Raw genomic sequence first — 72,089 nt, 5'->3', positions numbered from 1 at the left:
TGAAATGGTGACACTTGTCACCTCCATTAATGCATTCCTATCCTTTCTTTTCTCTCTCACATCAATCATTTCACACACTCTACTTATCTCTTAACACCCGATAAATTTTACACAGTATCCGGAATTTAATCTTATTGACCGAATTTTTCCGAACTTTTCGCACTAGTGGGTCCCACGTCCTTTATAAACTCTTAATTTCTCAAAAACTCTCCAATACTAGAAAAATCATTTGAAAATGATATTTGCTCATAAACTTTATCTGGGAATTTTTCTAATCAAGAAAATGTAGAAAAGCGGGCGTTAAACAAATAAACCCTAGAAAAGTAGAAAATTTCCGGGTTCTCAAACTCATTTTTTTTCGGGGCGTCACACATAAGCACACACAAGCAATAGAGGAAACCAGAAAAATCCGGAAATGGAACTAGCTTTAACCCTGAAAAAAATAGTTTTTGACGTCATTTTGCGGTAATGGCACCAAAGGCAGTACGATTATCGGATGAAGGTCCAAGACCCACTGTTTCGAAGCTAAGAGATAGGGCTACAATAGTACAGAAGGTCACTCAACCCAGTTTCAAGTGTAACCAGGTCAAAAATGCAATTTACTACACCAGAACCGCAAAAACAGATTTACAGAACGCATTCTAGTGTAAATATCATAAATCAGCCTACTTAAGTCCAAATCTAGAAATTACAAAACCAGATGAAAGCTAAGAAACAGGGGTACATTTCATCAGAAGACCTCAACAACCAATTCGGAAGCATTCCTAGCCAAAATAACCAATTACAGAAGCAATTCCCAAATTCGGGTAAAACCAGGACAGCAAGGGTAATTTCGACTTTTCTCAAGTTACGCTACTCCGATTGACCTGAAATTTTGTAGACACCTCTAAAATATCATTCCCTAAAACTTTCATGTTTTAATCCAGGGCCAATTCGGCCTCTAACTATGAGCTACAAAACCGGACAGAATGAAGAACAATGAAACCCTAAGTTTTCAATTTCTTTCCAAAACAGCTATTGCTTGCAATTAACCACTTTTTCCACCTCCTAGGTCCCTTACATACCATTTCCAATCATCATACATAGCCACACAATCATATTCATATTAAAACAGAAAAATCCCCAATAATTACAAAACTTCATCAATTCAACCAAAAATCACAATATAATCCATAAAGTTGCATCTTATACCTCCACTAAGCATAAATTAAGCATCATTAGAGGGAGGAGAGTGGTTCTTCATAACTCACCTTAGAAACGAGAGAGAGAGAGCAACAAGTCCTCTTAGCTTTCCAAACAACTCCACCAAACCCCACACAAACACTCACTTAAGGTTTTCTATGGAACAAAAGTAAGAGTAAGTGGTTGATTAGTTGAATTTGAGCAAGATGGAGGCAAGAATTTGAAGAGTTTTCTTTCTTTCTTTCTTGGAGGAGAGGTCCGGCTATGAAGAGCAAATTTTGAGTGAATTTGTGGTCAATTTTGAGTTATTTTAACCAAATGGTAAAAGTGGGAATAGTAGTCAAAAAGTGCCACCAATGTCCAAGTGACACTTGTCACTCTATTAATGCATCTCTATCCCTTTGTTCCCTCTCACAACAATCCAAATTGCAACCTCTACGTATCTCTTATGTGACGCCCCACATCTCCCTAAGGCGGACCAAAGGGTATCCGCGGACGCCTGCCCAGCTCTCGCCAGGACTCAAGCAATTCCATTCAATTTAAAACCGAATTAAGCACTTCGATGAGAGCAACATGAATACAATAATGCGGAAGCGTTCAAGCTTAATAAGTCACTTAATGTATAACCAGTACATCGGGTAATCATGAAACGACTTCAATTCCAAGTACACATCAGGGCCCAAACATTTCAAGTTTACAATTTCCAAAAGTACAACCCAAACCAGGGCCTAGTCAAAATATATAACAGGAGTCTTAACAAAATTACAACGGATGGTTTCTCCATATTTCTCCAAGAGTCGGTCCTGTTAAGGAAAACAAACTATAGGGTGAGCTAAACGCTCGTGAGGCCAAGAACACACATGCAAGCACGTAATCAAATAACAATCCCAACTTTAATAAATAAAGCCATGTCTTTTCAATAATCAATCTCTCAAACAGGAAAAGTAATCAGAAACAATTCAAGGATATAGTAGCTCTCAGGAGCTAAGTTCCACTCGATCTGTCGATGTCATTCGTATACTTTCCCGCATTGACCCTCCTGTCAACCGGGTCGGTATTTCCATTTCCGTAGATCACCACTTGCTTTCCTCCGTCCACCGTACACCCCAAGGGCCCACAAGTCTATTATTGGGCGATACTCTACGAGTATGCCAAGCAAGACCTCTTATTAGGTCGAGCTTATGTGTATCTCATGGCTCGTCCAAATCCCCGACCAAGCCCATTGCTGGCTCGAGTCTAAGGACGGCCTATGAGTTTGGGCGTCCCCCATTCATTTGAAAGTCGAGGAGGTTCACTCCAACGACACGAGCATTCATGACATAACATTGCATTTCATTCATTCATTCAATACATTCCATTCATTCATTTGAAATTAGAACGAGTGCGATAAAGTACACACCCGCCCTTATTTTGAAACTTTCAACAAATACCACAATTAAGCAAGTATCAAAATTCACACACTTGACACTCACCGAGCAATTCAATAAGAATTATTTTCCGGAAGTTCAAGTGTCCGCGGTGAGATCCTCTTGAAGGTCTCCTTGCGCGCCTGGCAATTTAATAGTGGATAATCACACAATTAACCCACTTATCAAGAAAGATTGTACACTAGTACAATCTAAGAATTATTTTGCAAAAAGGAACCTCAATTATACGTAAATCGAGGTTCAACTTGCCTTTTATCATGTACAATATTATTTGAGTTTTGATCATGAAAATCGTAAACAAAACGTTTAAGAACATCAAAAGAATAAAGAGTTTTCGAAAAACTCTATTTCTTTGAAATTGGAAAATTTTCAGTTTTATCATGAATCTTTGAAAAATCATAACTCGCTCGGTATAAGTCGAGAATTGGAAAACTTTATACCGTTGGAAACCTCTTAGAGAGTACTATAAGTTCCTAGAAGACACTTTTCCACGAATCGAAGTGGAAAGTGATCAAAAATGGGCTTGAAGACGCAGCTTCAGTTTACAAGGCAGAATGAAGTTGGTTTTTGGCCAACTTTGAAAATTCGGCACGATTCGCACGTTGCAAACCGGCCTCTGAAATTTTCAGCTCAATTAGTGTTGCAAGTGAAGTGTATGACAAAACAAGCGGATCAAGAATCGGAGTTTCGAGTACCGAGATACGGTAGCCCGAAGTTGGGGAAATTCAAGACTGGATGAGAATTTTCCAGATTTGAACCTCTAACTTTAGTAATTCAATTGGGTATCGAAACGAACTTGAATCAGCACCAAAATTGGCAGTATTTCAATAGCATATGGAAAGTATCTCTCTATCGAATTTCGGGGAAAAATACCTTCGGCAAGGTAGTTAATGAGCCAACCGAAGTTCAAGAAAATTCCTAAGGCATTCTGCCTTTGACTTTCATTTTCCGAATTTCCAATCGTTTAACCAAGAAAGTTGTCCAACCATGGTTCATTTGTAAAATAAGGGTCTAAGATACACCCATAATATCTTTGGTAGTGTTTAATATCAAAACATCAACTAACAAGTTCACTACAAGATTTGGTTCCAAACCAGTCCAAACATCATGGTTTTCCAAAGCAGAGCAGTCCACTTGTTTCGGTCACAAATCAGTCTATATAGCTCGAAATCGAGCATGGCTTACGCCGTTGGAAAATACATTCATAGAGTTAAAATATCATAGAAGAAATCGTTTCCAAATTCGGCACCCATCTGGTTCAAATTCGGGCATCAAGTTGCAGCCTGAACACTTCATTCCAGGTGAACAGAGTGACAGGACAGCGAACTTAAAACATTTGGTTCGGCCTGCTCGCGAAGAATCAGAACGTGCATTATATACCAAATTAAATCTAGGAATGTCTAGTTTCAAATGCCACCGACGGCACATGATTTCGACATCCGAGGACAGAGTTATAGCCAAAATACTACTGCTGGTCAGGGCATACGCGAATCAGTTTTCCAGATTTGCTGGTTTCGAACAAAAATTCATTTGCCCATCCAAACCTCATTATTTTTCAATGAAATTTTTCACACATCTAATACATCCTACAAACATCCAATTCAAGCCATTAAACCATTAAAAATTGGCCTGGAAATGGCCGAACATGGCAGGGGCAAAATCGGGAAAATTTAGCTTCTTACACCCAATGAAGTTTTCACTAATTACCCATCACTAATGCATCATAATAATCACTAAACCAACAATATAATCACCATCAATCATCACATCAGCAACAACAACCCAAGTGTGGGAATTCCAAGAGCCCACAATCACATTTTTCACCATACTCAAGTAACTAAGTGCATGCATGAGCTTAATCTTGTCATATAATCTCCATAAGATAAGAATCCAAGGGTTGATCATTACCTACTCCTTTGGTTTGCAAGGTCAGAATTTTCGGCCCTCTTGAAGCTCCAAGAAACCGTGAAAGCTCCCCTCCTCCTTAGCTAGATATAATCTCCAAGAGGTTTGCTAAGTGGTCTCCAAGTTGGGTGTGATTTGGAGGTGATTTGGGTGAGATTAGTGTGCAGAAATTTTAGAACAAGGAGTTAGAGAGAGGGAGTGTTTTGGCCGGCCATGAGGAGAGGGAAGAGAGAGTGTGTTTGATCTAAGTTAGCTTCCAAGAGAAGGTGCAATGTGTGGTGCAAAATCACCCAAAAGTCAACTCTCATTAGGGGCCGTTTGGTGCGATTACGGCTCGATTTTTCGCGTGTTTGGTTCACTAGTGCACTAAACCTCCAAGGCATATATATTCATGTAAATATTATTCACTCTTAATTGTCCCGGAATAAGGGTCTAAAGTCCCTCAAATGAAGTCGCGCGTGTGAAAACGCGTACCGTCAATTTTAACGCTATAACGCGAAACTTTCGGAAAATTCTTATAACGATTGCACTACTAACTATCATTTGAATATTTATTCATAAGATTACCTATTTTAGGACCATAGTACAAGTCTCCAATATTCCAAGCTTATTGTGCTACTACGCGGATAAAATCTCCAAGTACTATTCACTATTTTTACGAAACGCGCTCTAGGAAATTAATTTTCGAAACGAATCATTTTAAAAATATAACGAAGTTATATTACCATGTATTTAGGTCTAATAAGACTAGAAAATATTCCTTGGAAATAAAATCCAATTAAATAATTTATTAAGCCATAAATTAGGCATAAAATAATAGTTTTTACGAGTCTTCACATCCTCTCCCCCTTAAGAAAATTTCGTCCTCGAAATTTACCTTGGTTGATGAACAAGTCTGGATACTTCTCTCTGATTGTCTCTTCAACTTCCCATGTTGCTTCCTCTACTCCATGGTTCTTCCATAAAACTTTCACTAGTGGTATCTGCTTGTTCCTCAATTCCTTCACCTTTCGATCCAGAAGTTTTACCGGTCGTTCCTCATAGGTCAGGGTTTCATCAATCTCAATATTCTCCGGTTGTAAAACATGAGAGGGGTCTGGATGATATTTCTTAAGCATGGACACATGAAACACGTTATGAATACGAGATAAGCTCGGTGGTAATTCCAGCTTATAGGCTACATTCCCAACTCGCTGAATAATCTTATATGGCCCTACAAACCTTGGTTGTAGTTTCTTCCCTTTTCCGGACATCAGGCTTGCTTTTAAAGGCGTAATCTTGAGAAATACCATATCTCCAACAGTGAACTCCAAATCCTTCCTCCGATTGTCGGCATAACTCTTTTGTCTACTCTGAGCGGTTTGAATTCTTTGCCGTACCAATTTCACCTTTTCATTAGCCTCCTCAATCCAAGATACAGTAGTCGTGTCTAAGATCTTCCGTTCACCTACTTCGTCCCAACAAATTGGGGATCTACACTTCCGACCATAAAGTGCCTCATACGGAGCCATTTGAATAGAAGAGTGGAAACTATTGTTATAGGCGAATTCCACTAAAGTCAAGAACTTACTCCAATTCTCTCCAAAGTCCAGTACACAAGTCCTCAACATGTCCTCAAGAGTTTGAATTGTTCTTTCAGATTGTCCATCAGTCTGGGGATGATAGGTGGTACTAAAGTTCAACTTGGTCCCCAACACTTCTTGCATCTTTTGCCAAAACCTCGAAACAAATCTTGGATCTCTATCCGACACAATACTCACAGGTATACCATGTAGTCTGATGATCTCATCCAAGTACAATCTGGCCAACTTCTCCAATGGATATTTCATATTAATCGGCAGAAAATGAGCTGATTTAGTCAATCTATCTACTATCACCCAAATGGCATCATGGCCTCTCTGTGTCCTTGGTAAGCCTGATACAAAATCCATGGTAATATTTTCCCATTTCCACTCAGGTATTTCTAGAGGTTGCAAAAGCCCAGATGGTTTCTGATGTTCGGCTTTAACCTGTTGACAAACCAAGCATGTCTGAACAAATTGGGCAATTTCCTTCTTCATATTTTTCCACCAATATAGACTCTTCAAGTCTTGGTACATTTTATTCCCTCCTGGATGTACTGTAAACTTTGATCGGTGTGCTTCTTCCAAAATTTCTTTTCTAAGCTCTTCATCCTTTGGCATAACCACCCGATTTCGAAATCTCAATATTCCATCTGATCCCAAAGTGAAATCGGTCTGGTCTCCCATCTTGACTTTCTCCACCAACTTTTGCATTTCAGGGTCCTTTTCCTGAGATTCCTTAATACGTTCCAATAAAGTGGAGGTTATCACAATATTCCCCAAAATCACTTTCCTTGGTTCTAATCGAGGATTCCAATAACTAACTTCCTCCAACAATCGAAATTCCTTAATCATCAATCCAGCCATTTGTACCTGACGGCTCAAAGCATCGGCCACTACATTGGGCTTTCCAGGGTGGTACTTAATAATGCAGTCATAATCTTCCAGAAGTTCCATCCATCTGCGTTGCCTCAAATTCAGTTCTTTCTGAGAAAATAAGTACTTAAGACTTTTGTGATCTGTAAAAACCTCAAATGTCACTCCGTACAAATAGTGTCTCCATTTCTTCAAAGCAAAGACCACAGCCGCTAACTCCAAATCATGGGTCGGATAATTTCCCTCATGCGGCTTCAATTTTCTAGAGGCATAAGCTATCACTTTATCATTTTGCATCAAAACACATCCCAAACCTTCCTTAGATGCATCGGTGTAAACCACAAAACTATCATGTCCATTTGGTAGAGCTAGAACAGGCGCTCTAGTCAACCGTCTTTTCAACTCCTAAAAACTTCCTTCACACTTAGGACTCCAAATAAATTTTCCATTTTTCTTGGTCAACTCAGTCATAGGTCCAGCAATTTTCGAAAAATCCTGGATGAATCTCCGATAATACCCTGGCAATCCTATAAAACTCCGAACTTCCGTTGGGTTTTCCGGTCGTTTCCATTTCGAAACAACTTCCACTTTAGCTGGATCCACTTTAATCCCATCCTTAGAAATTATATGTCCTAGGAAAGTCACTTCCTTTAGCCAGAATTCACACTTGCTAAACTTAGCGTATAACTGATGTTCCCTCAAGATTTGTAAAACAATACTCAAATGTTTCTCATGATCTTTTACATTCTTAGAATACACCAAAATGTCATCAATGAAGATCACCACAAATTGATCCAAGTAAGGCTTAAAAACCCTATGCATTAAATCCATGAAAGCGGCAGGTGCATTGGTTAACCCAAAAGGCATTACTGCAAACTCGAAGTGCCCATACCTCGAGTTAAAAGCAGTCTTAGGTATGTCCTTTTCCAAAATTCTCAATTGATAGTAACCTTGCCTTAGATCCAACTTTGAAAATACTACCGCCCCTTGCAGTTGGTCAAACAGTTCATCAATGTGGGGTAGTGGGTATTTATTCTTAACCGTAGCATCATTTAAGCCTCGATAATCTATACATAACCTCAAACTCCCATCTTTCTTCTTTACAAACAAAACTGGGGCTCCCCACGGGGAATCACTCTCTCGAATAAAACCCCGTTCCAACAAATCCTGTAATTGTAACTTCAACTCCTTCAACTCAACCGGAGCCATCCTGTATGGTGTCCTTGATATAGGTGCTGTTCCCGGAGCTAAATCAATTTTAAAAGCTATTTCCCGTTCCGGGGGTAAAGACTCCAATTCTTCAGGAAAAACATCGGAAAATTCTTTCACTACCGGTGTGTCCTCCAGATTCACCTTATCGCTAAGGGTATTAATAAGAAAAGCCAAATATCCTACAGCTCCCTTATTCAACAATTTTCTAGCCCGAATTCCCGAAATAAGTGCAGATGAGGCTAACTTACCCCTCACATCCAATTTCAGGGTTGCCTCACCTGGAATACACAATTCTACAATTTTCGTCCTACAATTTAGTTGGGCATTATAACGGGCTAACCAATCCATCCCTAGGATCACATCATATCCTTTAATCGCTAAGCCTATCAAATCGGCCAGCAGTTTTCTTTCCCTCACGCAAATTTCACTATTCTTATACACCATATTAGCAATTAGACTTTTGTCCCCAGTGAGTGTTTTAACCTCCAAGTCATATGGTAACTTAATAGGTTTCAAGTCTATTCCACTCATGAAATCAGGGTTTACAAAAGAGTGTGTTGCACCCGGATCAATTAAAACCCTAGCTAGGCGGTGAAAGATTGGAATTGTACCTTTGACCACTTCGGTCGCCTCTGGAGCTTGTGGATAGTCCAATGCGTAGACCCTAGCCGGTACCTTCGGTCGACTCCCTCCGGCACTGGTCTGCTTAGAGGTCGATTTTTCAGGCCTCTGCAGGCTTCCCCCTGCCTTTGACGATTTCGGACAGTTTGCGATTTGATGCTCAGTGCTTCCACACAGTAAGCATTTTCCCAACTTTCTCCAGCAATCATTCTCAGAGTGGTTGGGTTTACCACAATACCCACAAGTAACTTGAGGGGTCACAGTCGATCCAACAGATGGTGCTCCCCTAGCTTGAGTCGTCCCGCTACGACCTCCCCTAGATAGAGCTCCCCTAAAAGCTCCAGCAGTTCTCGTTCCTCCTTCTCCTCTTCCCTTTTTAGAAGGGTGTACAAACTTACTGGTCTGCCCAGTAGTGCGACTAGGGAAATTCCTTTTTCTATTGTGGAAATCCCTCACTTGAGATCTTGCATTCTCAACCCTTTGCGCTTTCTCTAAAGCCTCAGTAAAAGTAGAGATTTGGGCTGCAGCCAGGCCCTCCTGAAGTTCCACATTAAGTCCCTGTATGAACCTTCTAATCCTCCTCCGTTCATTGGCTACTAGCTCAGGAGCATATTTGGAAAGTTTAGTGAACTTCCCTTCATACTCTGCTACAGTAAGGGTTCCTTGTTTCAACTTAATAAATTCGTCCTCCCTTTTCTCTTGGGTCAAGGGCGGAAGAAACTTTTCATTAAACTCCCTTGCGAAATTCTCCCAAGTCCAAGGGGTTTGGGCTCTTTCCCATTTTCCTTTTATCAAATCCCACCAAGCACGGGCTACTCCCTCAAATTGAAAAGCAGCAAAGTTCACTCGCCTATCCTCAGTATAGTCTAGAGCGGCGAATATGTTGGTCATCCTTTCTAACCAATTCTCCGCTACTTCGGGGTCAGGTTCACCCATAAACTTAGGCGGGTTAAACTTTAGGAATCTTTCCAGGGCTCTATCCTCTCCCCTATCCTGGCCCCCAGGTTGGTTAAATGGTCCAGGACCCTGTCTCTCCGCTAGACGTTCTAGGATATCAGTCATCCTATTGATGGCAGTAGCCACTTGGTTACCCTCAATGTTTTCCTGTCCCTGGGTCGGTCCAGTTGCCGACCCCTGGTCATCCCCCTGAGGTTGGGCCTGTCTAGACGCTCGCCCACGGCCTCGACCACTTCTTAATCCTTCCATTAGTCTAGACGTGCCTAGTGCAAGAAATAAATTAATTTAAGCAGAAAACAAGAATTATACCAAAATTAGAACCAACCAAGAAAGCATTGGAATTAACAATAATTTACATTCATAAGCATGTCAAGTTCGTACAATTAGCAAGTTAGGGACAATTCACAAAATATAGCACACAGGTGCTCAAAAGTATACTTTTAGTCACAGAAGACTAAAGTAAGAACAAGTGCCCAAGAGTAGGCCACACAAGCATGCAAAATACCATGGCCTCGGCACTCGCGTCACCCTAACTAGTCCTAACTGTACTGGTCAAAAGTCAAAAGGGGTCAACGACCAAGATCCTAGTCCATAGCAGGGCTATCAGGAGGAACCTCCTCCTCGGGATCCTCCTCCGGATCCTCCTCCTCATCCTCAGGAATCACTGCAGTAGCGTCCTCAACCAGACTAGTAGCATCAACCAGCATCTCGAAAGCCCGAGTACGGACATCCCGTGCTAACCTAATGAGTCGAGCTCTAGTATCCCGAAGCTCCTCATTAACCACTGCAGATGTGGCTACCTCACCCTCTAGCACCTCCTCAAGCTCAGCAATCCGCTCACCCTGAGCGCTAACCATCTGCCTAAGCGCGTCTACCTCAGCCTGTAGATCGCGGTTGGCATCCACCAACTGACGACGCTCGTCGTCCAAAGCAAGCACCAAATAGTCCGGGTAGGCGAAAGTCAACCTACACGAACATCGAGGGTATCTATCATACGGTGAGTAGCGTACTCGATCTCCTCCCGCTAGAGGTCGGTAGAATATAGTCCTAAGAGGCTCATAATGACCATTCGCATGGCCATTCCCATTAGCTGCCGGGGCTCCGTTTCCATCAGCCATCCCTGCAAAATAATAACAATAATAATGTTTTTCAGGTTAGAAACTTAGATCACTACCTAATTCCAATATCCTGCAATGCATGCCTAACTTAATCGTTGGTTCATCCCAATCATCACTTGAGGTGGGACTAACTTAGTTGCTAGCTCGCCTCAAGTATCACTTAGGGTAGGATTAAGTTATCCCATATCGAGTCTTAAAGGTAGAGTATCTAATATGTCTCCCATATAGACCTCTAACCTAGGGCTCTGATACCAACTGTGACGCCCCACATCTCCCTAAGGCGGACCAAAGGGTATCCGCGGACGCCTGCCCAGCTCTCGCCAGGACTCAAGCAATTCCATTCAATTTAAAACCGAATTAAGCACTTCAATGAGAGCAACATGAATACAATAATGCGGAAGCGTTCAAGCTTAATAAGTCACTTAATGTATAACCAGTACATCGGGTAATCATGAAACGACTTCAATTCCAAGTACACATCAGGGCCCAAACATTTCAAGTTTACAATTTCCAAAAGTACAACCCAAACCAGGGCCTAGTCAAAATATATAACAGGAGTCTTAACAAAATTACAACGGATGGTTTCTCCATATTTCTCCAAGAGTCGGTCCTGTTAAGGAAAACAAACTATAGGGTGAGCTAAACGCTCGTGAGGCCAAGAACACACATGCAAGCACGTAATCAAATAACAATCCCAACTTTAATAAATAAAGCCATGTCTTTTCAATAATCAATCTCTCAAACAGGAAAAGTAATCAGAAACAATTCAAGGATATAGTAGCTCTCAGGAGCTAAGTTCCACTCGATCTGTCGATGTCATTCGTATACTTTCCCGCATTGACCCTCCTGTCAACCGGGTCGGTATTTCCATTTCCGTAGATCACCACTTGCTTTCCTCCGTCCACCGTACACCCCAAGGGCCCACAAGTCTATTATTGGGCGATACTCTACGAGTATGCCAAGCAAGACCTCTTATTAGGTCGAGCTTATGTGTATCTCATGGCTCGTCCAAATCCCCGACCAAGCCCATTGCTGGCTCGAGTCTAAGGACGGCCTATGAGTTTGGGCGTCCCCCATTCATTTGAAAGTCGAGGAGGTTCACTCCAACGACACGAGCATTCATGACATAACATTGCATTTCATTCATTCATTCAATACATTCCATTCATTCATTTGAAATTAGAACGAGTGCGATAAAGTACACACCCGCCCTTATTTTGAAACTTTCAACAAATACCACAATTAAGCAAGTATCAAAATTCACACACTTGACACTCACCGAGCAATTCAATAAGAATTATTTTCCGGAAGTTCAAGTGTCCGCGGTGAGATCCTCTTGAAGGTCTCCTTGCGCGCCTGGCAATTTAATAGTGGATAATCACACAATTAACCCACTTATCAAGAAAGATTGTACACTAGTACAATCTAAGAATTATTTTGCAAAAAGGAACCTCAATTATACGTAAATCGAGGTTCAACTTGCCTTTTATCATGTACAATATTATTTGAGTTTTGATCATGAAAATCGTAAACAAAACGTTTAAGAACATCAAAAGAATAAAGAGTTTTCGAAAAACTCTATTTCTTTGAAATTGGAAAATTTTCAGTTTTATCATGAATCTTTGAAAAATCATAACTCGCTCGGTATAAGTCGAGAATTGGAAAACTTTATACCGTTGGAAACCTCTTAGAGAGTACTATAAGTTCCTAGAAGACACTTTTCCACGAATCGAAGTGGAAAGTGATCAAAAATGGGCTTGAAGACGCAGCTTCAGTTTACAAGGCAGAATGAAGTTGGTTTTTGGCCAACTTTGAAAATTCGGCACGATTCGCACGTTGCAAACCGGCCTCTGAAATTTTCAGCTCAATTAGTGTTGCAAGTGAAGTGTATGACAAAACAAGCGGATCAAGAATCGGAGTTTCGAGTACCGAGATACGGTAGCCCGAAGTTGGGGAAATTCAAGACTGGATGAGAATTTTCCAGATTTGAACCTCTAACTTTAGTAATTCAATTGGGTATCGAAACGAACTTGAATCAGCACCAAAATTGGCAGTATTTCAATAGCATATGGAAAGTATCTCTCTATCGAATTTCGGGGAAAAATACCTTCGGCAAGGTAGTTAATGAGCCAACCGAAGTTCAAGAAAATTCCTAAGGCATTCTGCCTTTGACTTTCATTTTCCGAATTTCCAATCGTTTAACCAAGAAAGTTGTCCAACCATGGTTCATTTGTAAAATAAGGGTCTAAGATACACCCATAATATCTTTGGTAGTGTTTAATATCAAAACATCAACTAACAAGTTCACTACAAGATTTGGTTCCAAACCAGTCCAAACATCATGGTTTTCCAAAGCAGAGCAGTCCACTTGTTTCGGTCACAAATCAGTCTATATAGCTCGAAATCGAGCATGGCTTACGCCGTTGGAAAATACATTCATAGAGTTAAAATATCATAGAAGAAATCGTTTCCAAATTCGGCACCCATCTGGTTCAAATTCGGGCATCAAGTTGCAGCCTGAACACTTCATTCCAGGTGAACAGAGTGACAGGACAGCGAACTTAAAACATTTGGTTCGGCCTGCTCGCGAAGAATCAGAACGTGCATTATATACCAAATTAAATCTAGGAATGTCTAGTTTCAAATGCCACCGACGGCACATGATTTCGACATCCGAGGACAGAGTTATAGCCAAAATACTACTGCTGGTCAGGGCATACGCGAATCAGTTTTCCAGATTTGCTGGTTTCGAACAAAAATTCATTTGCCCATCCAAACCTCATTATTTTTCAATGAAATTTTTCACACATCTAATACATCCTACAAACATCCAATTCAAGCCATTAAACCATTAAAAATTGGCCTGGAAATGGCCGAACATGGCAGGGGCAAAATCGGGAAAATTTAGCTTCTTACACCCAATGAAGTTTTCACTAATTACCCATCACTAATGCATCATAATAATCACTAAACCAACAATATAATCACCATCAATCATCACATCAGCAACAACAACCCAAGTGTGGGAATTCCAAGAGCCCACAATCACATTTTTCACCATACTCAAGTAACTAAGTGCATGCATGAGCTTAATCTTGTCATATAATCTCCATAAGATAAGAATCCAAGGGTTGATCATTACCTACTCCTTTGGTTTGCAAGGTCAGAATTTTCGGCCCTCTTGAAGCTCCAAGAAACCGTGAAAGCTCCCCTCCTCCTTAGCTAGATATAATCTCCAAGAGGTTTGCTAAGTGGTCTCCAAGTTGGGTGTGATTTGGAGGTGATTTGGGTGAGATTAGTGTGCAGAAATTTTAGAACAAGGAGTTAGAGAGAGGGAGTGTTTTGGCCGGCCATGAGGAGAGGGAAGAGAGAGTGTGTTTGATCTAAGTTAGCTTCCAAGAGAAGGTGCAATGTGTGGTGCAAAATCACCCAAAAGTCAACTCTCATTAGGGGCCGTTTGGTGCGATTACGGCTCGATTTTTCGCGTGTTTGGTTCACTAGTGCACTAAACCTCCAAGGCATATATATTCATGTAAATATTATTCACTCTTAATTGTCCCGGAATAAGGGTCTAAAGTCCCTCAAATGAAGTCGCGCGTGTGAAAACGCGTACCGTCAATTTTAACGCTATAACGCGAAACTTTCGGAAAATTCTTATAACGATTGCACTACTAACTATCACTTGAATATTTATTCATAAGATTACCTATTTTAGGACCATAGTACAAGTCTCCAATATTCCAAACTTATTGTGCTACTACGCGGATAAAATCTCCAAGTACTATTCACTATTTTTACGAAACGCGCTCTAGGAAATTAATTTTCGAAACGAATCATTTTAAAAATATAACGAAGTTATATTACCATGTATTTAGGTCTAATAAGACTAGAAAATATTCCTTGGAAATAAAATCCAATTAAATAATTTATTAAGCCATAAATTAGGCATAAAATAATAGTTTTTACGAGTCTTCACATCTTAACACCCGGTAAATTAATTCCAGTATCCAAAACTTACCCTAGTTGGCCGAATTTTACCGAACTTTTCGCCCTAGCGGAGTCCACGTCCGGTATACGCTCTTAATTTCTCAAAACCTAACTGATACTAGAAAACTCATCTAAAAACTCTATTTACTCATAAAAATTATCTAGAAAATTTTCCGAATACAGAAAGTGCAGAAAACAAGCCATTGAATATAATAAAACCCTAAAATGGAAAATTACGGGCTCTCACACTCTCTCCCCTTTAAAAGAATTTCGCCCTCGAAATTTTCTTATCCACGAAATCTATCAAAATCTAAGGTATCCAACAGACCATACCTTCTACGTCCTCAGACGAGTCAGGATCCTGATGGTGTTCTAAAGAGTACAACTGAGCCGGTACCTTGGATCCAGTCCCTTCTTTTTCCGACTGTCCAGGGTTAGTCTTAGTTGGTTGCGGGGTCCCTTTTCCTTTTCGGAATCGAATTGGGCAGTCAGCAATCCGATGATCGGCACTTCCGCAGCGCAGACATTTTCCCTCTTTCTTCCAACAATTTGCCTCCGTATGACTTGGCCCTCCGCAATATCCGCAAGGACCACGAGTAGCAGAGACCGGTCCCCCCTGAGAGACATCACGCGACACCCCTGGTTGTCGTACTCCTCCGTTTCCCTTTCCAATCTTAGGGGGCGTACTTGTACCTTCATGCTCAGAGCTACTCCCAGGAAAGCCCATTTTTTGGCTTTAAAGTTTTTCACCTGCAGCCTAGCATTTTCTACTCGTTGCGCCTTCTCTATGGCCTCGCTAAAAGCATTAATTTGGGCTACCGCGAGGTCCTTCTGGATTTCTACGTTTATGCCCTGGACAAATCGCCGTATTCTTCGTTGCTCGGTCATGATGAGTTCGGGCACAAATTTGGATAGGCGGGTGAATTGGCTTTCGTACTCCGCTACAGATTGGGTCCCCTGACGAAGCCGAATAAATTCATCTTCCTTCCGCTCCTGAACTAGAGGAGGGAAGAATTTCGCGTTGAACTCCCGCATAAAATTCACCCAAGTCCTGGGCGATTGTTCCCGTTCCCATTTTTGCCGAATAATGTTCCACCAGGAACGGGCCGCCCCTTCTAGTTGAAAAATGGCAAAAGTCACCTGCCTTTCTTCGGTGTAATGCAGAGCCGCAAAGATATCCACCATCTTCTCGAGCCACCTTTCGGCGACATCCGGGTCGGGTTCCCCAATAAATTTCGGTGGTGCAAACTTCTGGAACCTCTCAAGTGCCCTATCGTCGCTTTCGACATGATTGCCCGGGTTTCCAGGATTAGGGTTTGGGTTTTGGCCTTGTTGCTGGACCACTTGTGCCAGCAGGTTGGTCATTTGCTGCATAGCAGTGGCTAGTTGCATGTTGGGATCAACCCTCAGTTCAGGATTAGCTCCAGATGAGGTTTCCCCAGCACCCCTGTCCGGCGTGGGTTACCTACGCCCGCGCCCACGTCCCCGGCCACTACGTGTGCCCTCCATTAATCTAAGTCAATCTAGGGGGTGCAAAGATAATATTAAATATAATTATAAGCATGAGGTACACACAGATCAAAAGCATATATACACACAACGGGACCGAACCAGTCACACAGTAGCAGTCAATTAGATACAAATATGAGAGATCCATGAAAGTAGCGGGATCATCCGAAAGTACTACAGACAGACTAGGTCACGAGTACAAAAATAACTCACGAAGAGCTTTTCCCCTCTAGAGCTCCATCCATCATCCACGACAACAACACCATCTATATCTTGATCAAAGTTGATCACGCTTAACCACACCCGAACAGACCATATGAAGTTCCATAGAATCGCCTTTCTAGTTCGCCTAAGTCCTTTCTAACCTTGGCTCTCATTGAGTTAGTAGCCGGGCACGAGAATCCCAAATAGGATAATTCACAACTCGAGCCGGCCGGTCCCAAGAGTAAATCATCCATATTAAAGATTCCTACCCGACATACATACCTAACTTCCTCAAGTCCCGTGATAATGATCCTTACACTTATAACATGCACAGTTCATAACTCACGCTCAAAAAAGCACTTATACCTTTCGACGCATTCACGAAAGCAGGACCATAACACCACTTGGCCCCAAGCTCACTCGGCGCAGAGACCACGCGAAGTGCCTCTGATACCACCTGTGACAGCCCCACCTCACCCTAAGGCGAACCAAAGGGTTTGGCGGACCGCCTGCCCAGCTCTCGCCGGGACTCAGTCGTTCAGTTTAGAGCGATCTAATACGTTTCGGGACATAGAAACGCACGTAACCAAGTCAAAATGTCAAAATAAAAAAATGAAACAGGAGTCGGTCATGAATAGTAACCGACACGTCAAAACCCAAACAAACATCAAGTAAATATTTACATGTTGAAATTTAGCAGATACAATCCAAAGTGGCATACCAAAGTGATTCAAAAGTGGATACAAGTATGGTTTGCCAAATCAAAAGGGAAATGGACCCTAAAAGTACATTTAGGGTTTCACTCAATGAGCTATACAAAAGAGATGTCCAACTAGCTCAATTCGGCAACCAATTGTCAAATCCAGTCCAAAAGTATTTATTTTCCTGTAAAGAAAACAAAAGGAACAGAAAGGGGTGAGCTTGCGCTCAATGAGGTACCAGTCATTTAGCAGTAAAATCAGGGCATTTCACATTAAACAATTCAGGTACACATGCCAGATATAAAGGAAAGGAACCAATGATTCACATAGGAAGGATACAGGTGGCTCTCAGGAGCCTAATTCCCATTTGCATCACCGAAGCTTGATCGAAATAATAGTTGACACTCCGTCAACGTTATAGAAGTAACCAATACCGTAGACTCCACTTTCTTCGATTCCTTTCACCTCACATACCCCTACCAGGCCCGAAATCCAATCAGATCAGAAATGGTAATACTCGAGTATATCGGAATCAAGGGTCTCAATACCCAAAGATCCCAAAACAGACTTCCGTGGTTCGTTATCTAATCGACCAGACCCTTGCCGGCCCGACTCGAGTAACTGGCCACAGGTGTTGAGTTCAGAGGTCACAGAAAGGTCGTTGGATACAAGCATCCAAACGACGTCAGAACAGATACAGATCCAGATACAGATAACAGATACAGATTCAGATACGCGTTCAAAATTGGCATATGAACAGACAAGAGAACGAGTGTGATAAAGTACACCCTCGCCTCCCTTTTTATCAAAACAGTATTTGGCTCCAACAGTCATAAATCAAGTATTTCAGATATTCAGATATTTCACATAACGGGTAGCAGGTAGTGGAACACTCACCGGGGTCAGTACAGATACCTCCCAAAAGAGAGCTTTAATCACCAAGAAACCCTAAAATAATCCAAGAAAAATAATTGAAGGTTCCACTTTCAAAAATCGAGTATATGTGAGGCTCGACTACCAGTCGTATGCCTCGCCAAATAATTACTAAAGCAAGGGTGCAAAACATGATTTTTGGAAACGAAAAGGTAACATGAAAACCTAGGCTCAAACAACCCAAAAGCCCTTCGCTCAAATCACAAGTAAATCCAACTAGCCTTCAAGTAAAATTTCGGCAGCATATCCCTTGTGTTTACCTATTTTCCAGCCATCATGGCTTCATTATTTCCTCAAATCAGTCCCAACATCTCGTACAAAAATAATCTCATTCCCAAAAGCCGTTCACTAGGCTTAATGGCATTCAAGTACAAAATTTAGCTAAGAAATGACCGGATATGAAAGTCAAGCCCTAAACTATTCCAATAAACACAATAAGACTCGATTACAAGTCATAAACCAATGCCAAATACTACCAAAATAGGGTTCCATAAGCACACACAAGCAATAGAGGAAACCAGAAAAATCCGGAAATGGAACTAGCTTTAACCCTGAAAAAAACAGTTTTTGACGTCATTTTGCGGTAATGGCACCAAAGGCAGTACGATTATCGGATGACATTTTTTAAAAACAACTTTCTTCCGCATTTGCTTCAGACTCTTCCCATCCTATTTCCTCTCGGACGAAAACTCTCTCTTCCCTCACTCTCAAATTCGTACCATTTTGTAGCTACCATTCCCAAATTGACTCAACCAAAACATTTCCCCATCGTTTGCGTTTCATTTCTCCTGATCATTTCACCAAACTGAATAACATTTCGCAAATCCCCAAATTTTCCTCACAACCCTACTCTTGCATAACCGCTCTGTCAAATCTCGTTCAAGGTGTTTTTGTCCCAAAATTTCTGTGCGATTCACTTCCCTACTGCTGTGTGCATCATTTGCATCCTCCATTCCACACATTTAGAAAAATGGTGAATCTAAGAGGAGGAAAAGTTACTGCCGGACGCAAGTATCCACTCAGGGATGAGGATGAGGATCTTCCTACTGTCAAACGGACATCCAAGCGCTTCAAAAGGGGAGCTATCAAGGGTCAGATGTCACGACCTACTCCACAACCCACTTCTCAACCAGAATCTGGACAGGGGACCTCTTCTCAACCGCCTCCTAAATCAGTCCCTCTCCCTCCATTCTTTGATGATGCTGCGAAAGACAGATACGCCTGGATATCCCAGAAGGGTGTCATCCCTCAAAGAACTGTAAATCCCTCTGAATTTCGCTCCATAGGTTTAGAATCCATTCTGAATCTATTTGCTTTCCAGAAATGGTCACATCTCATTTCCATGCCCAATGTCTACTATCCTGATATGCTGCATCAATTTTTTGCCAACCTTAGGAAAGGAACTGACCAAACTGAGATCATGTCTAGGGTAAATGGGGTAGACCTCATCTTTGATTCTGATACTGTGAATTCCATTTTAAATACTACCATTGAACGTTTATGCAAAGATAAGGTTGCTAATTTCTTTTCCTATGAAGAGCTTCCTACTGCTGCAAATCATTTTGATTGGACAAAAATGTTAACTTATTTCAAAAGAAGTTTTTCCTCACCTGCTGATGCTAAGTTGAATGATCTGGCCCCTGTGAATTTAATTGCCTTTTCTATCATTTCAAACCTGCTTGTGCCCACTGATGGCTACAGAACTGATGCAAACAAAATGGAGTTGTATCTCTTTTATTGTTTTCGAGAAAAAATGTGGATTGATTTTGGTTTTGTTATGTGCAAGTTTTTACTTCGCTATGCTACTGACTCTCGAAGAAAACTATCCTATGGAAAGTTTCTTCAAAAGATTTTTGAGTTTTACAAAGTTCCAATTCTAGGTGTTTGTCCCAAAGAAGCATCTTCTTATGCCTTTACCAAAGCATATTTTGAAAGAAAAAATCTTGTTTTTAAAGATAATCTGTGGGCATATAAGGGGGCATCATCTAGTGAACAGAGGTCTAAGACTGTACATGATCCTTCACCCATTTCACTCACTCCCATTCACCCTAGAAAGTCTGCCACTAAAGCATCTTCCTCTTCCAGTAATGAAGTAATTGAGCTTCTTCAAGAACTCAAACAGCATGTTCTTCTTCTAGAACATGGTCTCATGCTCACCATGTCTTCTGAGCAACAAACTGCCTTTCTTGACAAAAAGAATCTTCTTTTTCCTCCACCTGTGGTTGAGGAAGTTTCCCATGACAAAGAGTCACACCCCACTGATCTAAGTTCATCAATTCCGGATCCTGGTTCTTCAACCCCTGTGACTCCTCATGGCACCTCTACATTAGATAAAGGCAAGGCACCAGTTGAAGAGGCTGCTGAAGATGATGAAGAGACTGAAGAGGAGGATCTTGACCAATATCAGCTCTCTCGGAGGACACCTGGATCCACTTAGATCATCATTTAGGACATTTGCATTTTGTTTGTCTCTTTTAGGTGTTTGTGGAATTCAACAATGAATATGTTATGTAATGGATATTCTAAGTTTCTTTTGGTGTGTTTTGATGGATGTTCTAAGTACTGTGGTGTAATATAATGGATATTCTTGTTTATGTTTAAGTCCTGTGATGTTTATGTACTGGTGGTCTAAGTATCTTGATGGAAGTTATTGGTGATGTTTAAGTACTGGTGATGTTTGTCTATTCTGTTTGTGTGAATGGAATGAATTGTTTTTGGTTTGTATTTGTGGATAAGATGTATTTGTGTATAAGATGGAGGTTTTTGGTTTGCCCTTTTGTGATGACAAAAAGGGGGAGAGATCTGATTGATGATTGATATGTTGGATTTGATGATGTTGGATATGTTGAATTGATTGATGGTTTAATTAAATTTGGATTTTGATGATGGATTGAATTGGTAATATGTTGGTTGTGAGTTGCTTAATTGTCATGTTTTTGGAACTCGGTTGGGCAGCCTAGTGAGGGGGAGGTTTTCAAATTTTTTATGATTCACTAAGAAAGGGGGAGTTCTAGTCTATTTAGAAAGGGGGAGTTTTCATTGCAATCAATCAAAATTCATTTCAAACTTTTGTTTTGTCATCATTAAAAAGGGGGAGAATGTTATTCTTGGTTTTGATGATCACAAAAGTTTGTTTATACAGACCAAGAAAGTGAACACTTTGATCAGGTCTGTTGGAACAAAGAAAGCATATGTTCGTTTATCTCCTGACTACGTTGCTTTGGATGTGGCAAACAAGATTGGAATAATATGAATGAATTTAGTCATTGTTTTGTTTCGATCAAAGATATTGTCTTTTAAGTATGTCTAGTTTGTCATTCTTGGTACTTTGAAATAATTGTCTAACCTTCTTCAAATACAAATGTTTTTGTCTATCCAAGAATCAGGTTCAAATATGTCATGAAATGCAAAACAACCAAAATGAGAAGCAAAAACAGGACAATCAGGTCGGACGGCCGAAAGGAAACTGTCGGACGTCCGAAAAGATAAAGAACATCAGGAAGGAAGCACCGTCGGACGCTCACATGGAAGCATCGGACGTCCGGAAGGATCGGACGCTTGCCATCGGACGCTCATCAACCGCATCGGACGTCCGAAAAATTCCAAGATAACTTGCTAGGCCTTACACCTTGCATGGAAGCTTCCTCCATTTAGCCAGGTGTCTGGCCACCTGGAACCACCAGCCTTCTCCTCTAAAATTGCAGCCAAAGGGCTGCCCGAGCCCTTCCTTGCAAGATGCGAAAATACGCAGCTTCCAAGTCGCGGCCCCTTTTTTTTTTTTTTAAAGTAATTTAACAAAATGGTAATAAAATTAAGTAAAAAACAACAATTTAAGTAATATCGGACAAAATAAACAAACTAGAAACACCAAAGTTCGTGATTTTTATTTTTCTTTTCTTTTCTTCATTTTTCATTTTCATTGTTTTTTCCAAGAAAACATTAAGCCTATTTGGCCTGAAACCCGCTTGCGGGTTTCCCTTCTTCTTTTTTTTCATTTTTCATATTTTTTCAAGAAAACATTGAATTTAAATCAAAACAACTAAAACATAATTTTTGAATGCTTTTCCCTTTTTTTTCGAGAAATTCTATGCTAAAACTTAAAAATGAAATAATAAAACAAGACACTAAAAACTAAAAAGTGAATAAACCTAGCACAACAAATAAAAACTAAAAAAAATAAATAGTAAATGACATTTCACTGAAAATTTGGTGTCTACATTGAGTAAATGGTTTTGTGAAATAGGAATTTTCATTGGATTTTTCTATAGGTTTTGGAATTTATTGAAGAGGTCTTATTTGAGAAGAAGATGGAGTACGAGCAGCTTGACTGTATGTCAATGCTGGAAAGTCTTGTAATATTTGAAATCTATTTTGAGTTACAGAAGGAAGACTCATCTCATAATCCTGAGGAGTCTTTGGTCTGGAATTTCCTGCTTTTGAATCCATTCCTGCAAAATTAATAAACAACATCTTTAAGTTGGTTAGATAATTGTTTATTTTGAGGCTCTGATACCACTTCTACCCAGGCTACTTCTTTCTATTGAAATGTTCATAGAAATTAAGAATAAAATTGGACTTACTGAAAATTTAGAGTGGCCTTTGATAACGGAAGCTTGTTGAATGAAGTAATCCTTGATCTTCTTATTAAATTATTTAGAAAAGGATACAAGAGAGGTTGAATACAGGAGTAGTTGAATAAAAGAGGTGCTGAAATATCATTAGGAAATTTTAATTCTGGTTTCTTTATGGTATCTATTTTTGTATTTAGTACTTCCATATGTTGAGATATTGTATGAAGAATTTGATTTGTATAATTATTTTGTTGATAAATCTTTTTGATATCTTCTAAATTTATTGTATTATTATTTGCACTTGATTCAGCTTCTCTACCCTTTTTAAAAGGTGAGGCTATTATGTCTCCTTTACCTATATTTATTTTTACTTCTTGTAATGGAGGATGTATAGATGTTATTATTTGATCATCTTTTAATTTTCATTTTTTATATAAATTAGTTTGAACATTTATTTGAGATGTATTATATACATTATTTATTCCTAATTTTGAAGTATAGAATGATAGCCAAGTAAAGAAAGGAAAATCAAATTTTTGCTTTTCTAATTCATTTTTCCATTCTATGATTAATTTTCTTTTATATTCAGATTCCAATTGAAAAAACCAAATTCTTTTTCAGTATTTTCTTCATCTTCAAAATCTTCTTGTAAGTATTTATGATTTATTTTATATGGTTTGTTTATTACATTTATTTCTCCTTTCATTTGTGAATGGGTTGGAGAATATTCTGATTGATTCTGATTTATAACTTCTGGAATAGGAGTTTTATATTTAAAGTTTGAGGTACTTTCTAAGGGAAAATTAATTTCAGTTGTTTCATAATTAGAATGTCTTGCTGGGAGCCAAGAATAAATTGAATCAGGTTTTTCTCTTAATGATGAGAATCTTATTAAAGTACTTCCATCAGGTTTTTCTATTATATCTTCTGCAGTAGTTTGTTCTATATTTCTTGCTATTTGTGGATTTTTAATTTCAAATTCACTAGGTATAGTTATTTCATTCCATTTTAATCTTTTTGGAATATAAGTCGTTGGTCTATCTGCATCTACTTGTAGTAAGGTTGTTTCTTCTTTAAGAGTTGGGGTCATTATAAATTTAGGATTTAAATGTGAAGATAACGGTCTATAATATATTCTATATATTACAACAAAATTCTTTGTATGTTTTTCAAATTCATTTCCTTGTAGGTGAATATCTAATATGACTGAATTCAGAATATGTGGGTCTGTTAGATCTATTGAAAAATTTGGAGCACAGTTAAAATATATGGGTCCATTGCAAACATTTGTCTGAATCATAGAAAGTAAAGAAGTTTTATATCGTTTGAGTCTAGTATCTCTTACTGCTAAATATATTGGAGCATCTACTCCTAAATGGAATAAGGGTTTTACTGCAATTTGCATTAAACCTATATGAATATATCTATATCCTTTACTTAAATATCTTTGAATTGTACTGTGATTTAATAATGGAATGACTTGATATTCTTCTTGAATAGATATTGTTTCTTCATGAGTTTTAACTGATAAGGATGTTTTGAAATCTAAAGGGCCTATTCTGCAAATATGTTCTATTTTTTCTTCTGGAATTGTCCAATCTGAATTGTTTATAGGCATATGATATTCATGACTTTGTACTATATTAGCTTGCTTTGAATTAGATCCTATTTTTAATTGTCTAAGAAATGCAGCCATGTTTTATATTTGATTAAAGTTTTACCTAATCAGGAACAACTGAGCACTGTGCCGGGAACATCCTACCCTGAACTTACCAACGGTCTAATTTGATTCTATTTATAGAAGCATCGTCTTTTGCATTTCATCTTCATTTGAATTTCATTTGCCTTTTCTTTGAAATGTGGCCGACACCTTTCTTTAAAAGTCATTTGGGTCTTGTCCGCATGGTCCTCCAAATGGATCAAAAGTAGATTCGGATGATCCAGCTGACTCTTCAATTTTGTCGGTTTCTTCCTTCTTATCTTGCTTTTGTAAATAGTCCAAATATTCTTTAAGCATCTCGTGATTCTGCATCATCTTTTTCATCAAAAAGTCGTTTGAGATTGCCTCGGAAGCCATACTGACACCTTTTTCTTTATCTTTCTTTTTTGGAGTGGTTGGCATAGTGGTTGGAGTGGTTGTCATAGTGGTTGGAGTGGTTGGCATAGTTGTTGAAGTGGTTGATTGATTTGTCCACTTGAGTTTGTCTCCGGTTGTCAGGAATCTTATCACATTTGTTTGATCTCCATATTCTTGATTGAATCCGGTCCACCATTTGATCTTGAATTCTCTGACTAATGACATTGGAAGGGGTTTTTCTAGATCTTGATGAATTTTGAAACTCCAGCAAAAAATCCATGGTACTTTGAATTCTACATGAAATAATATTGGCTTTGTATACTCTTCCCCCCTGGCTTTTTTGAGATAGGTTTGAAATCCCATTAAGACATTTGGAGGTAAGATTTCTTTTTGAGGGCCGAACCATTGCCACCAATGGCTAAACCAAATTGGAAATTCTCTATTGCAACTTTCTTTAAAAGTAAAGAACCATGAATGGTTGAATGGTCTGTATAGGAAAGCACGATACCAGGCCATTTTGTAATCTTGATATGTAAATCCATCTGGAATAAATCTGACTGAGAATGATTTTTTAGAATAAAGAGAAGTCCATTCATTTGGGGAACAAACTTTCTTTATTATGCACTTTGAATGACAAATTATATTTGGATTTTTTCTATCTGGAATAGGGAATATTTCTACAGATTGAGTATCTGTAAGAATTAATTCATAATAATCCAAATTTTTTGAAGGATCATCTGGTTGCCAATAACATTTTTGAGGAAAGATTCTTTGAGTAAGCTGGTTGAGTGTAGAATATAATGGTATTTCTTGGAATCTGGTTAAAGTAATATGTTGAGTAAATGGTTTTGTGAAATAGGAATTTTCATTGGATTTTTCTATAGGTTTTGGAATTTGTTGAAGAGGTCTTATTTGAGAAGAAGATGGAGTACGGGCAGCTTGACTGTATGTCAATGCTGGAAAGTCTTGTAATATTTGAAATCTATTTTGAGTTACAGGAGTAAGACTCATCTCATAATCCTAAGGAGTCTTTGGTCTGGAATTTCCTGCTTTTGAATCCATTCCTGCAAAATTAATAAACAACATCTTTAAGTTGGTTAGATAATTGTTTATTTTGATCTTTGTAATGTTGAAGAAATGCCTCATTTCTTCCTGCCCTTCGTAGGACTTGAATTCTAATAATATTTCTTTGAATCTCTCTTTGGATAAGAAAAGCACTCTCTTTTGGTGTAAGGGTTGCGTAATGGCTTTGCTGAATATATACTGTATTGTGTTTGGAAATTTGATAGGCTGGAATGCTTTGTCTTCCATTGCTGGTCTGAATAAAATATTGATATCCTCTGGATTGAAGAACCGCTTCTTTGTTTAAGAGTTTAGGAGAATCTCTTTGGGTTCTTAGATAATTTGTATATTCTCGATCATTTCTTTGAGCCATAAGGTCACGATCCATGTCCTTGTAAAAATTCTCTAGTAAGAAAATCTGGTAATGAATTATTTTCTCCTTTAATAAATTCAATTTCAAAATCGAAAACAGATAAAATAGCTTGCCATCTAGCAAATATTTGTTTTGAAACTATGTTCTGAACATCTTTTTGTAAAATCTCTTTTGCAGATTTACAATCTATTCTAATAAAAAATTTTTATTATATAAATCATCTTGAAATTTTGATATGCATAAAACTATTGATAAAATTTCCTTTTTAATAGTTGAATAATTCTTTTGAGGATCATACCATGTTCCTGAATGAAATCTAACTAATTCTTCTTTTGATTCTTCTATTCTTTGTTTTAATATACCCCCATATCCTAATTCTGATGCATCTGTTTCAACTATCATGAATGCTTTAGGATGTGGAAAACATAAACATGGTAATGATTTAATTTTTTTCTTTTAAATATTTTATTTTTTGAGTATGTTCTTTTGTCCAAGGTTTTGGGTTTTTCTTTAATCTATTAAATAATATAGAGCATTCTTGTCTTAATTTAAGGAAAAAATCTGCTATATAATTTAAACATCCTAAAAACCTTTGTAATTGATTTTTATCTTTTATCTCATCTGGAAATTTAGTAGTAAATTCTAAAGCTCTATTGATTGGTTTTATTGTTCCTTGGTATATGTCATGTCCTAAAAATCTTATTTTTGTTTGGAATAATTTCATTTTTGGAGCAGAAACTACTAATCCATTTTTCTTAACTACTTTCAAAAATATATTCAAATGTTTAAAATGTTGTTCTATTGATTCAGAAAATATTAATACATCATCTATATAAACTATGCTAAAAGAGCTATAGGGATTAAAAATATCATTCATTATAGTTTGAAATTCTGATGGTGCATTTTTTAATCCAAATGGCATTACGTTCCATTCATAATGACCAAAAGGTGTTGTGAATGCTGTTTTGTATCTATCTTTTGGTGTTATTAATATTTACCAATATCCTGATTTTAAATCAAATTTTGAAAATATTTTTGCCTTAAATAATCTATTGAGCAAATCTTTTTTATTAGGAATTGGATATCTAATCCATTGTAAAACTTTATTTAATGGTTTATAATTTATAACTAATCTTGGAACTCCTCTCTCTTTTTCAGCTTGATTCATGACATAAAATGCAGGACAACTCCAAGGTGATTTTGAAGGTGTTATTAATCCTTTATCTATTAATATCTTTATTTCTTTTTTACAAAATTCTAATAAATCAGAATTCATTTGTATTGGTCTTGCCTTAGTTGGAATGTTTTTTTCATTAAACCCTGTTTCGTAGGGTAATTCTATCATATGTTGTTTTCTATCCCAAAAAGCATTAGGAATATCTGCACAAATTTCTTTTTGTAATAGTTCTTCTAACTCTGAAATTCTTTTTTGCATTTTACTTTCCTTTAATTGTTCTTCAATTTTTAAATAAGATTTTTCTTCCTTTATATAATTTATTTGTTGTTGTACTTTAGTAATACTATTTATTGTTTTATATATAGAAGATGTTTGTAATGTTTGTAATTCTCTTTGTTTTACTGGGGTTAGAAATCTAAAGATAACCGTTTTTCCCATTATATTTATTGAAATTCCTTCATGTCTTACATAAAATGGGTAAATTTGAATTAAAAAAGGTGTTCCTAATATTATATCATGATTTATATTTTTCACAATTATAAAATTATGTCTAATACAATATTCATTGTTACATATTGATCCTTTTGTAAATTTATACTTTACTTGTAAATTTTCTCCATTTGCTGCCATTAATGTTTCTTTTGTTCTTTCACAATATTTAGTAGGAATTATTCCTTCTTTAATACAACTTCAATCAGCTCCACTATCTATTAAAGCTACGTATGTTTCTTTAAAATCTTCTACTGTAATGGTTACTAAAGCATACCATTTTTGAAATATCATTTTTTCTATAATATTTATATATTGAATTTCTTTTGTTGGTTTTTCTGATATACTTATTTCGTCTGTTTTAGAATTGGAAGTTGAAGGTTGATTTTCTATTAATGTTATTTTTGCTTCTGTTTCTAAATCTTTTGTTTTTAGTTCTATAATTTCTCGTTGTAATTGTTTTACTTGTATTTTGAGATTATTTATTACTGTTTGAAGATCTTTGGTAGTTTCTTTCTTCATTATATTTATGTTTGGACATTTATCTATTAATTTCGAAATACTAAAAGGTTCTATTATTTTTGGCATTTTATCTTCTTGGATAATTAGACTTTTTAATCTTTCTAAATATTCTTTTTTAGCTATTGGATCTTCTATTTTTTCTATTATGTCTAAGAGGAACTCTTTATCTTCCTTCTTAGTTATAACATTTATATATTTTGAAGTGCTAGAACAATTACAATTTTCTTCACTTTCTGAACTAGGTATATCATTATAATAATCGTCTTCAGAACTTTGATCTTTTTCATTTATTAATAAATTTATTAATTTCTTCTTCGTTTGCACAGATTTCTGTAATTTTCTCTTTTAATTTACATTTGTTTGCTTTATGTCCTATTTTTCCACATTTATAACAAACAATTTTTCTTTTAATAAATTTTTTCTTTCTTTCTGGTTTATCTTCTTTAGGTCTTTTATATTTTATTTTCTTATTATATTTTTTAACTTTCTTTTTGTATGCAAAAGGTGATTTAATTCTTTTAATTCCAAATGCATCACAAAATGATCCTACTTCTTTTGTTTTAGAACCATATTTTATTTGCAATCTTAATTCTGAACATAACATTAATCCTTCTTTTTTCACAAATGCAAATAATTGTCCAAAAGTAATATTTTCAAATGAAATTACATCTGTTCCCATTTCCTTTTGTAAACTATCCATTATTCTTTGTGAAAATAAGGTTGGTAATCCTGTTATAAATCTTTCTTTCCAAAATGAAGCATTGCAATCTGGTCTTCTTAATACATTAGTTAAAAACATATTTTCATACCATCTAAAGTCTGATAATGTTGGACATCTTAAATTTGTTAAAAATGTTTTATTAGAATTTAATTCTTCTTTTGGATTTCCTATAAAATACATTACTATTGTTACTATTAGAAATTCTGCAGCATCTGATTGTATTTGAATATTTCCTTGCTCGTCTTCAATCTCTTGTGTATGTTCTAATATAGATAATTTATCTTGTAATGTTAAAGCATTATCCAACCAATTTTTTAGTTGTCCAGTAAATCCTGAAACTAGTAATGTGGCAATATTTCTTTCTTGAATGTTTTTAATTTTAAAAGCTAATCTAGCCATTCCCATTTCTTGTAAATTATTTAATACTTCATATTCTGCTTTGCCATCTATATTCCATTCATATATTGAGTCTCCATCATATTTAGTAGTACGAAATTTTGATCTTTCTTCATATTGAATATCTGGAGGGCTAGGTCTTGGATAATAATTCTTTGTACTTACCATTTTCCGGTCTTTATTATTGTTATTATAAATCCTTCTTCTTTTTATTTTATTTATTTGATTATCTTCTTTTTCTTCAAATTGGTTTTTTATTAGTAATATTATATCTTCTTCGATTTCTGAATTTATTGATTCTTCAGATGAATTATTTAATTCTTCAGATGAATTATCTTCTATTATTTGATCTAATGTATTTATCCTAGGAGTTGGAGGTTTTACTTCTGTAGTTAAATTCTGTAATGCTTGAGATATCTTATTTAATATATTATCTGTATTATTAATTTTTTGATTATTAATATTTTGAACTAAATCTGTTTCTTTTTCTCTTGTCAAGCTTCTAGGTTGAAAATGAGGTGCTGAAATATCATTAGGAAATTTTAATTCTGGTTTCTTTATGGTATCTATTTTTGTATTTAATACTTCCATATGTTGACATATTGTATGAAGAATTTGATTTGTATAATTATTTTGTTGATAAATCTTTTTGATATCTTCTAAATTTATTGTATTATTATTTGCACTTGATTCAGCTTCTCTACCCTTTTTAAAAGGTGAGGCTATTATGTCTCCTTGACCTATATTTATTTTTACTTCTTGTAATGGAGGATGTATAGATGTTATTATTTGATCATCTTTTAATTTCCATTTTTTATATAAATTAGTTTGAACATTTATTTGAGGTGTATTATATATATTATTTATTCCTAATTTTGAAGTATAGAATGATAGCCAAGTAAAGAAAGGAAAATCAAATTTTTGCTTTTCTAATTCATTTTTCCATTCTATGATTAATTTTCTTTTATATTCAGATTCCAATTGAAAAAATCAAATTCTTTTTTCAGTATTTTCTTCATCTTCAAAATCTTCTTGTAAGTATTTATGATTTATTTTATATGGTTTGTTTATTACATTTATTTCTCCTTTCATTTGTGAATGGGTTGGAGAATATTCTGATTGATTCTGATTTATAACTTCTGGAATAGGAGTTTTATATTTAAAGTTTGAGGTACTTTCTAAGGGAAAATTAATTTCAGTTGTTTCATAATTAGAATGTCTTGCTGGGAGCCAAGAATAAATTGAATCAGGTTTTTCTCTTAATGATGAGAATCTTATTAAAGTACTTCCATCAGGTTTTTCTATTATATCTTCTGCAGTAGTTTGTTCTATATTTCTTGCTATTTGTGGATTTTTAATTTCAAATTCACTAGGTATAGTTATTTCATTCCATTTTAATCTTTTTGGAATATAAGTCGTTGGTCTATCTGCATCTACTTGTAGTAAGGTTGTTTCTTCTTTAAGAGTTGGAGTCATTATAAATTTAGGATTTAAGTGTGAAGATAGGGGTCTATAATATATTCTATATATTACTGCAAAATTCTTTGTATGTTTTTCAAATTCATTTCCTTGTAGATGAATGTCTAATATGACTGAATTCAGAATATGTGGGTCTGTTAGATCTATTGAAAAATTTGGAGTACAGTTAAAATATATGGGTCCATTGCAAACATTTGTCTGAACCATTGAAAGTAAAGAAGTTTTATATCATTTGAGTCTAGTATCTCTTACTGCTAAATATATTGGAGCATCTACTCTTAAATGGAATAAGGGTTTTACTGCAATTTGTATTAAACCTATATGAATATATCTATATCCTTTACTTAAATATCTTTGAATTGTACTATGATTTAATAATGGAATGGATTGATATTCTTCTTGAATAGATATTGTTTCTTCATGAGTTTTAACTGATAAGGCTGTTTTGAAATCAAAAGGGCCTATTCTGTAAATATGTTCTATTTTTTCTTCTGGAATTGTCCAATCTGAATTGTTTATAGGCATATGATATTCATGACTTTGTACTATATTAGCTTGCTTTGAATTAGATCCTATTAAATAAATTTCTTGTAAATTATTTAATATTTCATATTCTGCTTTGCCATCTATATTCCATTCATATATTGAGTCTCCATCATTTTTAGTAGTACGAAATTTTGATCTTTCTTCATATTGAATATCTGGAGGGCTAGGTCTTGGATAATAATTCTTTGTACTTACCATTTTCCAGTCTTTATTATTGTTATTATAAATCCTTCTTCTTTTTATTTTATTTATTTGATTATCTTCTTTTTCTTCAAATTGGTTTTTTACTGGTAATATTATATCTTCTTCGATTTCTAAATTTATTGATTCTTCAGATGAATTATTTAATTCTTCAGATGAATTATCTTCTATTATTTGATCTAATGTATTTATCATAGGAGTTGGAGGTTTTACTTCTGTAGTTAAATTCTGTAATGCTTGAGATATCTTATTTAATATATTATCTGTATTATTAAATTTTTGATTATTAATATTTTGAACTAAATCTGTTTCTTTTTCTCTTGTCAAGCTTCTAGGTTAAAAATGAGGTGCTGAAATATCATTAGGAAATTTTAATTCTGGTTTCTTTATGGTATCTATTTTTGTATTTAGTACTTCCATATGTTGAGATATTGTATGAAGAATTTGATTTGTATAATTATTTTGTTGATAAATCTTTTTGATAACTTCTAAATTTATTGTATTATTATTTGCACTTGATTCAGCTTCTCTACCCTTTTTAAAAGGTGAGGCTATTATGTCTCCTTGACCTATATTTATTTTTACTTCTTGTAATGGAGGATGTATAGATGTTATTATTTGATCATCTTTTAATTTCCATTTTTTATATAAATTAGTTTGAACATTTATTTGAGATGTATTATATATATTATTTATTCCTAATTTTGAAGTATAGAATGATAGCCAAGTAAAGAAAGGAAAATCAAATTTTTGCTTTTCTAATTCATTTTTCCATTCTATGATTAATTTTCTTTTATATTCAGATTCCAATTGAAAAAACCAAATTCTTTTTTCAGTATTTTCTTCATCTTCAAAATCTTCTTGTAAGTATTTATGATTTAATTTATATGGTTTGTTTATTACATTTATTTCTCCTTTCATTTGTGAATGGGTTGGAGAATATTCTGATTGATTCTGATTTATGACTTCTGGAATAGGAGTTTTATATTTAAAGTTTGAGGTACTTTCTAAGGGAAAATTAATTTCAGTTGTTTCATAATTAGAATGTCTTGCTGGGAGCCAAGAATAAATTGAATCAGGTTTTTCTCTTAATGATGAGAATCTTATTAAAGTACTTCCATCAGGTTTTTCTATTATATCTTCTGCAGTAGTTTGTTCTATATTTCTTGCTATTTGTGGATTTTTAATTTCAAATTCACTAGGTATAGTTATTTCATTCCATTTTAATCTTTTTGGAATATAAGTCGTTGGTCTATCTGCATCTACTTGTAGTAAGGTTGTTTCTTCTTTAAGAGTTGGAGTCATTATAAATTTAGGATTTAAGTGTGAAGATAGGGGTCTATAATATATTCTATATATTACTGCAAAATTCTTTGTATGTTTTTCAAATTCATTTCCTTGTAGATGAATGTCTAATATGACTGAATTCAGAATATGTGGGTCTGTTAGATCTATTGAAAAATTTGGAGCACAGTTAAAATATATGGGTCCATTGCAAACATTTGTCTGAACCATTGAAAGTAAAGAAGTTTTATATCATTTGAGTCTAGTATCTCTTACTGCTAAATATATTGGAGCATCTACTCTTAAATGGAATAAGGGTTTTACTGCAATTTGTATTAAACCTATATGAATATATCTATATCCTTTACTTAAATATCTTTGAATTGTACTATGATTTAATAATGGAATGGATTGATATTCTTCTTGAATAGATATTGTTTCTTCATGAGTTTTAACTGATAAGGCTGTTTTGAAATCAAAAGGGCCTATTCTGTAAATATGTTCTATTTTTTCTTCTGGAATTGTCCAATCTGAATTGTTTATAGGCATATGATATTCATGACTTTGTACTATATTAGCTTGCTTTGAATTAGATCCTATTAAATAAATTTCTTGTAAATTATTTAATATTTCATATTCTGCTTTGCCATCTATATTCCATTCATATATTGAGTCTCCATCATTTTTAGTAGTACGAAATTTTGATCTTTCTTCATATTGAATATCTGGAGGGCTAGGTCTTGGATAATAATTCTTTGTACTTACCATTTTCCAGTCTTTATTATTGTTATTATAAATCCTTCTTCTTTTTATTTTATTTATTTGATTATCTTCTTTTTCTTCAAATTGGTTTTTTACTGGTAATATTATATCTTCTTCGATTTCTAAATTTATTGATTCTTCAGATGAATTATTTAATTCTTCAGATGAATTATCTTCTATTATTTGATCTAATGTATTTATCATAGGAGTTGGAGGTTTTACTTCTGTAGTTAAATTCTGTAATGCTTGAGATATCTTATTTAATATATTATCTGTATTATTAATTTTTTGATTATTAATATTTTGAACTAAATCTGTTTCTTTTTCTCTTGTCAAGCTTCTAGGTTAAAAATGAGGTGCTGAAATATCATTAGGAAATTTTAATTCTGGTTTCTTTATGGTATCTATTTTTGTATTTAGTACTTCCATATGTTGAGATATTGTATGAAGAATTTGATTTGTATAATTATTTTGTTGATAAATCTTTTTGATAACTTCTAAATTTATTGTATTATTATTTGCACTTGATTCAGCTTCTCTACCCTTTTTAAAAGGTGAGGCTATTATGTCTCCTTGACCTATATTTATTTTTACTTCTTGTAATGGAGGATGTATAGATGTTATTATTTGATCATCTTTTAATTTCCATTTTTTATATAAATTAGTTTGAACATTTATTTGAGATGTATTATATATATTATTTATTCCTAATTTTGAAGTATAGAATGATAGCCAAGTAAAGAAAGGAAAATCAAATTTTTGCTTTTCTAATTCATTTTTCCATTCTATGATTAATTTTCTTTTATATTCAGATTCCAATTGAAAAAACCAAATTCTTTTTTCAGTATTTTCTTCATCTTCAAAATCTTCTTGTAAGTATTTATGATTTAATTTATATGGTTTGTTTATTACATTTATTTCTCCTTTCATTTGTGAATGGGTTGGAGAATATTCTGATTGATTCTGATTTATGACTTCTGGAATAGAAGTTTTATATTTAAAGTTTAAGGTACTTTCTAAGGGAAAATTAATTTCAGTTGTTTCATAATTAGAATGTCTTGCTGGGAGCCAAGAATAAATTGAATCAGGTTTTTCTATTATATCTTCTGCAGTAGTTTATTCTATATTTCTTGCTATTGTGGATTTTTAATTTCAAATTCACTAGGTATAGTTATTTCATTCCATTTTAATCTTTTTGGAATATAAGTCGTTGGTCTATCTGCATCTACTTGTAGTAAGGTTGTTTCTTCTTTAAGAGTTGGAGTCATTATAAATTTAGGATTTAAGTGTGAAGATAGGGGTCTATAATATATTCTATATATTACTGCAAAATTCTTTGTATGTTTTTCAAATTCATTTCCTTGTAGATGAATGTCTAATATGACTGAATTCAGAATATGTGGGTCTGTTAGATCTATTTAAAAATTTGGAGCACAGTTAAAATATATGGGTCCATTGCAAACATTTGTCTGAACCATTGAAAGTAAAGAAGTTTTATATCATTTGAGTCTAGTATCTCTTACTGCTAAATATATTGGAGCATCTACTCTTAAATGGAATAAGGGTTTTACTGCAATTTGTATTAAACCTATATGAATATATCTATATCCTTTACTTAAATATCTTTGAATTGTACTATGATTTAATAATGGAATGGATTGATATTCTTCTTGAATAGATATTGTTTCTTCATGAGTTTTAACTGATAAGGCTGTTTTGAAATCAAAAGGGCCTATTCTGTAAATATGTTCTATTTTTTCTTCTGGAATTGTCCAATCTGAATTGTTTATAGGCATATGATATTCATGACTTTGTACTATATTAGCTTGCTTTGAATTAGATCCTATTAAATAAATTTCTTGTAAATTATTTAATATTTCATATTCTGCTTTGCCATCTATATTCCATTCATATATTGAGTCTCCATCATTTTTAGTAGTACGAAATTTTGATCTTTCTTCATATTGAATATCTGGAGGGCTAGGTCTTGGATAATAATTCTTTGTACTTACCATTTTCCAGTCTTTATTATTGTTATTATAAATCCTTCTTCTTTTTATTTTATTTATTTGATTATCTTCTTTTTCTTCAAATTGGTTTTTTATTGGTAATATTATATCTTCTTCGATTTCTGAATTTATTGATTCTTCAGATGAATTATTTAATTCTTCAGATGAATTATCTTCTATTATTTGATCTAATGTATTTATCCTAGGAGTTGGAGGTTTTACTTCTGTAGTTAAATTCTGTAGTGCTTGAGATATCTTATTTAATATATTATCCGTATTATTAATTTTTTGATTATTAATATTTTGAACTAAATCTGTTTCTTTTTCTCTTGTCAAGCTTCTAGGTTGAAAATGAGGTGCTGAAATATCATTAGGAAATTTTAATTCTGGTTTCTTTATTGTATCTATTTTTGTATTTAGTACTTCCATATGTTGAGATATTGTATGAAGAATTTGATTTGTATAATTATTTTGTTGATAAATCTTTTTGATATCTTCTAAATTTATTGTATTATTATCTGCACTTGATTCAGCTTCTCTACCCTTTTTAAAAGGTGAGGCTATTATGTCTCCTTGACCTATATTTATTTTTACTTCTTGTAATGGAGGATGTATAGATGTTATTATTTGATCATCTTTTAATTTCCATTTTTTATATAAATTAGTTTGAACATTTATTTGACATGTATTATATATATTATTTATTCCTAATTTTGAAGTATAGAATGATAGCCAAGTAAAGAAAGGAAAATCAAATTTTTGCTTTTCTAATTCATTTTTCCATTCTATGATTAATTTTCTTTTATATTCAGATTCCAATTGAAAAAATCAAATTCTTTTTTCAGTATTTTCTTCATCTTCAAAATCTTCTTGTAAGTATTTATGATTTATTTTATATGGTTTGTTTATTACATTTATTTCTCCTTTCATTTGTGAATGGGTTGGAGAATATTCTGATTGATTCTGATTTATGACTTCTGGAATAGGAGTTTTATATTTAAAGTTTGAGGTACTTTCTAAGGGAAAATTAATTTCAGTTGTTTCATAATTAGAATGTCTTGTTGGGAGCCAAGAATAAATTGAATCAGGTTTTTCTCTTAATGATGAGAATCTTATTAAAGTACTTCCATCAGGTTTTTCTATTATATCTTCTACAGTAGTTTGTTCTATATTTCTTGCTATTTGTGGATTTTTAATTTCAAATTCACTAGGTATAGTTATTTCATACCATTTTAATCTTTTTGGAATATAAGTCGTTGATCTATCTGCATCTACTTGTAGTAAGGTTGTTTCTTCTTTAAGAGTTGGAGTCATTATAAATTTAGGATTTAAGTGTGAAGATAGGGGTCTATAATATATTCTATATATTACTGCAAAATTCTTTGTATGTTTTTCAAATTCATTTCCTTGTAGGTGAATATCTAATATGACTGAATTCAGAATATGTGGGTCTGTTAGATCTATTGAAAAATTTGGAGCACAGTTAAAATATATGGGTCCATTGCAAACATTTGTCTGAATCATAGAAAGTAAAGAAGTTTTATATCGTTTGAGTCTAATTTCTTCTTCGTTTGCACAGATTTCTGTAATTTTCTCTTTTAATTTACATTTGTTTGCTTTATGTCCTATTTTTCCACATTTATAACAAACAATTTTTCTTTTAATAAATTTTTTCTTTCTTTCTGGTTTATCTTCTTTAGGTCTTTTATATTTTATTTTCTTATTATATTTTTTAACTTTCTTTTTGTATGCAGAAGGTGATTTAATTCTTTTAATTCCAAATGCATCACAAAATGATCCTACTTTTTGTTTTAGAACCATATTTTATTTGCAATCTTAATTCTGAACATAACATTAATCCTTCTTTTTTCACAAATGCAAATAATTGTCCAAAAGTAATATTTTCAAATGAAATTACATCTGTTCCCATTTCCTTTTGTAAACTATCCATTATTCTTTGTGAAAATAAGCTTGGTAATCCTGTTATGAATCTTTCTTTCCAAAATGAAGCATTGCAATCTGGTCTTCTTAATACATTAGTTAAAAACATATCTTTATACCATTTAAAGTCTGATAATGTTGGACATCTTAAATTTGTTAAAAATGTTTTATTAGAATTTAATTCTTCTTTTGGATTTCCTATAAAATACATTACTATTGTTACTATTAGAAATTCTGCAGCATCTGATTGTATTTGAATATTTCCTTATTCGTCTTCAATCTCTTGTGTATGTTCTAATATAGATAATTTATCTTGTAATGTTAAAGCATTATCCCACCAATTTTTTAGTTGTCCAGTAAATCCTGAAACTAGTAATGTTGCAATATTTCTTTCTTGAATATTTTTAATTTTATAAGCTAATCTAGCCATTCCCATAAATAAGCTAATCTAGCCTCTGATACCAAATATTGGCTCTAATACCACTTCTACCCAGGCTACTTCTTTCTATTGAAATGTTCGTAGAAATTTAGTATAAAATTGGACTTACTGAAAATTTAGAGTGGCCTTTGATAACGGAAGCTTGTTGAATGAAGTAATCCTTGATCTTCTTATTAAATTATTTAGAAAAGGATACAAGAGAGGTTGAATACAGGAGTAGTTGAATAAAAGAGGGTTTGGGAAATTTTTCTAAGGATTTTACAAGAGGAGTATTTGATCACTTATTCACCGATGCCTTCTCTTCTGATTTTGATTCTATTTATAGAAGCATCGTCTTTTGCATTTCATCTTCATTTGAATTTCATTTGCCTTTTCTTTGAAATGTGGCCGACACCTTTCTTTAAAAGTCATTTGGGTCTTGTCCGCATGGTCCTCCAAAAGGATCAAAAGTAGATTCGGATGATCCAGCTGACTCTTCAATTTTGTCGGTTTCTTCCTTCTTATCTTGCTTTTGTAAATAGTCCAAATATTCTTTAAGCATCTCGGGATTCTGCATCATCTTTTTCATCAAAAAGTCGTTTGAGATTGCCTCGGATGCCATACTGACACCTTTTTCTTTATCTTTCTTTTTTGGAGTGGTTGGCATAGTGGTTGGAGTGGTTGTCATAGTGGTTGGAGTGGTTGGCATAGTTGTTGAAGTGGTTGATTGATTTGTCCACTTGAGTTTGTCTTCGGTTGTCAGGAATCTTATCACATTTGTTTGATCTCCATATTCTTGATTGAATCCGGTCCACCATTTGATCTTGAATTCTCTGACTAATGACATTGGAAGGGGTTTTTCTAGGTCTTGATGAATTTTGAAACTCCAGCAAAAAATCCTTGGTACTTTGAATTCTACATGGAATAATATTGGCTTTGTATACTCTTCCCCCCTGGCTTTTTTGAGATAGGTTTGAAATCCCATTAAGACATTTGGAGGTAAGATTTCTTTTTGAGGGCCGAACCATTGCCACCAATGGCTAAACCAAATTGGAAATTCTCTATTGCAACTTTCTTTAAAAGTAAAGAACCATGAATGGTTGAATGGTCTGTATAGGAAAGCACGATACCAGGTCATTTTGTAATCTTGATATGTAAATCCATCTGGAATAAATCTGACTGAGAATGATTTTTTAGAATAAAGAGAAGTCCATTCATTTGGGGAACAAACTTTCTTTATTATGCACTTTGAATGACTAATTATATTTGGATTTTTTCTATCTGGAATAGGGAATATTTCTACAGATTGAGTATCTGTAAGAATTAATTCATAATAATCCAAATTTTTTGAAGGATCATCTGGTTGCCAATAACATTTTTGAGGAAAGATTCTTTGAGTAAGCTGGTTGAGTGTAGAATATAATGGTATTTCTTGGAATCTGGTTAAAGTAATATGTTGAGTAAATGGTTTTGTGAAATAGGAATTTTCATTGGATTTTTCTATAGGTTTTGGAATTTGTTGAAGAGGTTTTATTTGAGAAGAAGATGGAGTACGGGCAGCTTGACTGTATGTCAATGCTGGAAAGTCTTGTAATATTTGAAATCTATTTTGAGTTACAGGAGTAAGACTCATCTCATAATCCTGAGGAGTCTTTGGTCTGGAATTTCCTGATTTTGAATCCATTCCTGCAAAATTAATAAACAACATCTTTAAGTTGGTTAGATAATTGTTTATTTTGATCTTTGTAATGTTGAAGAAATGCCTCATTTCTTCCTGCTCTTCGTAGGACTTGAATTCTAATAATATTTCTTTGAATCTCTCTTTGGATAAGAAAAGCTCTCTCTTTTGGTGTAAGGGTTGCGTAATGGCTTTGCTGAATATATACTGTATTGTGTTTGGAAATTTGATAGGCTGGAATGCTTTGTCTTCCATTGCTGGTCTGAATAAAATATTGATATCCTCTGGATTGAAGAACCGCTTCTTTGTTTAAGAGTTTAGGAGAATCTCTTTGGGTTCTTAGATAATTTGTATATTCTCGATCATTTCTTTGAGCCATAAGGTCACGATCCATGTCCTTGTAAAAATTCTCTAGTAAGAAAATCTGGTAATGAATTATTTTCTCCTTTAATAAATTCAATTTCCAGATGAGATAAAAGATAAAAATCAATTACAAAGGTTTTTAGGATGTTTAAATTATATAGCAGATTTTTTCCCTAAATTAAGACAAGAATGCTCTATATTATTTAATAGATTAAAGAAAAACCCAAAACCTTGGACAGAAGAACATACTCAAAAAATAAAATATTTAAAAGAAAAAATTAAATCATTACCATGTTTGTGTTTACCACATCCTAAAGCATTCATGATAGTTGAAACAGATGCATCAGAATTAGGATATGGGGGTATATTAAAACAAAGAATAGAAGAATCAAAAGAAGAATTTGTTAGATTTCATTCAGGAACATGGTCTGATCCTCAAAAGAATTATTCAACTATTAAAAAGGAAATTTTATCAATAGTTTTATGCATATCAAAATTTCAAGATGATTTATATAATAAAATTTTTTTGATTAGAATAGATTGTAAATCTGCAAAAGAGATTTTACAAAAAGATGTTCAGAACATAGTTTCAAAACAAATATTTGCTAGATGGCAAGCCATTTTATCTGTTTTCGATTTCTTACCATGAATATTGGGGATGAATGTGGTGATCTACTTTGCTGAATTATTTTCTAATTTTATTTTAAATTCTTCCTAGTCTTGAAGGCCATATCTCATTGCATAAGTTCTTATTATTTTATTTCTACCTATCATTTCTAATTTTGCTTCTTCTTTATTTATCCCAAAATTGTAAAGGATTATTTGAATAACATTGCCTAATCTTAGCCTTTACTACTTCTAATCCTTCAATTATAGTTTTTTTTTGTCTTGTGGTCTTATCTATCATATTTTCTATTTTTAGTAAAGGTTTTCCTTTCAAAAAAAAGAGATTTTTCTTTGTGTCTTATGCAAGGTTGAAAGATAATCGGTACTTTTTCGCATATGCATTTTTAAATCTATTAACTATAATCCAATGATGGCATGATGTTTTAAAATGTATCTGTTGTTTTAGAGTATCAAATAAGACTTTGTGAAATAATTAAAGAAAATTATTGCCAAGTAGAATATCTGTACATGTATCATAGAAGTAAAATGGTGGACATTTTATCGGCAATGATCTTAATAATATTTGTGATGAGGAAATTCCTTTAGATAACTATATTTTATTATTAGAAATATCTAATCCAATAATATCTTTTAATTTCTCTGTATACTGATTAGGAAAGCATGTGCATTTACATAGATGAGAACCTGATCCGCTATCTATATATGCAACGAAATATTATGCTTTAAAATCATTATAAGTTATTTATAATCCATAATTAATTATTTTATAAGGGGATACTTGTTCTGGGAAACTACTTCGTAGCATAATTTCTAAAGTCATTAAATTCTTCATTCCCAACAAGAAGTCGTATAGGTATTTTTACTTCTTTTAATCGTATACTTGTTTCTACCGCTATATCTATGTCATGCATTTCTCCATTAAACTTTATATATTGATAAGGTTCTTCTAATCGATGACAAATTAGATTTTTTTATCAATTTATGGTTGATATAACTACCACTTGCTCCTGTATCAATCAAAATTTTGTATGGTGAATATTTCATTCATCATAATGTTCTCCATCTATTTTATAATTAGTATTTAATCTTTTATCTACTTTTATTATAGAATCTAATCTTTGACTACTTTCCACTCCTATTTTTGAATAAGATAATCGAGGTAAAATCTTATTATAAGGATTAATCATTGGTTTTAGTTTTAAATCAAGTTCAAATTCATCATCTAATTCTTCTATATTAATTATTGAAGCTGGATATATTTTTTCTACTTTAGAAAATAATTTTGGAAAATCTATGAAGTCTTTGTTAGCAAAATATTCTATGTGATAAGTATTTAATAAAACATATGAAATCATTGCTAGCAGAATAAGGTCTATTTCCTTGTTTAAATAAATATTTCCTTTCAAAATTTTGTATTACTGATAATAATTTATCAAAATATTTATCTTGTAAATTATAGGTGATCCAAGAATGTATATTAAATTTCAATTTTTGGTATTTTAGATTCCCTATTAAGATTCCTACACAGGTTTCTTCTCTTTTTAAAATTCTATAATCTAGTATTACTAAACTAATTGGACTATCTACTTCTTCTCTGAATGTCTCACCGGATACCTAATGATAGTATAGTCAAACCTCTAAGAAATTTAGGTATGAAGATTGTTGGACCTATATGTCTGAAAAATTAAGAAGTATCTATTGCACATGGTAATATTCTTTCACCTTTTTTATATCACGACAAATATAAAAATCATATTTTATTAAGATATCCCACTACTTACCATTGAGATAGATAATTTGATTTCTTTAACAATAGATTTGAATTGGCAAAATTTTGCTTTCTAGCCCCAGTACCCCTAGTGGTATCAGAGCCCCTATAACTATACATATTTTGAAAATAATGAAAATGATTCTGAAATAAATTGGATAAATAATGAAAATTATGTTGATACAGATTCACAGGAGTAATTATTTATACTGTGAATACTTGCTTGCTGAAATAGATAGATTAGATAGGCAAGTAAAAGATTCGGAAACTTTGCTCGAATATTACTGCAATAGATATAATTTTGTAATATTCTAATTGGACTCTGTACGTCATATTTTAGTCATCATAATCTCAAACAATATAATATTAGACAATAAATTGTAATATTTATGTTACTTTTTTTTGGTTATCTAGATAAAAAAGTGTTTGATACGCATAGTTTCAAATTTTGGTATGATATTTTGTTCAAAAATTTTTGCTCTAAGATTAACTTCTCTCACATCATTAAGCTAAAAATACGACAAGTATAACATGCTTTCATATATAAACACTAATGTCGAATTCAAATTCCTTTGAAAATTTTCATTCTAACATTTTAAAATTAATTTTACAAAATGCTCATAAAAAATTCCATTTTGAGTGGCTGTCTCAAAAAATAAATAAATACGAGCATTTTCACCATTTTTTTGGAGAAGATGAATTTTGTTTCAAAATTAATTGTCCTTCTAAAGCCCAGTTTATTATTCTAAATGGAACCATAAAGCTTAGATCATTTTCAGATTCCTCAAAAAGAAATAAAAAACAAAATCACCTTTTAGGTAAAAATATAACAAAGAGAGAGAGGCAAAATGTACAATTGTAAAACTACTAGGACAATAGGTTAGAATTTTATAGCATGGAAGGTAAAAATTACAAAGTAGTTTTAACAAAAGAAGTATACAAAGTTGTAAGAATAGAGAGAGCATCAACTAGCAACAAGAAAAACATTACCAAACTTTTTTCACTACATAAGACCAAATAGTTTGGTACTTTTAATATGAATTACCCAAAACATTTGCAATTAGTCTTCTAATTCTCATGGTAATAAATAGTTAATTGTACCATCTATCATCAAATAACCTTTGACATAATTAGTTCTTCAGCTTAGAATAGTTAATCTAGCACAAACTACTATAATTGATATCAAAAATAAATTTTCTAGAAATAAAGTTATGGTAAATAGCATTTGAATCCTCTTCTTTTATTTACTTGTCCATTTACAAGTATCTAAAATAGCGATATATAAGAAAATAATGTAGACATAGTATTGATTTTTTCTTATTATACCAATATATGAATCATAATATCTGAAAATCAGTTTACTCAGAAAATAATTGACAATTTGATCAATTTGTAATATATGGATGATAGAGAAACTTTGTAAATTTTATCAAAGTGAAGTTGCTTAAGTAAATCATTTTAATCTAAACCTTATGCAATTTTTGGCAATTATGAAAATGACTTATAACTCAAACTTTATATGTTAAAGATAGTTCTAAAATTTTGATCTTATTAGGTTGAATTAATCTGTATATCGCCAATGCTGCCACTCTAGCAGTTTTTAGAGTCAAGTCAGGTCACGATATGGAACCCGATTGGACAATCCTTTCAAACTAACCACATTTTGTATATATGACAACTTAGCTACAAAAAAAAAGATTTTTTTTATATGTCCGGGCCAGTAAGGATTGACCCGGACACCCCTGTGTAGACAAAAAAAAAAAAAAAAGACAACTTAGCTACAAACATATATAGAAAAGGCTTAATTACAATATACCCCTTACAAAAATTACTAACTCGCAAGTTATCCCCTAAACTACTCATTGCAACACTATTACATTTGTCATACTATGATGAGTAGCGCGTTTTTTGTTGCTCCTTAAATTTGGAATTTGATTGAAAAAATTTGTAAGTTTTAGAGTCATTTGTTTTTTTGGTATTAATGTAATGCAAATTGATGGTGAATTAGGTAGTAGTACTATATAAGATACTTATATGTGTTTTGGATAACAACGTTTTAATGACCTAATTTAGTTGTTAAAATGCTAGATATATAATCATAATCTTATTAATTTGAATGTCAAGCCTTCCCTTTCTTTTTGCAAACAAGGTGGTAAAAAAAATCTATGAATTTGAAAGTTGGTAAACTTCAAATATAAAAAAAAATCGTGAATATAATTTATAATTTTGAAAAGACATGGTGCAATGGTAAATGCTTTAATAATCTTATACAAGTTTAGCTTTTAGCTATTGAGAAACTACTGAAACGTGTAATATTTTTTACATTTTATTTTCTTTCTGTTAAATAAAATTTTCTTATTTAATTAACAACAATGAGTATTCATTTTTTGCTTTTGTATTTTTAATCCCTCAAGGGCAAATACCTTTTTTTCTTGAAGGCCTAAAGGACAAATACTTGCACAACGCCTTTCCTCACTTTGCAAGTCATGGAATCCTTGCATACAAAATATTGAAAAAGTAAAAGCACGTCATACACATTTGTGATAGTTACAGGGGTGATATCGCAATTAACCCAAAATGAAAGCCATACATTTCCCTTTCCTTTTCTCCCTCCTTCCTCTCTTTCTTTTTCCACACACACTCGCAGCTCTGTTTCTGTCTCTCAATATTTATTTATACTTTCAAGAAAACTAAAACCAATAATCAGAGCAAAATTTTTCTCTTTTCTTTCATCGGGGGCGCGAAATTCTTCTTTCAAAATTAGGGATTTCTCTGTTTTCTTCTTATAATTGAACAAATACAGAGGTCGGAAATGGAGGGCTCGGCGTCCAGGGATGAGGCTCGATCGGAATCGGAGCCGCAATCATCGGTGCTGGGACGAATAGAACAGCTTGGTGAAGGAGACGGGGAATCGCAGCAGGAGGAGAGAGGAGAAGATGAGAATGAAGTGTTGATATTGAAGACGCACGAGTTGATGGACAGAATCACGGCCAACGCTGAAAACCCTAGCCCTTCTATTCTCCACGCTCTCGCTTCTATACTTGAAACTCAAGAAGCCAAGTAGGTGGACCTTTCGCTCTGAAGCTTGTACGCATATCTTAGATTGGAAATTTTCTTTTGAGTTGTTACAGGGCAGTAATTTAGTGAAATGTGATCATAAAGAACTCCATTTTTTTTGGAATTTAACTCTACTATCTGTGAATGCGTACAAAAGGTAATATATGTTTGGGCTATAAATAACTCAAAGTCGCGCCTTTGAGTAACTGGGCAACAGAGCATGTCTATTTGACAAATTTTACCCAGTGAACAATACTTCCTCTTTTCGTGGCTTCTAAAAATGAGATTTGGAATAGTGCATAAAATGATATGATGGATTTTGTGTTAGTGATTTATAAAAGAATTTGAATAGAAACAACTTAGAGGAGATATTTCATGATTGGTGGTATATGATGTTTGATATTTAAAGAGAAAATGCTCTGTATTATGGCAAAGGGAGTTGGCATTTTGGTTGATTACTTTATTGGAAAGGAATATTATTCTGGGATTTTTCGTCCTTTATTGGTTGTATGGTGATGGGAAAAAAGTTAGTTGGTTTTGATTGTTAAGTTAGTCGATTTTGATTGTTGGTTTACTAGCCTGTAGGATCATTGACAATTAATTCCATAATTGTAGTAATGGCTGCTAGAAAGGAATAGCTCCTCTGTGTTGGCGTGCATTTGATTTTGATTGTTGGTTTACTAGTTTGTAGGATCATTGACAATTAAATCCGTGATTGTAGTAATGGCTGCCAGAAAGGGATATCTCCTCTGTGTTGGCATGCATCTTTCTTGTCAATTTCTTACTCATCTTTTCTCTTTTATGTGAGAAATTAATTGCTTATTCATTTTGACATGTGGCATCAAATATGTTAAGAAAGCAGAATGATGCAAACCCGGACAAAAAATTAAGGACACTAATGGATGAGAAGATATTTGAGACTGACAAAAATTTAATGGATTCAGGACTGAGATTCTGATATCTCTGGTGTGTTTTAATGTGCCTTGTCTCTAGCTGCCTTGCTTGGTAATTGTTGCCTGCCTAATAATGATACACAGTAGCAGCTCTATATAGCAGCGGCACTTGGAAGTTTAAGGGTCAGGCATGTTGGAAGTCCAACGGATGGTGGCCTATCTTAGTATCTATTTCTCAAGTGAGGTTTACTATTTGTTGTAACTTAAGAGACTATTTATTGCATGTATTAGTTTCCTCAAATTAAACTGACAATATGAGTGAAGAATTTTGAGAATGCCCCAATTGCTGATGTGAAGCGGAAGTCCTCTCCTTCCCTTCCCCCTTTGTCTTTGTATCTCAAGTTTTCGGTTCCAGTATCTATAAAAGTTATATTCTATAAATCTAGCTTCCACTCAAATTTTGCTTAGCGAACAGTCTATCATGTAATTATCTCTGCTGAAATAATAACACTTGATTAATTTATTGAATTCAAGTATGGCAGTGCCTTATTTTACTTCATTCTTTTGGAACAAGCACTTAGTTCTCCATTATTCTATGTAACTTTCAAACTTGAAATTGTTTTGGAGGTCCAGATTTTTGTTGTCAGATTGTCTCCCCTGAGTTATTGCACTTTAATCTTGACTATTGGGAAATGCGATGAACCTTGAAATCAAAGTTGTCATTCTGGTTCCACCTGTTTAATATTTTCTTCAGAAGTTTAGTTTTGTACTCCTCTCAAAATGGAAGAACAATTGCATGTATATATGATGCAGTAGAGATAGTGCTGATGGGAACTTGGTTTTGATTTTTTCCCTGATTTTATCAGAAAGAGTGATTGAATTGACTTTTCAAAATCATTTTAAGTTTGGCTGACAGGTGACTAAGAGTATATTAGGCTGTGCAGTTACTCTTTCAGTAATGGGAAGGAAACAGGAAGCATTATGAAAATCTCCTTTGGCTTTTTCTAGTATTCGTCAAGTGCAAAATCCAGTGACACGCTTTTGAAATTATTAAGCAAGAGTGATTATAATGTTGGTTGTTTTTCCATGGGAAGACTACTACATTTATGTTTGTTCGAGATTGTTTGGTTCGTTGATTTTATGATTTGTTATGAAAATAATCATGATTGGAAATTTGTGATAGTTGATTGTGGAAATAATAATAAGTGAAGAAAAGCAAAAGCAAAATTGGAAAGTTCCTTTTTGGGAAGAGTGGCATGATCAGGATTTTATGGTGGAAATTGAGGTTTGGATGCAAATTAGTGACATGGTATGAAGTGTGATGGATTTTATCTGCTTTGTGCAGAACTTGGGCTCTTGATAGAGAGAAATTCAGAAAGGACTGGTTTAGCCTATACGGATACTTTGAGATTAGCTGTTAATGAATTGTTTGCGTACTCATTATTTGTTTTAATTGCTTTTCAAACATTGTTTTCTTTGGCTATTGTAGATACATGGAAGACGTAGGCCATTCCTCTGCAAACAATGGTCGATCTTCTCACAACATTGGACGTCTAGGGAATCTAGTTCGGGTTAGTCTTATTGATTCCTTTTTTCAATTTATCTACTTTTTGCATTTATTGCATTTGGATTGAGTTTGTTATGTAGTTGTATGCTTTTTGTGTGTCATGTTGTATTGTCCTATTTCCCAGAACAAGTAGCAAAAGATGCTGAGTTTTCATGTCCTGTTGCAGGAAAATGATGAGTTCTTTGAGTTATTATCAGCTAAGTTTCTATCTGAAAGTCGATACTCAGTTTCTGTACAGGCAGCTGCTGCAAGGCTTCTTTTTAGTTGTTCACTTACTTTTGTGGTATGTAGTTGATGTGTTTCATCGATTCAGTTATTCTTCTTTTAGTTTGTGTTATGCTTATGCTGTTCTTGTTTTAGCTTGTGTTGTCCATTACTTAACTTTTGGTAATCAATGAATTCAGTATCCACATGCTTTTGAGGAAACTGTTATGGAAAACATAAAGGGTTGGGTGATGGATGAGACGATTAGATTATCTGGTGATGATCATAACTGGAAAGATGAATCAGGAGCGAGGAAATGCTCGGACTCTGAAATGTTGAAAACCTATTCTACAGGACTTCTTGCTGTATGTCTTGCTGGGTATGCTTTAAGGCTGTTTTTTTTCCCCTTTTTGTTTTTTTTACTGTATTTTATTCTGCACCCTATGAAAGCCCATGCTATAACCAAGCTGATGATTGTAGTGGTGGTCAAGTGGTGGAAGATGTGTTAACTTCAGGATTATCAGCCAAACTCATGAGATATCTGCGTCTCCGGGTTCTTGGGGAGGCAGGCACAAGTCAAAAAGACACAACTTCTCAGATAGAGAGCAAAAGCTTTCCTGCAACAGCTTGCATGAGAGGCAGAGAGGATGTTCGAGGAAGAGTGCGGCAGGCTTTGGAGAATTCTCATTTTGATGTACCTAGAGTACTAGAGGATGGAAGCAGTGATGATCAACTTGCTGATAAGGATCTCGATAGAGGCTTGGGTAGGCCAATAGATGAAGAACATTGGGTGGATGGAGAGCCACCAGATGTATTGGCTGCAGATAGTGATATATATGATGCAGAAACGGAAGGTGATGAGAAATGGCATGCTTGGGACTTACGTGATGGAAGGACCAAGGCTGGTGGCAGATCCTCAAGGGAAGAAGAATCTGATGACAGTGTTAGAGATGAATTATCACGTCGCAGGACCAATCGTGGGACTTCAAGATTAAGAGGAAAGGGAAGGGCAAGTGAAGGTAATTTGGATAATGAACAATCTTTAACTTCTCCTGGCTCTGCTATTAGAATTGGAGGATTGAACCGGAATATCAGGGACAGGAGTGTGCCAAGAAACCAAGATTTGAAAAAAAATTCAGACAGCAAGAAGAGCCAAGGACGGACTGTTACAGATGGTTTTACCTTAGGGAGAGACGAAAGTGATGACTGTTTCCAAGGCTGTGTAATTGGCTCCAAGAACATTGCTGATCTGGTAAGGAAAGCTGTCGTAGCTGCTGAATCTGAAGCCCGAGCAGTCAATGCTCCAGCAGAAGCTATCAAAGCAGCTGGTGATGCTGCTGCTGAACTTGTCAAGAGTGCTGCTTTGGAGGTAAGCTTTACTCTGTTCTCTGTAATTTTCATTTTTTGTAGGATGGACTTCTTAAAGTCTGTTAGTTCTCATGATCTTAGGAATATAAAAAGACAAATAATGAAGAAGCTGCAGTTTTGGCTGCTTCTACAGCTGCATCCACAGTTGTTGATGCTGCTAATGCGGTTGAAGTCTCAAGGTTGGTTATAAATTCACACAAGATATGTTCAGTTACCAATTATTGACACTATCATGGTCTTTTACATCTAATTAACACTGACCGGTCATAAACTTGATTTGTTTTTCCCTATCGTGCATGTTATCTGTAGAACTACAACCGCTGCTGATGGTGATTCAGCACCCTCAAAAGCTAAAGAAACAGAGACTGATGAGGATGTTAATGAGTTCTTCTTGCTAGACAGTGACTCTCTTGCAAAGCTCAGAGAGAAATTTTGTATTCAGTGTCTTGTCATATTGGGAGAGTATGTTGAAGTACTTGGACCTGTGCTGCATGAAAAAGGTGTAGATGTCTGTCTTGCATTGTTGCAGCGAAGCTATAAACACACAGAGGCATCAAAAATTGCTCTACTCTTGCCTGATGTGTTGAAGCTAATTTGTGCCCTGGCTGCTCATCGGAAATTTGCCGCATTATTTGTGGATCGTGGTGGGATTCAAAAGTTGCTCGTTGCTCCAAGAGTTCCTCAGACATATTTTGGTTTATCTTCCTGTTTGTTTACGATTGGCTCTATCCAGGTAATTGTTTATCTTCCTGTTTGTTTACAATTGGCTCAATTTTGGTGATAATCTACTATTGTTAGATCAAATGACTTTTTCCCCCTTCTAATTGTTTTAATATCCCTTTTCACTTGTGCATCTCTTCTGAATATTCGTACAACTACTGTCTTATTCGTGGAAAGTTGGATTTAACTTGAGAAATGATCATTTAGGGAATAATGGAGCGTGTCTGTGCACTTCCGTCGAATGTTGTCCATCAGGTGGTTGAGTTGGCCCTTCAACTTCTTGAATGTTCCCAGGATCAAGCCAGAAAAAATGCAGCTTTGTTTTTTGCTGCTGCATTTGTTTTCAGAGCTGTCATTGATACTTTCGATGCTCAGGAAGGATTACTAAAAATGATTAATCTGTTGCAAGATGCTGCTTCAGTAAGATCTGGGGTTCCATCTGGGGCAATAAATAATGCTGGATCTCTTCGAAGTGACAGGCCTGCTACGGAGGTGCTTACCTCCTCAGAGAAGCAAATAGCTTATCACACTTGTGTTGCACTACGACAATATGTTAGGGCGCATCTTATTTTACTTGTGGATTCAATTCGCCCTAATAAGAACATGCGCAGTGCTGCTCGAAGTATTCCAAGTACTAGGGCGGTGTACAAGCCCCTTGATATTAGTAATGAGGCCTTGGATGCTGTATTTCGGCAGATACAGAAGGATCGGAAACTTGGTCCTGCATTAGTGAGGGCCAGATGGCCTGTTGTGGACAAGTTCTTAAGTGCTAATGGGCATATTACCATGTTGGAACTGTGTCAGGTATATCAGTCAGTCCTTCAATTTCTATTGGTTCTTTTTCATTTTACTTAATTCTGCAGAAAATATTTGCTTATTTTGTAGGCTCCACCTGTTGAGCGGTACTTACATGACTTGCTTCAGTATGCCTTGGGTGTTCTGCACATCGTCACTTTAGTACCATATAGCCGTAAACTTATAGTAAATGCCACCCTAAGTAACAATCGTGTTGGTATAGCTGTTATCCTGGATGCAGCCAATGGCGCTGGTTATGTTGAGCCTGAGGTAAACATTTCTGCACATTCTTCTTCCCTCTCACCCCTGGCTTTGGTTTATGCTGGATAGAATTATATGCATTTATCTTGGTTGCATTGTTTCTAATGGAAGTTCACATGGGAACACCATGATCTCATCATGCAGATTATTCAAGCAGCACTTAATGTCCTTGTCAATCTTGTGTGCCCACCTCCTTCAATCAGCAATAAACCATCAGCTGCTACACAAGGACATCAGTCTGCACCTGTCCAATCTTTAAATGGTCCGGAGACCAGAGACAGGAACTTGGAACGAAGTATTCTTGATCGAGCTCTAAGTGTGGCTAGTCAGAATGAACCTCGTGACCGGAGTGGGGAATCTACCTTGGTTGATCGAGGTTCCACTGCCATAGTAGGTACTTCGTCTGGGAGTAATACTTCTCAAGTCCCAGTTCCTACTGTAGCTTCAGGATTAGTGGGAGATCGTAGAATTTCCCTCGGTGCTGGATCTGGGTGTGCTGGCCTTGCTGCTCAACTTGAACAAGGATATCGGCTAACCAGAGAGGCTGTTCGTGCCAATAATGGTATCAAGGTTCTTCTTCAGCTCCTCCAACCACGGATAGTTACCCCTCCTGGTGCCCTTGACTGTCTACGTGCTCTTGCGTGCAGAGTGCTGCTTGGTTTGGCTAGAGATGATACAATTGCACACATACTAACAAAGCTTCAGGTAGCTTTATTTCGTATTTTGAGTTGTTATCTGAAGCTATTCTTTTAATCTTTATCCTTCTTTATACAAGATAAAGTTGCCTTGTGAATGAAGTCAAAATCAGTCATATTATTTTTTCCCTATGTAGTAAAGCTTAGTGCTTGCCATTTATATCTTCGTGATTTTGTCCACTGTTTTTTAAAATGCCATTGTAAATTGGGAATGAAGTCCTAACATTTTTTTTAATCTTTTGTTGATTTTTATTTGGTATATATGTTAGCATTTCATTTGAAGTGTGCCTTATGCTTATTGAATTGTGCAAATTTGCATTTGCAATGGACACATCGTCCTACTTACTGGTGGATATTTGAGATTGGTTGTCTCTGTGCATTGGTTTTTATGGTACGAATTCACCTTCTTGGTGCTTGTGATTCTCCTTTTTTATTTTTTTGATGAAAGGAGCTTACTGAGTTGTCAGGGTATGGCATATATTTGCTTCTCAAACTGGCTGTTGTTACATAAAGAGGAGTATCTGGGTAGCATCTGATAATTAGATTCTTTTTATTTTATGTTTGATGCTAATAATGCAGATTCTGTAGGTTTCTTTTAAGAGTCAGCATAAGGTAATTGATTTTTGAGATTTCGTGTTTACTGTCCAATTTCATAGTATTGTCGCATCAACATCAAAGTAGAAAATTGTGGCCTCTCACGTGATTAACCTTCTGAGTTATTTGTTTTCTATTATGTATTAAACTTCTTTCACCTGAGGTGAATGGCTTGATACTTGGCAATGCTTTTCCATGAAGTGAAATTATCTTTTATCCTTATGCCCTGCTTTAGAATTAAGTTTTGAATTTTGGCCATAGGTTTTGGCTTTTTCTTGGTTTTTGCTGCTTTTTAGGTGCATTCGAACGGTTTTGAAAGTTAAATGAGCCTTTGGTCCATAGATGGTCCATATTTGGTCCGTAATCTATGAAACTGAAAAAGTATGATTGACACATGTTCAGGGCTTGGATCTGTTGCAATTGGATTAAGAACATACCTCAAGCCTAAACTTAAATATCAAAATTGGGGAAGTTTGAAATCACAAATTTACTAATTATGTGGGGTTTTGTAGCTTCTCTTAGTGCCTGCATCCTATTTCCTCGTTTCTTTTTTTTCACCTTTTCATGAATGTCATCGTGCAAATTCAAAATTTCCTTCTTGCATTTGTCATTTCAGAACCCTGTTTGCATGGTTTTGTTGCATAGTTTCCTTTCCTGCTCCTTTTTGCACTCAATGTGCTTTGGTACTGTGAGCGCCTTTGTGTGACATTGATATAACATTCTTGTGGTGTTGAGAAAGAAAACAATGTCTTTGGCATAAAGTAGGTGAAATTTCTATAAATGAATGCTCTCTCTTTTTTTTTTTTGGAGCACTGTTTTCTTATTAGAAGCAAAGTCTAGACTGGGTAGTTGAGTTGTTTCTCAAGAGATTTCGGTGAGAAGTGCTTATAAATGCAGATAGTATGCCATAACACCCTCTACTCCCTTGCAGCCTCTTTTCCCTGCCGTTGTTTTTCACTCTTGCTTATGTGAAAACAAATTGGTTGGTTGTTGTCCCTTCAACTTTGATAGACAAGTTTTAATGCCACAATGAGCTTGGTGACTTTAAACAGGGTTTCAAACTCCATTTTTATGCTAGGGACTTGGTTTTGATGAGGTATTTGACGGTTGGCTTTGCAACCCTATCCCTAAGTATGCAATCCAACAAATGAAAATTCTCCAAAGTAGATAAACATCATTTGAAATCTGTTTTAAACTCTTTCAATGATATTGATTGTGAAACTTAGCTATTTGGGTGCGAGATTAGTAGATTACTTCTATGATGTCTAATTTTCAACTTGTATTTCAGGTTGGAAGAAAACTTTCAGAACTTATTCGTGATTCAGGGAATCAGGCCCCTGGTAGTGAGCAAAGTAGGTGGCAGGTGGAGCTTTCACAGGTGGCTATTGAGTTGATTGGGGTAAGCATTAAAAATACTCTCCATGAGGAAGTAATACCAAATGCTGCTATGTAACCCCCCCCCCCCCCCCCCCCCCCCCCCCCCCCCCCCCCCCTTCCCAAAAAAAAATATAAAAGGGAAAAAAAGGGGCTGAAGTGACAATGGTACGAAGCTTACGCATGTAGGAATGAAACTCGTGCATGCATTTAGTGAAGAAACTTCACCTTGCACATTTCATGATGCTAGTAGACAATTCAGTTCCGCGACAGTGTTTTAGTCGTCCATTTGTTTAAAAATGGAATATGCTTGCTTAGATAGCATGTGGATCAGAGCTTTAAATGAATGTCCCATGTGCGTTAAGACCTGTAGCGTATAGAGAAAACAGTATCCTTGAAAGATTTGGGCCATGGTGGATCAGCTTGTACGTATTTTCCAATCGATGTACACATGAATGTGTAATTATTTCTTAAGAACAAAGCTTTTTAGTTTTTCGCACTGCTGGTAAATGATGTACTTTGGTAATTTTGATAGTACTTTAACTGGATATATAACTTTAAGACTTTGATTGCATGCCTTTTGAGGGGCCTGTTGCCATTCAACTTTATTGATTCTCTTATATACAATTTAATGAGCATTAGAAAACTGGTTTCCATGTGATAAGGGTGATTCAAAATTGTTGCCATAAGTGCCTGGTAGTGGCTTAGAAAAACCTTCTGGATTATAAGCTCTCCTGATTGAAGGGTTCTGCCATGTCATAAAATAAAATTGTTTACCCTTTGTTCTATTGAGAATGTAGAAAGGGATCGCCCTTCATGGTATGCTCCATGATATCATATTTGCGAATTAAACTGCTTTTTAACCTTTGGTAGTCTTCTTGCAAGCTTGGGTCTCTTTTTATGCCATACTTGGTACATATTATTGTTTATGAAATGACAGTTGAACAGGATTAAGAAGATATTGTAGAGCTGGATTTGTTCTTTGTACATGGTAGATATGTTATGTGAAGCATTGCTGTGTCCTGTAGGTTGTAACAAATTCTGGCCGTGCAAATGCATTAGCAGCAACTGATGCTGCTACTCCTACATTGAGGCGCATAGAGAGAGCTGCTATAGCTGCTGCTACGCCAATTACATACCATTCCAGGTAGCTGACCTGGCTCTTATCCAAGAAGTACTTTTTGTAGATGAGTGTTAATTCTTTTTTCTTCTTCTTGTTTGTTTTTATCATGCAACTTTTGAATTCTTAATTACAGGGAACTATTGCTTCTTATACACGAACACCTACAGGCATCTGGTTTGGCAGAAACAGCAGCTGTACTTCTAAAAGAGGCTCAGTTGACACCTTTACCATCTTTGGCCACACCAGCATCCCTGGTTCATCAGGCATCTGTGCAGGAATCTTCATCTATTCTGACTCAATGGCCATCTGCTAGAGTTCATTGTGGATTTATGTCGGATAAACTAAAACTGACATATCGGGAAGAGCATTTGGGCTTGAAAACTGATTCAGCTGTTTCCTGTTTGAAAAAGAGGCCTACGACTTTATCTTCTCCACATGGTCTTCACTCTAAAGCTCAGGTTTCTGCTGAGGACTCCCCAATATTGTCGAGTGCCAAAATTAACTTGACTTCTAAAAGATCATCTACAGCTGTAAGTGCTCCTGGAACTCCATCTGTGTCTGCTGTTAAGTCCAGTGGGGATGTCGATATCCAGTGTAAAACTCCAATTGTATTACCAATGAAACGTAAGTTGACAGACTTGAAGGAATCTGGGTTAATGTCACCCGGAAAACGACTTAATACAGGTGATTATGCATTACGGTCTCCAATTTGTATTACATCTGGCATGCTTCGCAAAAGCAGCCAACTGACTGATGGAACAATGTTTTCACCAACTAGTTCTTCTTTAAAAGATCATGGCAGATCATTGCCAAATTGTGGACCGGCTGAAGGGGATGAAAGCCAGTTTAGTGGTGCTCAATTTAGGCAAATGGTTCCTACAACCCAGTATGGACTTACAAATGAGCCCCAACCATCCAGCTTGGAACGGTTAACCCTTGATTCTCTTGTTGTTCAGTATCTAAAACATCAACATCGGCAGTGTCCGGCTCCTATTACCACATTGCCCCCTCTCTCTCTCCTACATCCTCACATGTGCCCAGAACCAAGACGAAGCCTTGACGCCCCCTCAAATATGACGGCCCGCCTTAGTATGCGTGAGTTTCGAAGTATGTATGGTGGCATTCACGGAAGCCGTAGAGATCGTCAGTTTGTTTATAGTAGATTCAGGCCATGGCGAACCTGCCGCGATGATGCTGGTGCCCTTTTGACTTGCGTTACTTTCCTTGGAGACTCTTCGCAAATTGCTGTCGGAAGCCATTCTGGGGAACTCAAAATATTTGACACCAACAGCAATTGTGTGCTTGATAGCTGCCCTAGTCACCAGTATCCTTTGACGCTTGCCCAGTCATATATATCTGGAGATACTCAGTTGATTCTTTCCTCCAGTGCCCATGATGTGCGGTTATGGGATGTATCTTCAGTTTCAGCTGGGCCCAAGCATTCATTCGAAGGATGTAAAGCTGCGAGGTTTAGCAATTCAGGAACTGCTTTTGCTGCTTTATCAACAGAATCATCCCATCGGGAGATTCTCTTGTATGATATTCAGACCAGCCAATTGGATCTAAAGCTTACGGATACGTCAAACAATCCATCAGGTCGAGGTCATTTGTATTCTCTTATTCACTTTAGCCCATCAGATACCATGCTTCTCTGGAATGGGGTCCTATGGGATCGCCGAGGTTCTGGCCCAGTGCATCGCTTTGATCAGTTTTCTGATTATGGTGGGGGTGGCTTCCATCCTGCTGGGAATGAGGTATCTGACTACCTTCTTGACTAGCTCTAATTTAGAGATAAATTAGTCAGTAGCCATACACCCATATGATTGAGATAGTAGCTTTTCTCTTTCCTTAGGTGTCAATCTTCAATTGTTTTTTTATTCTGTGAATATGCACATATTCCTGTTTTTATCTAGAAGAATGTGGAAGTGTATATGCTGAGATTGCTTTATCTGCATTTTTGTTCCTTTACTTTTTTCTTATTGTTTGATGATTATTTAACAGGTGATCATAAATTCTGAAGTCTGGGATCTCCGGAACTTCAGGCTTCTCCGAAGTGTGCCATCCTTAGACCAAACAGTGATAACTTTTAATGCTAGTGGGGATGTGATTTATGCAATTCTAAGGAGAAATCTCGAGGATGTTACTTCAGCATTTCAAACTCGCCGTGTTAAACATCCTCTCTTTGCTGCTTTTCGAACTGTGGATGCTGTTAATTACTCCGACATTGCTACAATTCCTGTTGATCGCTGTGTTCTTGACTTTGCTACAGAGCCAACCGATTCTTTTGTTGGGTTGGTTACAATGGATGACCAGGATGAGATGTATTCCTCTGCTAGGGTATATGAAATTGGTCGTCGGAAGCCAACTGATGATGATTCTGATCCAGATGATGCTGAGAGTGAAGATGAAGACGATGATGTGGATGAGGATGAGGATGAGATATTGGGACCAGATATTGACGAGGATGGTGATAGTGATGCAGATGATATGAGCAATGATGATGAGAGCGTGAGTGAACTCGAGGATGATGAGGAAGAAGACGGTGATTTTATAATGGATGATGGGGACTTTGAAGGTGCAGCTGGGATATTGGAGATTGTGGCCGAAGGTGACGAGGAGGATGATGATAGTGAGGTGCTTGAATCTCTAAGTAGCGGGGATGAAGAGGATATGTTGTGATTAGAGTGGTAAGAAGATTAGTGGGAGGGGTCAGAGTAGGTGCATGCTCCTAAATGAGCAAATTTTTGTACACTATTTGATAATTAAACTTTTACGCAGAATCTTGTAATCATCTTTTAAATGGATTTTCCTTTTTGTCTTTTAGGGTTTAGAGATTAAATAGGGGAAGTTAGAGATGATTATGTTGGGGAATGTTCAAATTTTGCGTTGTTAGCTCTGATTTTCTTATTAAACTCAAAGTTAGCTAAGGACAACTGTTGATATGTTTCCAAGTGAGTTTTTAATAAACGATCATCTTTGCTCAATGCAACTACTCAAGCGTGCATGTGTGCATGAACCATTCATTTATGAATGCTCATATTTGCTTCAATTAACTATGTTTATCAACAGCCTGCATCATAGATGTCTCAGATGTGTTGTCCAGCTGAACTGCCGACGACATTGGATTCGTAATTGAAAGATGGAAGAGTTAAAGAGTTTGTTTGATTAGAATTCTCAGATGTAATCACCAGCTGAAGGCATTGGATCCGTAACTGGAAAACGAATTGATGAAGAATTCTCAGATGTGTTCAGTTCAGATCCGTATGAAGACATGAACCCTAGGTGGAACGAGAAAAAGAAGGAAAAAATGTAAATAACGTGATCTACAATTCTAAGATAGATATGTTGTCATTGGTGTGTATATACTAGGTGAAACCAGGATGCGTACGAGCATGTATAACAATTTTAGTTAGAGAACAGATACATAATGAATCCATAACAATCATTTATATATAACTATCAAGCCATTTTAGTAGTGATTACACACCTTCCAGAATTAGGTCCTAAGTAGAGATAAATTAGCATGCTAATTGTCTACTTAAAAGTTTATTATAGTTAAATAATATCATATATTAAAATCCGTTAACTTCTAATGATAGAGAGAATGCTAATGGACTCTAATATGATGGCAAAAGATAGCAACCTAGCAATTCAATAATACATATGATACACAAAAGTGGATATGTAGTTGTATAGCCTGCTTCACATTGCAGAATCACGCTGTTTCTTGAGGGGGCTAATATCATAAGATTTCGGAGAGAATGGTTTGTTGTCTTTGATGGGGCTTTTCTCAGCAATCAAGGGAACACCACCTCAACTGTTGTCTTCCCAGCTGAAGGTGCATTAACTTTGGGATTTGCGGGTTCAAAAGTTAAGCTTTTTTGTTGGCGTCTTTGCAACATCAGACTTCTGGGCAATTGAATCAAGGATCATCTTTGTTGTTGGGCTGAAGAATTGCCCTTTAGTAGTAGGTTGTTCAATGGAAATGGATTTAGCAATTAAGTCAAGCTCCTCAATAGTGTTAGCTACCTTCTCACTTTTTGCTAGAGCAGTTGGAGTAGGGTCTCCTATAGGATCAAGGGCAACTTCGTTAGTGATTACCAAGTTGATCTGAACCAATTCTTCAATGGTGTATACTTTGACGACGCTATACTTGTCATCTTTCTATCCTTGATAATCTGTGTCAAAATGACGGACAAAGCATAGGACCAGACGATTATGAATTGCAAATGCAAGTTCAGAAAAGATTTCAATACCTTGTATTTTACAAATAAACAGTTTAAATGTAATTCTATGCACTACATATAACTAACATATCATAAGAAAAGAGCTCAATCCCCTTGGTTTTGTTCAAATATTCCTGTCAAGTAGACTCCAATATCAATTTCACAAATAGGATAAGTTATAAAGTAAAATTAAAACTAAAACAGAAAAAGATGATATAGAACTTTCCAAATGCTTTATTCATTGAAAGCTAAAGATATTTAATTGACTAAATGACAAAAGAAAATGCCTTTGACTATTGAATTGAAAAGCAATTAATGTCTGTTGTCAGAGAAGTAAAAGGTAGCAATAATATTGCTTGACAGATTTACAAAACAAATGTCAGAATAATATCTTCCATGTTAATGTGAAAGGCTTATGCATTTTAAAAAATAGAAAAATCAATAGCACTACATGATTGTTGAAATGGGTTTAAATTTAATGCATTAAAAACTAACCATTTATAGTAGGAAAAGCAAAAGTTACATTTTAAAAAAAATGGAAAAAACTCCTGTTGTAAAGAAAAGAAAAAAGCTGGTTAGACTACCCGAAGAAGATAGAAAGACTTTTGAAACTAGATGAAATCATTCAATTGATAAGAAGCAGTATATTAATAGGGAAAGCTACATTAAATACCTGAAGATTGGCACTCAATTGACTGTAATGGGTGAACTTGGTTAGACTGATTTGAAACCTCAAAGATCTCAGCATTATGTTGTTCAGTTGTAGTTTTGAGAGATTACAAACTCTCACATCCTTATAGTCTCTGGCTCAAGCAACTGATTTTGTTTAGTTTGTTTTACTGTCAGCTTAAGCTCTCTCTTTTTCCTTCAATTGCAATAGAGGGAAGATTCACCTACATTGGAGTAAACATATATGATTGCAGGCTATTCAAGTCTGCATTTGGTAGGGAAGATGTATTAACGAATTTTGGTATAAGAGGCTGAACAAATTTAGAGACATTTGGAAGAGGTCTTATAATCTGTGATCTCATACATTTTTGTTGACCTGAATGTTTTTTGAGATCTCTAAACCTCCAATGTAAGAGCTGTCACTTTTCGATGATGTCTCGCAGTTACACATCGGGTCTTTCCAAATTCAAATGATGCATTCATAGAAGTTAGCATACTATTTGAATTTGGACCGAACAAAGACAGCCTAGGAAGATAAAGAACAAAAGACTCGGTTTGCACTCTGCTTTCTAAAGAGACCACCTCTAGAGTTTGGTTTCTTTGAGATGCTTTGGTCTGTTATCTCACACTCATTTATGTGGGATAGTTTGTCAAGTTGGAAGCTCATCTCCCTGTAAACTGAAATAATGCAGCCGCGCATGCTTGCACACTGCTTAAATTTATAGGTGGCGAAGGAGATGTAATACCAGGAGCTAAAGTTTCTAAACTATGAGCCTTTATTGCTCTATCTAATTGTTTCTTTTTCCATCTAAGAACATCTTTTCTACAATCCTTTTCCCTCGTGATTTTTTTTCAACAAACGGCAATATCATTATATATATTAACACTTGATAATATAAGGATTAGTTACAAAAAGGGGCAACAACCCTCTCATCTTTCCTAGCTGCTTCTATCAACTAGCTTGGGAAATCATTTACCCAATCTATGTCATTAACTAGTTTTGTTGCAAAATGTGCTAGCATATGACTTGCTACATTAGACATTCTAGGTACAAAAGATACTGTGCAATACTCAAAACCTTGTGTTAGATCCTCAATGTCCTCTAGAATGGTTGCTATAATACCATCATGCACATTATTGCTTCTGATTTGGTCTGTGGCTGTTATGCAGTCTGATAGGATTGCAATTTTCCTCCAGCCTGCTTCTCTTGCCATTTGGAGAGCCAATCTAATGGTTAAAGTTTCTTCCATTAGAGCTTCACCCTTCTTCTTTTCTACTACTACCTTTGCTCTTATAATCTTTCCTGTCCAGTGCCTAGCAATTATTCCTTTCCCTGTTCTGATCATCCTTGCATTGATGGCAGCATCTGTGTGGATTCTAATTACTCCTTCTAGTGATGTTACACTTGTCTGTTCATTCTGGTTTGAATCTACTCCTCCCTGCTTCATTTTTGTTTCCTGTTGCATTGCCTCTTCAAACTCTATCCATTCTTGTTGTGCCCTAAGACTATGTCTCTTGCTTCTCCTCTTTGCTGTTCAAACACTGACTTGTTCCTTGCTTTCCATAGCTGCCATAGGATGTTTGCATTCAGACTGATCTGTTCCATGCCTAGCTCCTTTGTTCCTGTCTAAGCTACAGCCTCCCACCATCTCCACATATTACTTTGTAGATCCCTCAACCCTTCCCATTTAACTGGTGCTAATTTCCACACTATTTGTGCCATTGGACATTGGAAAAACATGTGATCTATTGTTTCTACTCCCTCTCCACAAAGTGTACATATAATGTCCCATTTTCCTGTTCTTTTGTGGAGTGCTTCTTTAATAGCTATACCATTTTGTAAACACTTCCAGATGAAGTGTTTCAGCTTGTGCTTTAAACTCAAGTTCCAAAGTTGCTTCCAGATGCTGTGTTTCCTGATTTCCCAACTTGTTTCCTCCCCCAGATTCTATCTTCTTTCGTCTCTACTGCTTGCCTGCACAACATTTGCATAGCCTGTTTTTGCTGTGTAGATTCCAGACTTTGAAAAGCTCCAGAAGAACCTGTCTTGTCTTTTAAACACACTGAGTGGCATATTGGCTATTTGCTCTCTGTCTTTTTGATTAAAAACTTGCTGCAGGATTTCCTTATTCCATCCTCCTTCTTGTATTAGTTGGTCCACTGTTTGCAAATGGCAGTTTGGAGGGCATATCATAGAAACTTTTCCTGATTTAGAGCCCAACACCCATCTGTCCTTCCATATGTTCACCTGCTCTCCATCCCCCACTCTTTTCCATAGTCCTTTTTGGATCAAGTTCCAAGCACTTTGGATACTTCTCCAAGTCCAAGAAGCTGATTGAGGAGGGTGAGTTTCCAGAGCTTTTAGGTCTGTTAAGTATTTGGCCCTCATCACTTTGCTCATAAGCAAATTTAGGGAAGAGATGATCCTCCAAAGTTGCTTAGCAAGTAAAGTTTCATTAAAGGCTTCTAAATCTCTGAACCCCAGTCCCCCTTTCCAAGTCTTTTACCTGTTTAGCCTCTTGAATTGTTGCTTTGCAGTAAATTAAAGAGTCATCTGCAAAAAACAAATGCGATATCTGCTGGCTTTTCTGACACACTTTGATTCCGGTGATCAGTTTTTGGTCTACCTTCTTGTTAATTAGCTGAGACAAACCTTCTGCACAAATTAAGAACAGATAAGGAGAGAGGGGGTCTCCTTGTCTTAGACCTCTGCTGGATTTTATATATATTCCAATCGTAGAACGTATACTTACATCCATATCAATTTCAAATATTTATACAAGACCAACTCGTACATAAAATAGATCCAAACTTAAACTGTACACGATATAAGCCATCCAGTCACGTGAATAAGCACTCCAAGCTTTTCTTCGCCTTGAGCCCTGTGGGGGGGAAAATAAAACATTTTTGGGGTGAGCTAGAAGCTCAGCGAGTAACCATTAAAATCAGTAATCAAATCGGTTTCACAATATTTCTTTTCAATGATGTCATAAATCAATGATGTCATAAATCAAATGATAAGTCCAGAAACGATTACAGCATTTACAAAACATTAAATATGGAGTATCAATAATTGAAGAAACATGTACAATGGAAAGCGATAGTAACATTCATGAAAGGATACATTCATTCTCCTGACATTTCCTCGCTCATTTGATCATTTATTTCATTTCATTCACCCCGTCCCTGGCTTTTGGCCAGGCTCCACCAACCTACATAGGTAATACTCGAGTATACCAAACGTTCACCCAAGTTCCTAATCGCCTGACCGAGTCCGCTTCTGGCTCAAGACGACCGGTAACAAGGGGCAATGGCCAGTTCAGCCCAAAAGGCTTACATTCATGCGCAAGTAACATTTCAATCGAAAATTTCACATTTATCGAGGTCGAGTGCGATAAAGTACACACTCGCCTCGAAAACTCGTTTTGGAAATCATTATAAGCGCTTAACACGTTATCAACCAAAATACAAGTCATGAAGTCAAGAAATATAGCAAACAAGGCGCACTCACATGCCAGCACGCATGATATGCAAGAAAACATTTCAAAAGTAACTTTGGAAACAGTTCAAAAGTAAATAATGTAAGAAACGGATCATAAATAACTTTAGAAGTAGTTTGAGGTCACTCACCTCCACGGCTCTGAAACCATCCATCATATAGCATTGCCTTGCTCAAATCCAAGCCTTAGATCACAAACTCAAAGCCACCAAGTCCTTTAAAAGTTCGGACAGCACTTCCCCTAAATTTGTTAACTTTTCCAGCCATCATGGCTTCATTACTTCCTCAAATCAGTCCCAAAGGTACACACACAACAACAAGTTCATCCAATAGCCATTCAGAGCTCAAACCAGAAAAACAGTTTTGACGTCATTTTGCGGTAATGGTACCAAAAGCAGTACGATGGTCGGATGAAGGTGCAAGACCCACCGTTTCGAAGATAAAAGACAGGGCTACAACATTGCAGAAGGCCACTCAGTCCAAATCCTAGCATAACTAGGTCAAAAAGGCAGAAAACCAACCCAGAACCGTAATTGCAGGTTCCCAAATCCCACAAAACTGTAATCAGTCCAATTCAGTCTATACAGGTCCAAAAGCATTGATTCCAAAGGAATATGATAGCTAAGACATCAAGCTACATTTCATCAGAAGACACCAACAACAAAATCCAAACCAATTCCAGTCAAAACAGACACTTACTATCGCAGTTCGCACATTCTGTTCACCAAAAACAGCAACAGTAAAAACAGCATAACTCACTCTACACTACTCCAAATGCCCTGAAATTTTACAGGCATCTCAAACACATCAATACCTACAACTTTCATGTTTTAAGCAAAGGCCAATTCGCCCTCCATATATGACCTAAAATTTCGGACAGAATGTAGCTTCAAGAACCCTAATTTTCCAGAAATTCTTCCAAATCCAAAATTGATTGCAATTGCCAACAATTCACACCTACAAGAGTCATTTTAAACCATTACCGTTCATCATACAAGACCACAACATCCCATTCATATTAAACCAGCAAATTCATCATAAAATGGAAAACTTCACCAAAACTCTTCAAATCAAGAAATAAATCATATGTTCCATTACTCAAGCTACTTCTAAGCATAACATAAACATCATTAGGTGTAGAAGAGTGTTCTAGCATCACTTACCAAGTAACAAGAGAGATAGGGATTGTGGACACCTTAACTCTTCAAAACAACTTCACTAGACCACTCACTATCACTAAAAGGAAAGATTTTATCGAGTAAAATGGATGTAAGCAAATGTTTTTGGGTGATTTGCACCAAGTAGAAGCTTGAAAGTTGATGGAGTTCTCTTCCTTTTGGAGCTTGAGAGGGCCGGCTATGGTGAAGAAAGAATGAGGAAATTTTAATGAATTTTGAAGATATTTAACCTTTGATCAAAAGTCAAAAAATGAAATAGTAATTCATAAATCTTCTCCAATGAAATGGTGACACTTGTCACCACCATTAATGCCATCCTATCCTTTCTTTTCTCTCTCACATCAATCAAATCTCACCCTCTACTTATCTCTTAATACCCGATAAATGTTACACAGTATCCGGAACTTAACCTTATTGGCCGAATTTTTCCGAACTTTTCGCACTAGTGGGTCCCACGTCCAATATATATTCTTAATTTTTCAAAAACTATCCAATACTAGAAAAATCATCTAAAAACTAGAATTACTCATAAAATTCACCAAGAAAATTTTCCTAAGCCAGAAAATGCAGAAAACATGGCATTAAAGGGAAAAACCCTAGGAAAAACATTAGGGGAATTTACGGGTTCTCACACTCATTTTTTTTTCGGGGCGTCACAATCTCCCCTCCATAAAAGAATGTCGTCCTCGACATTCCCTCTTGTACCAATCAAGTCGAGACATCCCGCAAAAATCTCTCAAGAGTCAAATCAAACCCACAGTCCGGCATCCTAAACTTCAAGCCTAGGATACACTACAGAGATCTGAAGCCTAAGCTCTGATACCAATTGTAACGGCCCCACCTCCCCCTAAGGCGAACCAGAGGGTTCGGCGGCCGCCTGCCCAGCTCTCGCCGGGACTCAGTCGCTCACTACAGTCCTCAACCCAATTACAATATAAATCTCAAAATTTCATCAAATTCTCCAATGATTACATATTACAAATGCAGCGGAAACTGATTCCAATCGTAGAACGTATACTTACATCCATATCAATTTCAAATATTTATACAAGACCAACTCGTACATAAAATAGATCCAAACTTAAATTGTACACGATATAAGCCATCCAGTCACGTGAATAAGCACTCCAAGCTTTTCTTCGCCTTGAGCCCTGTGGGGGGGGGAAAATAAAACATTTTTGGGGTGAGCTAGAAGCTCAGCGAGTAACCATTAAAATCAGTAATCAAATCGGTTTCACAATATTTCTTTTCAATGATGTCATAAATCAATGATGTCATAAATCAATGATGTCATAAATCAAATGATAAGTCCAGAAACGATTACAGCATTTACAAAACATTAAATATGGAGTATCAATAATTCAAGAAACATGTACAATGGAAAGCGATAGTAACATTCATGAAAGGATACATTCATTCTCCTGACATTTCCTCGCTCATTTGATCATTTATTTCATTTCATTCACCCCGTCCCTGGCTTTTGGCCAGGCTCCACCAACCTACATAGGTAATACTCGAGTATACCAAACGTTCACCCAAGTTCCTAATCGCCTGACCGAGTCCGCTTCTGGCTCAAGACGACCGGTAACAAGGGGCAATGGCCAGTTCAGCCCAAAAGGCTTACATTCATGCGCAAGTAACATTTCAATCGAAAATTTCACATTTATCGAGGTCGAGTGCGATAAAGTACACACTCGCCTCGAAAACTCGTTTTGGAAATCATTATAAGCGCTTAACACGTTATCAACCAAAATACAAGTCATGAAGTCAAGAAATATAGCAAACAAGGCGCACTCACATGCCAGCACGCATGATATGCAAGAAAACATTTCAAAAGTAACTTTGGAAACAGTTCAAAAGTAAATAATGTAAGAAACGGATCATAAATAACTTTAGAAGTAGTTTGAGGTCACTCACCTCCACGGCTCTGAAACCATCCATCATATAGCATTGCCTTGCTCAAATCCAAGCCTTAGATCACAAACTCAAAGCCACCAAGTCCTTTAAAAGTTCGGACAGCACTTCCCCTAAATTTGTTAACTTTTCCAGCCATCATGGCTTCATTACTTCCTCAAATCAGTCCCAAAGGTACACACACAACAACAAGTTCATCCAATAGCCATTCAGAGCTCAAACCAGAAAAACAGTTTTGACGTCATTTTGCGGTAATGGTACCAAAAGCAGTACGATGGTCGGATGAAGGTGCAAGACCCACCGTTTCGAAGATAAAAGACAGGGCTACAACATTACAGAAGGCCACTCAGTCCAAATCCTAGCATAACTAGGTCAAAAAGGCAGAAAACCAACCCAGAACCGTAATTGCAGGTTCCCAAATCCCACAAAACTGTAATCAGTCCAATTCAGTCTATACAGGTCCAAAAGCATTGATTCCAAAGGAATATGATAGCTAAGAAATCAAGCTACATTTCATCAGAAGACACCAACAACAAAATCCAAACCAATTCCAGTCAAAACAGACACTTACTATCGCAGTTCGCACATTCTGTTCACCAAAAACAGCAACAGTAAAAACAGCATAACTCACTCTACACTACTCCAAATGCCCTGAAATTTTACAGGCATCTCAAACACATCAATACCTACAACTTTCATGTTTTAAGCAAAGGCAAATTCGGCCTCCATCTATGACCTAAAATTTCGGACAGAATGTAGCTTCAAGAACCCTAATTTTCCAGAAATTCTTCCAAATCCAAAATTGATTGCAATTGCCAACAATTCACACCTACAAGAGTCATTTTAAACCATTACCGTTCATCATACAAGACCACAACATCCCATTCATATTAAACCAGCAAATTCATCATAAAATGGAAAACTTCACCAAAACTCTTCAAATCAAGAAATAAATCATATGTTCCATTACTCAAGCTACTTCTAAGCATAACATAAACATCATTAGGTGTAGAAGAGTGTTCTAGCATCACTTACCAAGTAACAAGAGAGATAGGGATTGTGGACACCTTAACTCTTCAAAACAACTTCACTAGACCACTCACTATCACTAAAAGGAAAGATTTTATGGAGTAAAATGGATGTAAGCAAATGTTTTTGGGTGATTTGCACCAAGTAGAAGCTTGAAAGTTGATGGAGTTCTCTTCCTTTTGGAGCTTGAGAGGGCCGGCTATGGTGAAGAAAGAATGAGGAAATTTTAATGAATTTTGAAGATATTTAACCTTTGATCAAAAGTCAAAAAATGAAATAGTAATTCATAAATCTTCTCCAATGAAATGGTGACACTTGTCACCACCATTAATGCCATCCTATCCTTTCTTTTCTCTCTCACATCAATCAAATCTCACCCTCTACTTATCTCTTAATACCCGATAAATGTTACACAGTATCCGGAACTTAACCTTATTGGCCGAATTTTTCCGAACTTTTCGCACTAGTGGGTCCCACGTCCAATATATATTCTTAATTTTTCAAAAACTATCCAATACTAGAAAAATCATCTAAAAACTAGAATTACTCATAAAATTCACCAAGAAAATTTTCCTAAGCCAGAAAATGCAGAAAACATGCCATTAAAGGGAAAAACCCTAGGAAAAACATTAGGGGAATTTACGGGTTCTCACACTCATTTTTTTTCGAGGCGTCACAATCTCCCCTCCATAAAAGAATGTCGTCCTCGACATTCCCTCTTGTACCAATCAAGTCGAGACATCCCGCAAAAATCTCTCAAGAGTCAAATCAAACCCACAGTCCGGCATCCTAAACTTCAAGCCTAGGATACACTACAGAGATCTGAAGCCTAAGCTCTGATACCAATTGTAACGGCCCCACCTCCCCCTAAGGCGAACCAGAGGGTTCGGCGGCCGCCTGCCCAGCTCTCGCCGGGACTCGGTCGCTCACTACAGTCCTCAACCCAATTACAATATAAATCTCAAAATTTCATCACATTCTCCAATGATTACATATTACAAATGCAGCGGAAACTGATTCCAATCGTAGAACGTATACTTACATCCATATCAATTTCAAATATTTATACAAGACCAACTCGTACATAAAATAGATCCAAACTTAAATTGTACACGATATAAGCCATCCAGTCACGTGAATAAGCACTCCAAGCTTTTCTTCGCCTTGAGCCCTGTGGGGGGGAAAATAAAACATTTTTGGGGTGAGCTAGAAGCTCAGCGAGTAACCATTAAAATCAGTAATCAAATCGGTTTCACAATATTTCTTTTCAATGATGTCATAAATCAATGATGTCATAAATCAAATGATAAGTCCAGAAACGATTACAGCATTTACAAAACATTAAATATGGAGTATCAATAATTCAAGAAACATGTACAATGGAAAGCGATAGTAACATTCATGAAAGGATACATTCATTCTCCTGACATTTCCTCGCTCATTTGATCATTTATTTCATTTCATTCACCCCGTCCCTGGCTTTTGGCCAGGCTCCACCAACCTACATAGGTAATACTCGAGTATACCAAACGTTCACCCAAGTTCCTAATCGCCTGACAGAGTCCGCTTCTGGCTCAAGACGACCGGTAACAAGGGGCAATGGCCAGTTCAGCCCAAAAGGCTTACATTCATGCGCAAGTAACATTTCAATCGAAAATTTCACATTTATCGAGGTCGAGTGCGATAAAGTACACACTCGCCTCGAAAACTCGTTTTGAAAATCATTATAAGCGCTTAACACGTTATCAACCAAAATACAAGTCATGAAGTCAAGAAATATAGCAAACAAGGCACACTCACATGCCAGCACGCATGATATGCAAGAAAACATTTCAAAAGTAACTTTGGAAACAGTTCAAAAGTAAATAATGTAAGAAACGGATCATAAATAACTTTAGAAGTAGTTTGAGGTCACTCACCTCCACGGCTCTGAAACCATCCATCATATAGCATTGCCTTGCTCAAATCCAAGCCTTAGATCACAAACTCAAAGCCACCAAGTCCTTTAAAAGTTCGGACAGCACTTCCCCTAAATTTGTTAATTTTTCCAGCCATCATGGCTTCATTACTTCCTCAAATCAGTCCCAAAGGTACACACACAACAACAAGTTCATCCAATAGCCATTCAGAGCTCAAACCAGAAAAACAGTTTTGACGTCATTTTGCGGTAATGGTACCAAAAGCAGTACGATGGTCGGATGAAGGTGCAAGACCCACCGTTTCGAAGATAAAAGACAGGGCTACAACATTGCAGAAGGCCACTCAGTCCAAATCCTAGCATAACTAGGTCAAAAAGGCAGAAAACCAACCCAGAACCGTAATTGCAGGTTCCCAAATCCCACAAAACTGTAATCAGTCCAATTCAGTCTATACAGGTCCAAAAGCATTGATTCCAAAGGAATATGATAGCTAAGACATCAAGCTACATTTCATCAGAAGACACCAACAACAAAATCCAAACCAATTCCAGTCAAAACAGACACTTACTATCGCAGTTCGCACATTCTGTTCACCAAAAACAGCAACAGTAAAAACAGCATAACTCACTCTACACTACTCCAAATGCCCTGAAATTTTACAGGCATCTCAAACACATCAATACCTACAACTTTCATGTTTTAAGCAAAGGCCAATTCGGCCTCCATCTATGACCTAAAATTTCGGACAGAATGTAGCTTCAAGAACCCTAATTTTCCAGAAATTCTTCCAAATCCAAAATTGATTGCAATTGCCAACAATTCACACCTACAAGAGTCATTTTAAACCATTACCGTTCATCATACAAGACCACAACATCCCATTCATATTAAACCAGCAAATTCATCATAAAATGGAAAACTTCACCAAAACTCTTCAAATCAAGAAATAAATCATATGTTCCATTACTCAAGCTACTTCTAAGCATAACATAAACATCATTAGGTGTAGAAGAGTGTTCTAGCATCACTTACCAAGTAACAAGAGAGATAGGGATTGTGGACACCTTAACTCTTCAAAACAACTTCACTAGACCACTCACTATCACTAAAAGGAAAGATTTTATGGAGTAAAATGGATGTAAGCAAATGTTTTTGGGTGATTTGCACCAAGTAGAAGCTTGAAAGTTGATGGAGTTCTCTTCCTTTTGGAGCTTGAGAGGGCCGGCTATGGTGAAGAAAGAATGAGGAAATTTTAATGAATTTTGAAGATATTTAACCTTTGATCAAAAGTCAAAAAATGAAATAGTAATTCATAAATCTTCTCCAATGAAATGGTGACACTTGTCACCACCATTAATGCCATCCTATCCTTTCTTTTCTCTCTCACATCAATCAAATCTCACCCTCTACTTATCTCTTAATACCCGATAAATGTTACACAGTATCCGGAACTTAACCTTATTGGCCGAATTTTTCCGAACTTTTCGCACTAGTGGGTCCCACGTCCAATATATATTCTTAATTTTTCAAAAACTATCCAATACTAGAAAAATCATCTAAAAACTAGAATTACTCATAAAATTCACCAAGAAAATTTTCCTAAGCCAGAAAATGCAGAAAACATGCCATTAAAGGGAAAAACCCTAGGAAAAACATTAGGGGAATTTACGGGTTCTCACACTCATTTTTTTTCGAGGCGTCACAATCTCCCCTCCATAAAAGAATGTCGTCCTCGACATTCCCTCTTGTACCAATCAAGTCGAGACATCCCGCAAAAATCTCTCAAGAGTCAAATCAAACCCACAGTCCGGCATCCTAAACTTCAAGCCTAGGATACACTACAGAGATCTGAAGCCTAAGCTCTGATACCAATTGTAACGGCCCCACCTCCCCCTAAGGCGAACCAGAGGGTTCGGCGGCCGCCTGCCCAGCTCTCGCCGGGACTCGGTCGCTCACTACAGTCCTCAACCCAATTACAATATAAATCTCAAAATTTCATCAAATTCTCCAATGATTACATATTACAAATGCAGCGGAAACTGATTCCAATCGTAGAACGTATACTTACATCCATATCAATTTCAAATATTTATACAAGACCAACTCGTACATAAAATAGATCCAAACTTAAATTGTACACGATATAAGCCATCCAGTCACGTGAATAAGCACTCCAAGCTTTTCTTCGCCTTGAGCCCTGTGGGGGGGAAAATAAAACATTTTTGGGGTGAGCTAGAAGCTCAGCGAGTAACCATTAAAATCAGTAATCAAATCGGTTTCACAATATTTCTTTTCAATGATGTCATAAATCAATGATGTCATAAATCAAATGATAAGTCCAGAAAC

The 72,089-nt window shown here is 35.7% G+C and overlaps 1 protein-coding gene across 2 annotated transcripts; it reads left to right on the top strand.

Annotated features, from left to right (window-relative positions):
* Positions 1-45,291: 45,291 nt before the first annotated feature.
* LOC113703276 (DDB1- and CUL4-associated factor homolog 1) lies at positions 45,292-58,293 on the top strand. 2 transcript variants are annotated; one of them, XM_027224585.2, is made up of 15 exons: positions 45,292-45,718; positions 48,098-48,179; positions 48,342-48,458; positions 48,580-48,758; positions 48,860-49,748; positions 49,829-49,926; positions 50,057-50,480; positions 50,675-51,271; positions 51,353-51,532; positions 51,668-52,228; positions 54,101-54,211; positions 55,215-55,333; positions 55,443-55,993; positions 56,102-57,063; positions 57,311-58,293. In XM_027224585.2, the coding sequence occupies exons 1-15, from the start codon at positions 45,471-45,473 to the stop codon at positions 57,986-57,988; spliced, it is 5,796 nt and encodes a 1,931-aa protein (XP_027080386.1). In that variant the 5' UTR covers positions 45,292-45,470; the 3' UTR covers positions 57,989-58,293. The 2 variants fall into 2 exon arrangements, with proteins under 2 accessions (XP_027080386.1, XP_027080385.1); XM_027224584.2 differs by having other exon boundaries at positions 55,443-57,063.
* Positions 58,294-72,089: the final 13,796 nt, after the last annotated feature.

Source organism: Coffea arabica, chromosome 8e, assembly GCF_036785885.1.
Source record: "Coffea arabica cultivar ET-39 chromosome 8e, Coffea Arabica ET-39 HiFi, whole genome shotgun sequence".
Taxonomy (NCBI): domain Eukaryota; kingdom Viridiplantae; phylum Streptophyta; class Magnoliopsida; order Gentianales; family Rubiaceae; genus Coffea; species Coffea arabica.
Note: the sequence above shows the minus strand (reverse complement) of the source record. Positions and strands in the feature narration are given on the sequence as shown.

Bases quoted from the DNA above. Each gene is read 5' to 3' on its own strand.
- LOC113703276 (XM_027224584.2), top strand. From the start codon at position 45,471: ATGGAGGGCTCGGCGTCCAGGGATGAGGCTCGATCGGAATCGGAGCCG. The intron at 48,180-48,341 runs GTTAGTCTTATT...GTCCTGTTGCAG, and splicing joins GTCTAGGGAATCTAGTTCGG to GAAAATGATGAGTTCTTTGA. The intron at 55,334-55,442 runs GTAGCTGACCTG...TCTTAATTACAG, and splicing joins CCAATTACATACCATTCCAG to GGAACTATTGCTTCTTATAC.